A 72,089-nucleotide genomic window follows, 5' to 3' on the forward strand; every position below is an offset into this window, starting at 1 on the left:
GCGGTTTTGTCTCGTTCTGCTCTTACCCAAAATCTTTAACTCGTGGCTCACAGCAGGACGATGACTTGTAATTTGATCTGTGCCGTCCCGTGGTGTCATACCTTCCTTACCTTATGCCGCTTCCGGTCAGTTACTTGACTTCCGGGTGTGTACTCAAGTCTCAGTTTCCAGTTCCGGCATGTGCATAACTTTCTTCTGATTTGCCCTTCCGTCTATTGTATAGCTTAGGAAGACCTCTGAGGCAAGTTGGCTCGGAAGTGATCCAGGGCGTCACAAGCCTGCAACAGAAACCCAGGTAGACAGATCGCATCACCCGCAACCAGCGGAGAAGCTAGCACGCTGTATGTACTACAGGGTGTTTCGCACTTAAAGGAAAACTCGAACCACATCGCAATGCGCTCCGAGTTTTCCCCTAAGTGCAAAACAGCCTGTACATTCCAACAGGGTGCGTTGAATTTGAGCCAGTTTCTTACTCTTACTTATGAATTTGCCGAGTCTTGTTTTTAATACAGAAAAGATTTATTCCGATGCACAGTTTACACTGTAAGTCAATGAAGTTTGAGTGAAAGGCGTTGTAATACACCTGTCGAAGGCCCAACTTCCCTTCGGTATGTCAGCCAGATGCAGTTGCAGCATGGAATCGACATAAGTGTTGTGCAATATTACACGGTGTGTTATACAGTGTATCACTTATACAATGTTATGTAATCAGTGGATCGTATGAAACCATGTGCAATGTCAAACGAAATAATAACAATGCAAAGCAAAATACATCTCACCCATCAAATATGCAAACAGTAGTGTGACTTTCTAAGTCCTTATCGGCGGTTGGTAAAGCGCTGAAGCATGTGTGTTACTCTGGTGATTTGTTGGCGCAGTAGTTGGATGGTATATGTGCCCTTGCCTTTGTGTTTTATTTGAAGGCCTAGAATTCGGAGCCTATCTGCCCTCGGTATGAAGTTTCCATTCAGATACAAGGTGACATCTGGTGGTTTGTCGTTCTTTTTCCGTTGTTTAAACACGATCAGGTGTTCCGACTTCTCAGCTGCACAAGTGAGTCCTCCGGCTAAGGCACCCCCTTGAACCATGGTCGCGATTTAGGCAGCGCGCTTAGTGCGAAGTAGCTCCTGGATTTGCATGAATCATCTGCGTAGATTCTCTTTTGGCTTGACAGCGATGGCTGTGGGCGGAGCTTATATTTTTTTTAGTTTTTAACCAACTATATAGGCTCCGTGCAGACGTAACCGACGTAACTCCGCTGCCCGAGCGAAGGCGTCCCTAGCGGCAAGAAGCGCAGATTTGGCGGGATGCTCTCACGCGCTCGCAATGGGGTGAAATCGAGGAACGATGCCTTTTACGATGAGTATACTTGTCGTGCTTTTCGCGCTTGGCCAGTGAGCAGAGCGACGGTCCGTCCGCGTTATCAACGCGATCAGTCAGCCGCAGCAGGTGGACGATAAGAATAATATTGCATAAAACATCGCTCCGCGATTGCACCCCTGGTCGCTCCACGCTCCCGCTGGGACGGCGCGAGGTATCTTCGCGGGCAGTTTGTTTTGTGTCGGTTGCGCTGTTCGTAGGAATGCCGAACTCCAGGAATAATTGCTGCGTTGTTGGGTGCAATAACACCTACAGGAATTCTCCGGGCACGCGTTTTTAGCGGTTTCCATTTAGAGAATATGAACGGAATCGGCTTGAACGGTGGATCGCACTCGTTCGACGACAAGAGTTTCGTGAATAGATGGGGTATTTTATTTTTCTTTGCGAGTGAGAATTTATGGATGCTACATTGCACTACAGCAACGATGGGTCTAATTGGACACCCGGGCCGTACAGCAGAATATGCAGCAGGCAATTTGTAGGAAATGCCAAGTCAAACGAAGAGACGCACCTAGCATGCAATCCATCGATATTTCCTGAGCACTACAGGTTCACACAGATGGAAAGCGTTTTTTCATTCAGCGGCCGTGACGGTGCAATTGCTGGCATCAGCAATTTCAAGCTGCCGCTGAGTTCGCTGCCGCGTTAGCCCGATGGTGATAAGCTGTGATTGCTTAGTGAGCGAGGCGGCCCGCGTTACACGTGCGCAGTTTCGCTCAACGGGCTCGTCACCTCCGTTGTCTTCCCCCAGCTCATGCATTTTATGTTGCCGCGTTCGCCTGAGGATGCACGAGGTCTGGCGAAAAGAAGCACACGCGCTAACGCTACGTTCTCTGACAGCTGCTAACAATTTGACGTCTTTTGGAAGCAAACGGGAAAGAGAAAGCCTCAAGCGAAGCACGAAAGCACGACGCAGTGGCTTACCGCCGCCTGCGTCGTCTGCTCCCTTATCCCGCCAAATCTGCTCCCGTGGCCGCTTTGGCGCTGGACGCAGCGCGCGACTGTGGCGGCTCCTAACGTATGCACGGTGCCCATAGTTTGAGCTTTCTTGTGGCCATCTAGTTCCGAAGAGTCCAGTGAGCGTACGTGTGAACCTATTCGCAGGCTGAAATGGTTCGTGGAGAGCGGTCTGCTGCAGCGGTTCCGGCAGGAGGTATCCCCTATCGGGGAGGAATGTATGCTGCGCATGAGCGACAAGGCGGACATGCAGAACCGCACCCTGATGTTCGAAGACCTCAGGCCACTCTTCTTGCTTTCACTGCTGCTGCTGCAGGCAGCCGCCGTGGTCTTCGTCATCGAGCTGCTTGTCGCGACTGTGAACAGAAGACGAGCAGGACGTAGAGCAAAACACATCCCTGGATCCTGCAGCACTGAATCGCTCGAACAAACTGCCTGAAATATAAACGTCAATCTTTAAGGGGCCCTGCAACACTTTTCCTAGTAATCGTTGAATGAGCTCCCTATCGAAGTTTATTGCCTCACAAATCGGTTGTCGCAAAAATTTTTCAATTTATCAAGTACGAGTGGTGTTACAGGGACTCATTGCGCGTTTTGAGCGCTTTTTCTCTTCCTTAGTTTTGACGAACGTGCTCGGAGCTACACAGGGCAAAATGTGTTGCACGGTCTCTTTAACGCACCATTTCGAAAGCAAGTGGTCTGTCTCTTATCGACAGCGTCCGAAAACAAAGCCGTGCAGAGTACACCCGCAAAGACGGCATTTAATGCCTCAGCAAGCATATCTTCCTGACTTAGATAAACAGCGCCGCATACACACTATGCACTACACGTATTTCTAGTGGAAAGGACGTAGGCACATTTGGTACTTCGCAAGAGGTTATTGTATCACCGACTTTGTATTGTTCTTACCTCTTTGCTTTGTTTTCGCGAGTCTGACATCATCGCGTGGTGTAATCCTGCAGGATCGAAGCACTGGCGCCTAGCGTATTCTAGACAGTGTGCAGACTCTGAATCATGTTAGAAGTCACCTGGCACAGAACGGGAAATCTAAGGCTTGTATATGTTATGCCGAAGATCTCAGCCGGGAATATGATGGCTGATCTACCTTGATCAGCGGGCGATGCATGTTGTAGTAAGCGCTGAAGAGCGTTGACCTCGTTTTGCACTTTGTTATCACTGATTGTAAGTGTTAATTCAGGCATGTATTTGATTTACATGGATAAAGTTTCTTACGTTCTTCAATGCAAGGCTTCTGTATGATGGTACAACGTCATGGAAACAGCCACATTGCATGAACAAACTTCTACTGTCATCTTGATTTCAGTGAATGTTTACTCAACCATGTGCTGCTCCATGAGAGCTAGCAGTGGTGTACATCACGAATGTTCAAGCACAGTGACTCAGGATTACAACAGTACTCTGTGCGCTGGCTGAAGTAAAAACCTGTCAGAATTCAATATAAATAGAAACTTGGGCCGGTTGCATATTTCAAGTATACTGAATGAATTTTGTACAGGGTTTTACGTCACTTATTGTTTAGTGTTTTTATGTCACTTAGGCTCCTGTTTACTTTCGTGGTGAAGCCGTATCAGGCTGAATGGCCGTTATCTTCGTTTCAATCTTTTGCCGATCTCTGCAGAAATAAAACCATGCACTCACTCGAATTCTAGATGACCTGCGCTTGAGCGAAGCATTTCCTTTGCAACGTGTGCATCGCTTTCTTCAGAGTGCTTCGTCGAACCACTGGTCTTACAGAACTTGAAATGCCATAGTTCGGGTTCATATGAAAGATGACAAGTGCCGTGGCATGACGTAATATTAGCGAAACCGTAAACGTGAACAGACTATGGAGTGATAATGCTGTGTAAAATTAGAGACATTCATTACATTCTCTGACAAAGCCTCCCGTATAGGCCGCACTGACATTCAGTCCTCAGAATTTTCTAATAGATATTTATCATGCAGGCTCACATCAATATACTACAGTTGAACTGCAAGAAAGTAGACCCGTGCTCTCTGCCTCTAGATTTATCGACGCACATTGAGCGTAGCGACTGTGGATCGAAGACGTGCTTACCGAAGAGCATTGCTGGATCCTCATGTTCTCTTTAAATGTTCAGTAATTCACATTATTTAACACCCCAAAGCACAAATATGATCTTGGGTGTTGAGGACAACAATGGTGTCCCGAAATTCTTATGAGCACGTAATGGGTCGCATTTTTTTTCAGGGTGACCCATGATTTCAGCGAATACGGTGTATCTGCTTTGTACTGCTTTCCTGACGTTCGCTAGCATCACGAAGAACTGTGCTAGAAATACTATACGGCATCGAGACAGTATGCAGAACTGTCAGCAAAGTCGCCAGTGAATATAGTGAGAACAAGTTTCGAGTAGTCCAAGGAAGGAAGAAACAGGAGAGGGAGGGAAGGCAGAGATGATAACTCGTTCAGAAAAACTGGTATGCTACCTTACACTGGGGAAATGATAGGGAGGTTTGAAAACTAGAATTAGAGAGAAAAAGAGAAAGGGGGAAGCACAAACACACAAAGTCACACTCCTCACAGTCACAATATCGCCATTGGTCTATAACCGCCGGCGCAACTCTGTTGTCTTCAAGAACTTGAGCAATGTTTTCGTCGCCTTCATCCGCGATGACCTCTCGGGACTACATTCCAATATGATTACAAAGTGTCTAAGAAGTTATGCAAGCATAGTAGGTCAAAGATGCGCTCACAAATAGTTTACTTCCACAAACATGGAAACAGTTACCGCAGAACATCCGACAGGTAAAAATTATGCCAAGGAACTTAATTTCTGCTGGGATGTAAGCTAAATGTCACAGTTTCGCCTTAAAGGTGAAGCAGTGAATGCGATAGCAACAAATCAGACAGTTATACGAAAAAAGTTTAGCATCACCCTTAGCATGGGACCTGGCGTAACTCAACAAATAATAATAATATCTGGGGTTTAACGTCCCAAAACCACGATATGATTATGAGAGACGCCGTAGCGGAGGGCTCCGGAAATTTCGACCACCTGGGGTTCTTCAACGTGCACCTAAATTTAAGTACACGGGCCTCAAACATTTTCGCCTCCATCGAAAATGCAGCCGCCGCGGCCGGGATTCGATCCCGCAACCTTCGGGTCAGCAGTAGAGCGCCATAACCACTAGCCCACCGTGGCGGGGCGGCCTAACTCAAACAAAACGCCGGCGTAAGGAAACATAGCCACAGCTGAGAGCAAATCGACCGTTGCGCTGTCTATAGCTTCAAGGAAAACTTTGCGAAGATAACGCAACGCGTACAACGGTATGAGCCATCGGCTGATGCTCTGCAAAGATACGGCAGGTGCGACCGCGGGCGACAACGCCGGGCTGGCCAAAGTACGCAATTCCTGCCGCAGCCGTGCAGCCTCTCGCCTCCCCACCCCTCCGGCAGCCCTCCATACGCTTTTCGCGGGACGGAGTCGGCCGGCGCGTTTCTTCTCTGCTAGAGTCGCGATCTACCGCGCTCGCACGCTTTCACTCGCCCATAGAACATACGACGCGCGGGGCGATGTTATCGATTTGGAGTTTATACAGAGCATGACGGCGACGGCGACGGCAAAAATGCCCCTGGAGTGTTCATATAACTGCTATCGCAAGATAAGATCAGTAGGCCGTCCCGAACACTTTACAGCGACTTATGGGACATGCCGTAGTGGAGGGCTCCTAATTAAATTCGGCCAGCTAGGTTTGCTTAACGGGCACATAAATCTAAGCACGGGGGCGTTTCACATTACGTTCCAATAAAACACGGCAGCAACGGCAGGAAGATGCCATGACTGCCACGCAGAGGGTCCGGGTTCAAATCCCATCGGATCCTGAATATTTTTTTCTGATTTCATTTTTTTTCTTATTTCACACGGTAGGGGTTATGGACACCGGCGGCGGATAACTACGGCACTGTTTTTGTGATCTCATACAGCTTTCACTGCAAAAGAAAAAACCTGACAGAAGCTAGTCAGAGTTACAGTCGAAGTAATGCCGCTTATACGAAAGCAATGTAGCGAAACACCATACTGCGACTCCCGAAACGCGTCATGTATGAGGCGTGTACTCATACATGACGCTCTCGTGCTACACCTCTCCATACTTTTCGCCATAGTACCGCCGCGACATACTATACGTTCCTTGTGCGTGTCTGAATGTATATGGCCATAGGTTCGATTACCGCCAAGCAAAAGATAACTTTTGAAGTATGTAGGAACGACACACCACGACAAGACGTCTGAATCGTTCACGACCTGAAACGCAGGAGTGCGCCCAACTGGGCTGGTTCGCACATGATTAAGACGGGAACAAACAGCGCTGGACACGGGACGGTGAAAGAACGACAGACAAGGGCGCTGATGTCTGCAAGCGCCGTTGTCTAACGTTCTTTCACCGTCCCATGTCCAGCGCTGTTTGTTCCCGTCTCGACCTGGAACATTGCCAGCCACAAAGATGTTTCAGGTCTCAATTCTTTATTCAGTTCCTCTACTGCATGTCATTTCCACGCGCCTCTTTAAGCTGTCAGAAGGGACGCTTCAGCTATTTTTGTTATTATTACACATACACAGTGGTGCACGTCCCGTAACCGAACTTCAACCGACGGTTAATTTTGAACCTGGTTCCATCAGTATAGCAGCCTCTGACCGTGGACATCAATGACACAAGTTGGTGAGAGAGGAAAATGGCTAGGCCGGGAAATGTGCGAAGTATCTGAACAATGTTAATTCCATTTAAGCTACTATATGCGCAATACGAGACAGAAGGAAAATATGGAAGCTTGAACATAATAATAACATGCCGCTGGAGCCGATATTTCGACGAGGGGAGTGGTTGGGGACAGGACAGCAACTTCGAACACATTTACTCGCACAGAAAATTCGAAAGGACCAAAATTGTGAGCCATTATACTCTGTCCAGACACGTATACTAGCAATACCTGCCATCAGTGCGGCGATTAAGCTAACTAGAGCATATGCTCTAGTAATACCCTTCATTACAAGGCACAGGTCAAGCAGACCAGTCAGTATGGAATACCTCACTGCGAAGCCCCAACAACGGGGACCAAATCTGGGCCGTCCAGAGAGCGCACTATGCGGCGGCAAGACTCGGCCGGCCTCTACCAACGTGGGAGTGGCCCGCCTCACGAAAATCGCCTCTCTCAGGTCTCCCCATAACAAAGTTTTCTCATCTATCCATCAATGCCACTCTGTGAAGGTGGATGACAAGCAAAGCGATTTATCACGTGGCACAGAGGCGACACAGAATATTGAACAAAGGTACGAAGTCGTTTATTGTGTTTTAACCCACTAGCGCACAATCACGACGAGGACAAGAAAACACACCACCACGCTGAAGTTACGATTTTATTAAACAGACAGACAGACAGACAGACAGACAGACAGACAGACAGACAGACAGACAGACAGACAGACAGACAGACAGACAGACAGACAGAGAGACAGATAGATAGATAGATAGATAGATAGATAGATAGATAGATAGATAGATAGATAGATAGATAGATAGATAGATAGATAGATAGATAGATAGATAGATAGATAGATAGATAGATAGATAGATAGATAGATAGATAGATAGATAGATAGATAGATAGATAGATAGATAGATAGATAGATAGAAACGCTCAAAGTGCCAAAGGTTCGCTTAAGAAATGCTTCGCATTAAAAAAAAAGGGTTACCCCAAATAAAAATTGAGCAACTAAAAAAAAACATATAACACACTGAAACAAGCTAAAATAGCATGGCAATGCACAGTTTGCTTGCAGAAGTTCACATTGCAGTAAGGCGTCCACTCGCACACATTTCTAGTTCTACCCACAGTATATGGAGTAACACATCATTCCGTATATGTCAACACATCGCTGTTCATCACAAGCGCTTATCTAGTCCGGTGTCCACAAAGAAGTCTTTCAGGAAGATAGCCTTTTTCTGAAGATGCGTTTCAGGCCACAGTTATGTTCCTTGCCTTTCGCTTTGTGTTAGCGTGTGACGGCTCGTTGTTGGAGTAGTGCAGCTTCCACATGCACCAACGGTGTTTCTCCGCCGCCTACTGCTTCGAGTGTGATAGCACCGACTAAAAAAAGTGCTGCAATAAGCGCCGCAGAAAGGCAACGATGTCGACGCGCGAATGTCGCGCCTTCGTGGAGCAAGACACAGGCCAGCGTGACGGGGAACGCCTTCGCGCGTTCGCGGCTCAAGCTACGAATCTCTGCCTCCCATGATGCTGAAGCGCAGTGTGGTAGTGTATGCATGAGCACAGGCGTAGGTTACCCTATTACTCGGGAGCGCAAACCGTGCCGTTTCTCTCCTCAATTGGCGACGCTTTGAAGAAATGGATATCGAGTACCACATGGGAACAGCTGCTGGCCAGCGAGAACCTGGAAGATCAGCTGAGTCTGATTGACCGGGCCCGCCGAGCGGCTGCTGGTAAGCGGAGCCCTGGACTGAGGGCCCCCCGCTGCATACCAATAACCCCCGAATACTCGGAGCTTCTCCGCAGGAATTCTGCTGCAATAAATAAGTTTTCAGCACCACCTACCAGTGTTTATTAAAGGGGTCATGAACCACTTTTCCAAGTAATGATCTAATGGCCTCAGTATCGGAGTGTACTGCCTCCCGAATCGATTGCCGCAAAAATTTCTCGAATCCGTCAAGAATCAGCGGAGTTACGGAGGTTTGGCGCACCCTCCCAGCGCTTTCTCTCTTTTCTCGTGCCGGCGAGCGCACTGGAAGCTAGACAGGGAGGGATGGCATGGGGGAAAGAAGTTACGCCAGCGCGCGTCATGAAACGCGATCGCTCTCCCGCTGTGATTCGCTTGCGCGAGTGCGGCTACCGTGTACTGAGGAGTGCGGCGCTAGAGTCACTAGAAAAATTTCAGAGTACCGCAAAGGTAGGCTGCACGCGGGCAACATTGAGCGGCGGCGGCCATTTCCCTTCCGGACCGTCCGGCGCGTTGGTAGCGTGTGTTGAGAAGTGGCCGATCTCTTCGCCTCGATGCCTTGTTACGCTCGGCGTAACTGCAATATGTGTGTGTGTTTCTTCAAAAGGATATCAGAAGTGATTTCGAGTCGTCGACAGTCTGAATTGACTGCGCGGTAAGCGGTGTAGCTAATGAAACGTGCGGCGAATGTTGCCATGTGCTCGCGAACTCTCTTCGTGGCTTCATCGGTCTCTTTTCGTTTCACGGCCAGGTGTGTTCGCAAGGTCCGGAGCTGTAGACATAGTTGCATTAGCGTAATGACCGTGCGAGATGCCATTTACTTCGACACTTGGTGAATGTTGACTGTTTGCGCTAGCTTTGCAGTCGGTGTTCAGGTTCACTTCATAGCGCATTCGAGAACATTATCGAACATCGAGAACATTCAGCATTGCGTCCTTTGACTGATCGCTGACGCATATCTTACTTGCGCACCATGCTTGCTGTTCAGCTGGGTGTTATCTGTAATAGAAGTGGTGTGTGTACGGTAAGTGGAAGTTGTGCCTGAAGTATTTGTCTCGGTTCAGAACGCCAGCAGCCGAACGAATGGGCGAATCGGCGTGCGGTAGGTAAGGTGCATCTTATTTTGCGAATACGTTGTCATTTCCTAACAGATACGTAGAAAATAGGCCATCGAAAATGATTGACGTCACTACTCAGTTGTTTCATTTCCTATTTTTTGTCTCCTTAATATTCCCAACGTTGCAGTGCATTTGCAAATATTTTGCTGTGTACCGACAAAGTTTTTTTCCTTTTTTGGCGTTGCCAGCGCGTAAATGGCTGGGGTTCGGCTTCTGCACTGCTTTTAATTTCAACTTTTTTTTTTCGTAATGCACTCTTGTTAAGACTTCCTCGGTGCAGTGCTTTATGTTATCTTGATCAGAAATAGCACATACCGAAAAGCTTTAACGCGCATGCTACTGCAACACAGTATGTATATAGATCTAGGGCTCGCATGAAATCGATTCCCTCAACGCGTGAGAGGATAAGCCAATTTTTATTATTTTTTTTTTTTTGCTGTGACCATTTCTCACCCGCTAAGCACTATTGTAAGGGTACGCTCGGCGCAATGCAGCATAAGCAACATTCTTTTTTGAAAAAAATAAGATACGCTTAATAACATTGCCTTATACCAAGTTTATCAACAGGGTTCCACGCTTCAGTTTTGTGCAGTGGCAAATGATCATGCGACAATTGCCTTCAAGGTATACAGTAAACAGTTATTATTTTAATAAATCTTCGATTTCGCTCTCGTGCGTGACACGCTTATAACTCGAAATGCATGCTCAATCTGTTCAACAGATCGAGATATAAACAGCCGAGCGAATAGAAAGGTATGTATGTAGTTTTCAATATCGCTGAACATAGCGAACCAAAAAGGTGAAGTATCTTGTTGCATGAGAGGTTTTCCAGCAAAGTTTGTGTAGTTCACTGCAGGAAGGAGTGTTCTTCGAGGGGGGCGAATTCATTCCGCGGCCAACTATGCAGCCACGTACAACGACGCTCTTTGACGTTAATGTTTCCCACACAGAATGCCAAAATATACGAAATTCCCGGAGTAGCTCACCAGCAACGTTCGATTACTGGTGAGCTACTCTCTGGCATCTGCAAGACGCGTTTAAAAAAGCGACGAAGTACTTCTAGGGACCGTGGTACTGCTAAATGTCCGGCCGCGCTGTGCATTCAACGCGCCTGCACCCAAAGCGCTTGGAAGGGATATGGCGGCGAGAGGTCACGTGATGCGAGTAAGCCAATCGCGGCGGCGGCGGCGCGCGGAAAACAGATGCGATACTCTGAAATTTTTCAAGTGACTCTATGCGGCGCCGGCAAGTGGCGGCACCCCGCGGCAAGAAGCGCATCTGATCCGAACGCCGCTCTCGATTTACGTCGGCTATCGGCCAATAAGCATGCTATGTCTCTTGCGACGTACAGCGGACAGACGCCCCGCCCACCGACGAGAGTGAGAACCGGCCTCTGTTTGAAAAGAGGGTGCCTGGGGAAACGGCAACTTCGCGCTCCGCTTGTGGCCATTACGCGGCGCGCACGACTGTAATATTTGGCAGAGCAGTTCATAGCCGTGTCAGCTTTCCGCAGGATGTGTTTTTTCAATCAGCCCAAGGGGTGCTTCATGACCCCTTTAACGGCTTGTCGATGCCATCTTTGCGTGGAATTCACGATACGCTGTGTCCAGGCATATGTTAAGAACTTCAGCTACCGCAACGGTTGAATCGTTATCATAGACATTAGTCGCCGCGATGGAGACGTGCCACTAGGCGTCAACGTGGGTGCATCCACGTCAAACGGTGCTCTAGCTGGCAAACACCAATAGACATTGTACAAGCTCTCATATACCAATACTAAATAAACAATCAACTACTTCTGTGAAGACACCTTTTACTTTCGATTCCTATGTCGGAGGGATAAGCCATGTTTTTTCTTTTTCTTTTTTTTTGACTGGGCATCTACAGTTCCGCTTTGTAATGTGACGTGCTCGCTCATCATTGATTTTTACCTTTCGCAGACTGAAAATGTAGGGCAAACAATATGTCAAGCTCCTGCTCATGTCCTCACGACAACCACTGACAGGAAGCAACGCTTCATAGGTACACAATACAGATAGCTGCCCTTGTTTAGCTCAGCTTACGGGCCATTACAATTTATGTTCTCGAAATAAGTAATCAAATAATTTCCTCAGACAGTGTCGTCATTGATTCAGTGAACCTCTCGGGGCTATTAAGCCTTGAATGGGTCTTTATTTGGGATGAAGTCGGACTGAAGCCATGTTCGCATATCTCTCATTTCTCTCTCGTGTTCTTGCTGAGTTATCTATCAACCACACTATGGGACTACAGCAACAGCAACTTATACCCTTTCTTTCTTTCAGGTCTTCTTCCTTTGTAGCGCATCTCTCACGGAATCGGTCAGAGATTCCTCTCGATGCTGCTCACGTTCTGACCACCATCAGAAAAGACGTGACCGCAAAGCTTTATTTCTCGCAGTCGGCATTCGGTTACTTAACTTCTCGTACATCATATTAACTTACGCTTAAATAAGAATGCTCGCATGACTGCGGCCGGCACTGGGACTCCTGGCATTGCAGCACGATGGTGAGCATGTGTCCTCTATTCATTCGCTCCTGTTATGCAGTTTACAAGGAGCTCATTGACTGCTTAAGAATTATTCTTGCCAAGTTGTTGACAATTGCGTGAGTAGATGTCGCTCCCTGCATGATTCAACTGGCGTGTAAAAAGTAAAGGTCACGCCGCAAGCTTTTTTTTTTTTTGTTTGCTGTTTGAGTATAAACTAATACAGCCAATGGTACACTCATGTCTACGCGAACTCTTTCTTAGCCCATTCATGTAGTTTGTAGTCGTAATTATGTTTGCTATGTGCCGGAAAGCGGGCATAGAGAGTTGTTTTCTAGCAGCTTGCGCCATCAGACCAATTTCAAGGAATGGCGTCCTTGATGGTGTTGTGGTGTGGTTGGACGTTCACGAAAATTTGCCTCGACAGTCATTCGAAAAGCAGCCTCGGTCTCAATCCCATATCGCATCCTCGAAAACCAGTAGGGTACGCATTTAAGCTGGTTGGTTCATGATTAACATTCTACATCGCGCTCTTTTTCTTCGTTCACGCCTTTCTCAACGCCGTGGTTTGTGTCCTTTCTTCGTCCCGTCTTTTAGCGCTATTTTCTACTGTTAACTCGAAAACCAGACTCGTTTTCTCGCCTTCTCTCTTTTATTTTTCCCCAGAATACTAGGAACTCCCAGTGAATTTAAAGGCACGCGGCGAAGTATGCGGCTATGGACCATGCATGCACGACCTATGATGCCGGAGCGCACAGCAGGCCTCCGAAGTACATGCATGGGCGTCGCTGTACTTTCAGGTGCTGCGTCGCGCGTGCTATACACAACGCACGTACAAACTGCGACGTGCGGCAGCTAGGGGAGTGTAACAGAAACAGAATTCTTGTGGAATCCTTGTTGTGTTGATGTGATATGCCACACTTGTCCTGTGCAGTTTGTTCATTTTTGTCTACATAGCCCAGCACCTGGCATCTCTACCGGAAGCGTTACGCGAACATGACTCTGCGGATCTCGTCATCGCCGGTGAGGCCACGTTGCGTCTTATCACGTATCTTTATCTTTTACAACTTGCAATTGAGAAGCATTTCCACCGTCAAACAATGATTGCAGTTGGCTAGACTAAAAGGAGCCAAAATTTAAGCTAAAACAAGACATGTCATTTAATTTGTGCGCCAAATTTGTAGCCAAAGAGATCGAGAGCAATAATACAAAAAGATTTTTATTAACACCGAATAATACGATTTTCAATAAGCGAAATTGTAGATAAGGAAAGAGCCCAATATTTTTGCTTCTTTCTTGGTTTTCAAGCCACAGGTAGGCTCCATATAAATTAGTAAATTATCATAAGTACAATGCGCCTGCATGCAGTCTGTATAAAATAGAATAAGTTCTTGCGATGGTAAATTTCGGCCGACAAGATCAACTAAGCAAGAACATTAAACGTTGAAGCTGTTTCTGCTTGAAGGCCCACATCGAAATCGATAATTTACAGTAATACCAGTCCAGGATCATTTGAAATGGCTTTGATTTGCTGTCAAGTTCACACGAGAATACAAGCTGTGCGTCAGCATTAGAAACTGGTGCGCAGCGTTAGCAGTGCGCTACCCACGCGTTTGCTTATACACGCGCGCAGCTTCGCCTCTCCGTCTTTGCAGCCGCGCCGCGCGTGAGCTGCCTCGACGCACATCAGCCCGCTGGCGAGAGTTGGACATGAGCGCGCGCGGCCAACACGACAGAAAAGCTTGGAAGCAATGCTTATTCTTTAAGCGTGCTTCCTATTTTATCTGGACATGGAAAACATGGCTAGTAAGTGCGCCAAAACCGAATTTCGAAGTAGCCAGAAAGTACGCATGGAGCCAACCTGAAATTTTAAGCGCCACACGGGATGATAAAGTGGCCAATTTCGCGCAAGTAGCCGCCAATGGCAACCCTGCCGCCAAAAAATGTAGCGCCAGGACATGCTAGTTAGTTAACACGCGTCCAGTAGTCCAGTATATGTGGCCATCGGGAGATCTAAAACAGTTTAGTGTGGAGCATCGCTCATGGTGTTCCAGTCTGGGAAACATGACAGCGCCTGAACTTCCTTTGCTACGGACAACCCTACCTATGTAATGACCACTCGCCATGTAACAGGCTCAATGTCACCGTTCGTGTGGCGTCGCAGTGGCCACCGTACTCGATTTATGTCAAGGATGAAGAAGGACAGGACCGACTGTGGGGGATCTCGGGTGCACTGCTGGGAAACCTGACCGAGTCCATGGGCCTCAGGTGAGTGAACGCTGCTCATTGTGGGCTTGTAGCGGGAAACGCACACGCTCGCCATTCGCCGTTAGTGAGAGCGCGTCCACTGAACCGTAAAAGGCTACACTCGGTTACAACCTAAGAAAGCTCCGCCCACAGCCACCGCTGTACCAACCAACGTTACTAGTACCAAGCACAGAAAATTTGCATAAATGCCCCATGCAATAGCGCTTACTCATTTTCGTGACGTCAGGCACTTCTCGAGGGCTTCACATAGTGAACCTTCCCATAGAGGCACACGTTTGTGTCGTTGGCTTTAGGACGGAAACTTGAACGTCCTGGAAAATTTCTTCGGGGATCCTGACATCGCTGCTCAGCCAAACTATGTTTTAGGTAGTAGCGACAAACCTTTAACTCTTTATATGCTAGTATTCGCATTAGCTGAGAAAAAGTACTTAAACCAACTATAGCACGACTGTCCTTCACAGGTGAAGGGCATGTAGCCGCCGTGGTAGATCTGTCTATACTTGGGGACAACTTTCTGTGGCAATGAAGGGAAAGCTACGGGGGCGGAGCGTCTGCACATGTACTGCTACGCGAAGTAGTCCGTTTTGGCGCGCGTCTCGTAACGCCGTGGAAAGTGATGGCTAGCGTTGCATTTCGACGCAAACGCTGCTTAGCGTCTAAGGTACGGGTAAAAGGCGCGACTTTTTCAAGCACGCAAAAACGCAAAGTGACAACGTATAAAGTAAAAGAAATACAAATATCTCGCTTGTGTGCGCTGCGTTCCGTCTCAAAAAGCTATACATGTACAAAATGAAGGAGTATTTTATATATCTCACGCAGAAAATACGGACGCAGTTGTGGGACTACATTCATTAGCGGTAGGATACGTCCATTGTGGCTCTGTAGCTTTCCCTTCATTGCACGGAACCTCGCGTCTTCTTCTGCGGCCCTTAACTTTCGCAATGTAGGTGCCCCAGTTTCTTCTTGGCATGAGTTCTATATTGCATTGCACATAATGTTTTTCTTAAACATGTCATTTCGCGGTCGAATTCCGTGCTGTTTTTTTTTTTTTTTTGCTAAACGCATACCACTTTCGTGAAGCGGTGCAATGGGCGATCTATCGCAGAAGAAGTAGAAACTCGCGCCAGTGATCGAGTCGTCCACCTTCAAATCCCAAACGAACTCGCCGTTCTTGCGCTGTACATGCGTACGCCCAAGGAGGTTTAAAATTTTTTTTTTAACCTCCTTGCGTACGCCACATGTTCTGTACAAATTTTGAATTCGTGGGGTCACCATCGGGATACTAATGTAAATATGGTTGTTTTTAGAAGAAATACTAACATGTATTTTGCATGCAAGATTTGTATAGGAAATTAAACAGGTGCCAATATTATGTCAAGTGCTAGGCGTCACGTTTCGCACCACACGCATAGCGCACCATGTGGAGGCAAGTATCTGTTTTACAAACATGCAGCGGTCGTTTCTTCGAGCAGTACCGTCGACATTTTCAAAGCGTTAAAATTAGTCGTATTAAAATATGTTTTCTTTGAAGCGACATTTCATCGATGTGGGAAGAGCATTGGCTAAATAATGATGAGGAATTAGCTCTTCAGTATTCACCATTAACGTTTTCTGGACCGTGTACACCCTTGAAATTTTTTAAGAATATCGCGGGAGCGCTCAGCGCGCGATATGGTAGCGTCTAATTCTCGAAAGGTAACGATATCTGCCGATGATGCGCAAGAGCACAAAGCGCACTGAGCGCCGTCTGCTACGCTGATGCCCCAAGAGAGCGACATCAGTGGGCGTGTCTCGGCCTCCTCGACGCTCCCGATTTCCAGGTGGATGTGTATGGCATTCACAAAAAAAGAAAACAAAGTGACTGATAACGCAGCAGAAAGCACCGGTAGCAAATGCGCCGGCCAGAACGGCACAGTCGAGGACACTTGCACTTGGCAGCGAATAGCACGCATGCGCATACTCTTGACCATTTCTCCGATGTGCTCCGTTGTACGGCACTGTTTACTTAAAGACTATGTTACGTAAGGCATATGGGCGCCGCTATCATGGGCTGTTAAACGAATGTTTTCTTATTTTACATGCGAAGCATCTTATGGCCGAGTTCAATCCGGTGGTGGTGTTGTGTGGCGTGACCACCTTTACTGCGCATGCGCATCCTCCTCCCCCTCCTCTCCTCTCCTACGCTCCCCTCCTCTCGCGTGCCTCATTCTCTCCTGCGCAACGCTGCGATGAGTACCAGCGCATGCGCGTCCCCTCCTCCTCTCTCTCCTCTCCGCGCCTGTCGACCGCGTTTCACGACGCGCGTAGCGTTCCTCTTCGCGTTCCACGACGCGAGGTCTGTAGCATGCCCGAGGTCAGTCAGTCAATGAACTTTATTTATAAATTGTCCTGAGGAGCCGATTCCCTCAAGAGGAGTGGTCGGCTGCGGGCCGCACCCACGTGGGGACAGGAAGGGCGAGCCCCTCCGCCAAATTGCGGGCCCTCTGGACAGCCCGGATTTGGACCTCCCGGTCCGAACTGGTGATAACCGTGCTCCAGGCATCCTCTGTGCTCAGAGGCTCGCCATCACGCAGCGCCGTGCATTGCCAGAGCATGTGGGGTAACCTGCATCGTCTCTCATCGCAATGAGGGCAGTGCGGCTTTATGCTGTCAATAAACTTGCTGTACACTGAAGCCGACAGGTAAGTACCCGTTTGCAGCATTCTTAAAGTGACTGTCGGTAGCATGTCCAACGAACGCCAACGGAACGCGATCGTGCAAGTGCTCCGGCTTCACATCGCCTCATAGTCCGCTTTAGCAAGAGATGGTGTAATTTTCTGTATATCTGACGCGAACTGATAAAGTCCGGAAACGCAGAATGCACCAACCCAACAGTTTTCACGTGTATACGCCCACCGTAAGACTGTTCGCTTAGTTGTTCAAGATAAAACACGGCAAGGTGGCGGCACCCAGCATGGCGGCACCGAAACCCGTCCGTAAAATAGTCTTTAAAGCTTACGCAGAGGTATGTTGAAGAAAACAGCTTAGCAGACAGCGCTCGCAGTTCAGTGTGCTTTGTGCGCTTGCGCATCGTCGGCAGATCTCATATCGTTTCGAGAGTATTAGACGCTACCATATCGAGCGCTCGGCGCTCCTGCGATACTGTATAAAAAAGCTCAAGGGTGAACGCGTTATATCACTGTATAAAAAAATTGTTTTGTGATTATCTGTATAAAACTCGTTGAGTGCATGAAACAATCAAACAAAGAGCACACATAGGCTACAGTTCTAATACTATCTGGTGTTTAACGTCCCAAAACCACGATATGATTATGAGAGACGCCGTAGTGGAGGGCTACGGAAATTTCGACCACCTGGGGTTCTTTAACGTGCACCTAAAGCTAAGTACACGGGCCTCAGACATTTTCGCCTCCATCGCAAATGCAGCCGCCGCGGCCGGGATTCGATCCCGCGATAGGCTACAGTTCTGTAACGATGCTTTTCCCGATAGCAATATTTCTTTTCACGCTTTCTGCGCTTTGTCAGTGTTCAGAGAGACGACCCCTGCATGTTACCAACGGGGTCATCCAGCTGGCCTGTGGATGATAGAACTGGCGTCGTCGAAAGCATCGTTACCCAATCGCGGCGTATAGACAGGACAAAGTGCTGCTTCCTCAGTCCAATGCGTTTTATTTAATTCATATTGTAAAGCGCGCAACTGAAATGACGAGGACGGGACAGGGAGTAACACCAGGGCTGGGCAAAGATACTTTGAAGTTATATCGAGATACGATACAAGATACTCGGGCAAGAAGTATTTGAGATGCAGATACAAGATACTTCCGGAATTATTGTATCCGATACGATACTTACCATTTGTATCTTAAGATACTTCTATACATGTGCACACTTGTTTTATAGATGTATATAATGAAGCAGCAAATGCCTACATACAAAAGTGTTTACTTGAAAATTCCTTGACTGCGACCAACTTTGTTTAATTTTAACGAAATACCTGTTTGTATCAGAAGATTTTTATCTTTCTTGTTCAAGGTATATTAGTTTAATTCCGAAACGACTTACTGGGATTTGTTTAGCTGCTTCACATGACAGCTCTTTAACCGCTGAGCTGTTAGTGGTTTCTGCTTGACACTTTTGTAATTGATGGGTGTCACTGCTCCACTTGGCGGCCAGCTAGCGGATTGTCATCTACTTGCAAGCACGTCGTTAAGAGCCCTCCGCGCGATGGCCAAATACCACTGTGCAGACTTACCTCGTCCGCAACCGTATTACCGTTTTCGTAATGCCTCACACACGGACAGGTGTTGAGAAGCAACAACGTTGGTAGCGATATTTTTTGTGGCGCATTGTGTGAAGACGATGAACTACGTAGTCAGCGCTCACAGCTGATTGCGGACATAAAAACTGCAATGACTTTTCCTATTGTACTTATCTTCTGGCGTAAAGCATTCGTTAGCGACACATTCACTAACGTGCATTTTCTTTTCTTTTTGCCAATTCTTCTTCGAGAGAACTTGTGTCGCCCAGAATCGTCTCAGACGTATTGTAGTGGCACAAAGCGTCGCAGGATATTACTGCTATTCCCACTACTGCTACTTCTAGCTCTGCTTACCTGCTGATTTGTAACAATAAGTAAACTCTATGGCGACCTAAGAAAAAGGAAAACGAATATATCTAAGTCAAATATCGGGGCAGTTTCGTATTAAAAAATCAAAGTGAATGAGTATACGGGGTGTTTCACGTAAGCAGAACCAAATATTAAAAAATCAAGGCAGCTTCGCACTAGGGGTGCCGAGCCTGAAGGAAGTGCGCAGCCCTCTATGTTTCTCTTCGGTTTTCTCTCTTTTTTTTTTTGCTCCTCTCTTTCTTTCTTTTTTCTCTTTTTCAGTTTTTTTCTGTCTTTTTTCTATCTTTATTTCTATTTATTTCTTCCTCTCTTTTTATCTGTTTCTTTCTCTTTCTATATATCTTCCTTTTTTTCCCTTTCTTTCTCTATCTTTCTAGTTCTCGCTTGCTTCTTCTTTTTTTCTATTTTTATAGGTGGTTTTGCCTGCGTTACAGCAAGCGACGGCAGCATACGACAGCCCGGGCCCCTAAGTGCTCCGCCCTTATCATCAAGGCGCTCGAAGAACAAGAGGAAGAAGACTTCTCTTTGGCGCGAGCGCGCGCTCAATATGCTACAGATGGCTATGCTATTCCTGGTTTTGCCTATGTTACGCCAAGCTACGACAGCATACGATGACAGCATACCGCAGCATACGACAGGCCGGGCCCCTAAAGTGCTCCGCACTTTAAAAAAAAAAAAAGTGGTTAACTGCTACTGAATGAAACCGACAGTACATAGTTCACTGTCATGTGGCGCTCGTAATGGTATTTGTTTTATATTGCGCCTAATTGGTCAGTTTAATAAGGTCAGTTATGCGACATTTTTAGTACTCATATAAGGCCAAGTGCTCTTCGTCACGTCGTAGAGCACATTTAAAAACGACCGGTCCAACTTTTTTGGCGGCGTAAATGCTTAGACTTGAATATTTTCGGGCTTTTAAAGAGACCGACAACTGATTTTCTCGGCCCATTTTTTTTGAGGCGCGACAAAATGCTCACCCTTCGCAGTGTTTGTAGCTGCAGTAGTTAATCCCAAAAGCACGTAGTTATTTTACAAGCGGTACTTTTCGATCTGAAAGGCTCTAAACGCGGACGTACCTTTCCTCCAGCAACGCTGAGAATTGATAGCGATGCCGCCAGGCCTTCTCGCGATTTGTGAAAGCTACCATTGTTCTGTTCTCTCAGGAGTTCCTCTAACTACGCTTAACCACCTTTATTTAGAGATTTTCAACTATTTTTGAAAATAACAAGCTGTGACAGTGAGTTCCCTGTATTTGTACCGCGTTGTGTGCGCATGCGTCCAAGGTTGGCTGCGCCTGTGCCATGAGTGGCTTGTCCCGGCGTCGTTACTCTCTCGATGCACGAGCCAAGCCAAATCATCGAAAACGTCACTACGCATATGCGCGGCCGCGCCCAGTAGCAGCGCGCGTCATTTCTGAGACGAAGTATAGGTAGCAAAACTATGTCGCTCCAAAATCTTAGCGACCTGGAAACTGCGTGTACAGTTGCATGAGCACGCTGAAAAGTCGCACAGATGCGCTGACGAGCATGGAATCATTACGCCAAACGAAGGCAGCGCCACTTTAATGCATACTAATAACGCAGGCCTATATGTACATTTTTATGGAGTAATACCTTTTAATATAAAGAAACGAACAATATTTCAATACTAACAAAAAAATCGTCGACCGCGTAAAGCAATCAACAGTCACGTGGCCGGGTTCATCGGATCGTTCATGTTCTTGCCGCCAGAGGCGCCACAGCTCATTTTTCGCGACTTTCAATTAAGAAATAAAAATATAAATCCACCTCTCACGAAGAAAACCGGGTTGGTTTGAGCCAATGCGACGGACAATCTTTCCATCAGTGGAGTCATTTCATGTTCTGGGCAGTTGTCGGTCCCTTTAAAGAAATCCCATGAAATAAGAAATAAAAACACGTTACTGCGCTCATGTGCTACCGTACTGCGGCGCTCCTAAACGTGCTGAAACAACCGGCACGCGGACCTTCAGCCTATCGCTTCTGAGCGACGGTGGCGTTTCCTTGCCGTGTGTGGCCGTCAGAAGTGTTGAGGCACTATGGAACCGATGCCTATCAGCGACCGCTCATTTCGCCACGGTCCATGCGCCGGTTGTGTCGCTAGAAGCACATTTGGGAGCGCTGCTGTACGGTAGGGCACGAGGGCAGTAACGCGGTCATATTTCTCAGGCTTTTCATTAAACGCCGGGAAAAAATCACGAAACAGCATCTACGTTTTCACAAAAGAAATTGGATCGGTCGTTTCGGAATGCCCCCTGCAACATAACGAAACCCACTTGGTCCGAAAGTAAATATCACAAATGTTGCGTAATTCATCTTAGTTCATTAACAAATCAAGCGCGATATAAAAATACCATAACGAGAGCCACATGGCGGCAATTCATGTCGTTGGTTTTATTCAGTTGAGGTTAGCCACTCCTCTGTAAATATTTGGTTCCATTTACGTGACACACCCTGTATAAACACAATACAGGCGGCACCCCTAACAGCTATGACAATAGCGCATGACGTATCGTCAACTCACACGTTAAGGTAAGACAATAGAAAACTCAGTGCCAATGAAAAATAGCATAAAACGGCTCGTGGGGACGTGAATGAGAAAAACGGAGCACTTGGCATTACGTTTCTCAAATCTCCTTAAAGAATTTTTCTTACAATATCCAATATTATAATGCAAACTCAATTTCGCCATTTTGCTAAATCGTAAGCAGAATTTTCGTCACTGTATACTCTACGCACGCTCAGATTTTTACTTACCAGTTTTATTTAGAGATTTTCAACTATTCTTGAAAATAAGCTGTTTGCACCTCAGACTATTTTACCTTTGTCCTAAACATCGTCTTAACATCAAAGTAAATTCCCATGTAATGTAGATGTAAACAGAAGCAATGATGCAGGCATTTAAAAACATAAGAATAAAGCAGAGACATATTTGAGGAGCTGGTTACGAAAGACATAATACAATAAACAGACGGCCAAAACCACGCAGAGGACTAGGATGCAAGCATATGACAGCAAAGAGCATATGTGCTAACAATCAAATTACCATTAAAAGAACTTTTTTGAATATTTCAGCAGGAAGGACAAAGGTACAGTACGTCAAAATATTTTCTGTTACGTAAATGCTTGTTCTATTGCATCTAGCATCGGCACCGATAGTGGGGCGGTTTTTAGAACTCCTTTGCATCTAAGTCAATCTCATCATGTGTAAGTCAAGCTTACATCCGCAATACCTTTCAAATCGCTCATGTGTGAAAGCCGCGAGACGCAAAGCAGCCTCATTCTTGCATTCTTGAGACTTTGTAACGAAGCACCACGCAAGACAAACTTCGGCAACGACAGTATAGCGGCATCAGAAATTGCGCGAAAGACGCCGCACGCATTGGAGTACGCAGCACAGCACAGTGGCCACGAACAAGTGTCATGGCACCAACACAACTAAAAAGAAAGAAAACATCGAGAAAACAAAAGGTAGGCTGCGCGTAGACATTCATGCGCTTGTCTTTGTCGAGATGGCTGGAACGCCATCACGTGACTCTGCTCCACCAATAGGGACGCGTACACCTCATCGCCTGAGCTCACTGGAGCCCTCTGGCGGAAAAAAATCACAGCATATCCACGGAGTGAATGATGATGAGTGGGTGAAGCTGCGGAGGTTCATCGGTAAACCGTGAATCTTCCGTGAATTCTGCCCAGTACATCATCACCGACGTGAGATCGGGCGCGTTTATACTAAAGGTTCGATGAGTTATGACGACTTGCAGCGCACTTTAATTTTACATGTACGCTGTGAATTTTCATTGTTTAGAAAACCATTGCTTAGAAAACATCTGGCGTCTTTCGTTAAGCAGCTGGCGTCTTTTCGTTTTGCTTTAGAAACATCTGGCGTTCTTTCGTTTTGCTTTTACAAAACATCTGGCGTCTTTTGTTGGTTTATTTCATCAATCAACGGCGTTTTGAACAAAATTTTTATTGTTTAATCACGCACAGGAGAAATCTCACCAGGCACTACCTTGGAGGTAAAGAATGGCTGCTAATGGGAATGAGAGACAGAAGAAGTCGGCTTTTAGCTAACGCTGCGAATTTTTTATTGTTCAACAACGCACAGGAAAAATCTCCCACCGGCACCACCTTGCAGGTCAAAGCGTAAGACTGGTTACATACTACGCTACGAGGGACGAACGGGTGCCGCTATAAGGAGCTTCGCCCCTAATATAAAAGAATGTCACTGTCGTTAGTTTCATTCGGGTGGCTTAGTGGCAGCAATATCAGCTTGAGAACCGGAATTTAGGTCATCGTTGACTGTTTCGCACGGTGGTGTTTCTGTAGCAGTACCTTGTATCTAAGGGTACACGATGCATTATTGAATGTATCGGATATACAGATACAGATACTCGTTTTGCGAGACGTATCACAATACAGGTACAAGATACCGAAAGAGTATCAAGATACATGTATCTTCGGTACTGCCCAGCACTGAGTAACACACACACCAGCGCTAACTTTCAACAATGATTTATTAAATGCGAAGCATTTCTTAGCGAACCCTAGGCACTTTGAGCGTTTCTATCTATCTATCTATCTATCTATCTATCTATCTATCTATCTATCTATCTATCTATCTATCTATCTATCTATCTATCTATCTATCTATCTATCTATCTATCTATCTATCTATCTATCTATCTATCTATCTATCTATCTATCTATCTAGCGGCCTACGTCTAGGTGTTCTCGTGATCACCTCCTTAAATTGGTGTAGACCGAAATTGGCATGGGAGGGTAAGAGAATTCGACGAATACGACAGTCCGGGCATCACATGAATAACGTGAAAATCCTGTCGCGTACGTCGTCACACTCTTTCCTCCAGACACGTGTGGCACATACTCGTATACTACGGGCCGTGGTATACGGGTATGCGCCACAGGTGACTGAGAGATTATATCTACCCAGGAATGGCGAAAACAGAAATTGGTAATTTCAATGCGAGAGCGTTAAGGAAAACCCGACACCGGTAGCGTTGACCCGACAAAAGCAGAGAATAAAAATTTGGACCTCAGCCGGAATCAAACCCAGTCATTCTGCGTGGCAGTCAGGTATTCTACCACAGAGCCGTGCCAGGTCTAGAAACTGCTTTGGAAAAACACCCCATGCAGGCATAATGTCGATGCAACGTCAGTTGTGGTGGTAGTGCTGGCTATCCAATTTTATAACAGAGCAATCAACATTACATATGTACTGCTATGATACAGGCGTCACGTCGGGTTAACGTCAATTCGGGTTCCAGTGTTGGCTTCGCTTTTATAGCAGTCTAATATACATTGCATTTGTATTGCTATATATGTTTCAGCAAGCTATATTAAAGGGGCCCTGCAACACTTTTTGAGCAGGGTCAAAAAGCGCTGCCAATCGGTAGTCGAGGCTCCCGAGAACACGCGAGCCAAATATTATAGCGAAGCGAGCGGCCTGGAATTTACAATAAATTCTCAAAGTCAGCTGAAAATCGCTCCCTCTTCTCTCGACAAATGATGTATTAGTCCGCAATATATGACGCGATTGTCGGCAGTTCCACCATTGGCTGATGTTATAATCATGATAACACCCTCATTATTACCTTCGTTGTTAATTTTGAGTTCAATAAGTAGATAATATGTATGTTTATATTGTGTTATGCCATTAAAACACCGAACAAACATTAATATTAGCACTTCCGGTCTCACCGACAGCTCGTCTGCTCGTAGTTGCGTGGTTGCGTTTTCTTCACCATGTGCAGTGCCGAAATCGTGAATATTTCTGTGCTTTTGACCATCGCCGGTTGCCGTTGAGAGTGGCAGCCGTTCGAGTGTTGCCTCGTCAGCTGGAAACTGCATCGTCGGCACGTTCTCACGACCAACCGAGGCAGCGGTGCAGCATATCTCCGATAACAATGCCGGCGCCGGCTAGCTTAGGATAGCTGTGTTCGCTGTATGGCGAGAGTCCCGTTCGCTGTCTGTTCAGTATGTCATCGAGCCGTACCTCGGCGTATGCTCCCCGTAGTCTCAGGTTCCCGAGAAACCGCGACACAGCAACCAAGCAGACTCGCATTTTCACGGTAGCTGCAGACAGCCGGGGGATGGGTCCGCGCCGGCCCGATTCCCCACGATCCTTTCTTCTAGTCTTTAGTTCTTTGTTGTCAGCCCGCACTCGATGTGCGCCCGCATTCGGAGGGCAAACAGCATCGAAGTACCGCCACTGGGAGAAGGGTGCACGCAGCTTTGCCGTGTTGAATACGATTCAAGCCCGAGCAGTGCGACGAGGCGGTGTATCGGAGTGTGGGTCGAAACCCATCTCAGCTGTCATTCGTTCCAAACGCGCACGCAAGTTTGCAGTCCATGGTTGGCAGAGCGATGAAAACACTACGGCAGCTCGAGGTGCACACCCAACATTACCAAACCTACTCGCAGTTTTCAAGCACGCGCGATACACGGTGCGATGAGCTCCGCCGCTCGACCATTGGCTCGACGACGACCGCGCGAGCCGACCGGAAGTGGCGCCACAGACCACGTGGTTGCGCCGAGACGCCAGAGAGAAAAAAATGAAGAAAAAAACTCTTCGGCGCCTCCTCGCACCTCCGCCCTCCCTCCCTTCACGCCCCGCGCAGCTTTCCGTGCGCTCGCGGCGTTGAGTTGAGGGAGAAAGCTGCGGAACGTGATCTCTATAATTTGGTAACACCACTTATACTTGACGGATTCGAAAAATTCTTGCGGCATATGACTCGTGAAGAGTCATACGTCAATAATGAGACTATTCCAATATAACTAAGAAAGGTGTTGCAGGGTCCCTTTAAAGCACGGCTCGACCCCGGAGGAATAGGCTAACGAAAGCTATATACGTATGATATTCACATCATCGCACCGTCGCATGCACTTCGTTTCGATAACACAGACGTCGGTGCTCTAACGTTAGTGCTGATACTACGTCAGACCATAAGTTACCATTTAAACGCCAGTGTAGTCGGCGTGCCTAGTAAGCTTACGATGTGCACGCAACTCTTCCATTCAGGCACGTAGCCAGGATTTTTTTTCGGGGGGGGGGGGGGGGGGGCCCAAGGCCTAATTGTTCGAAAGAAAGTCTTTCCATGGCAAAAACAAAAAAAAGTTGCCTGGGAATATAGAAGGCTGAAAAAATTTCGGGGGGGGGGGCCCGGGCCCCCCGCCCCCCCCCCCCCCCCTTGCCTACGTGCCTGCTTCCATTTACAAAAACACGTCGATCCACCTCGTAACGCTTGGCTCAAAGCCAAAACAATGCAGCATAGAAATACTGGCTGCCTGCTTCGCATGAAACCGAATCCCACAAGACGTCGGATCTGCCACATACAAGACGTGGGATCTGCCAACGTATATACATGAAAACTTGTGATCACTCAGGCATGCGGAAATGTGGAGGCATCAAAGAATGATAATTCTTTTCTGGGCAATGACTATGATGGACGCAATCTTGCCCTAACTTATGTATGGTGGCCGATTCAACAATCAACCGCGTAGTTTCATCTTGGTGCATGCGTACAACCGAGCACTCATGAAAAACGTTTTAGATGTTTTAGATACGTTGACGATTATCTGTTTTTTATGAAGTGTGACAAGGGTTCTTTTGAATCTAAGGCTTCTAACACACTAACACCTGTCAGTGACTGTCTACAGCCTCTGGTGCTGACTCATGAGGTCCCGGGAGAGGATTGTTCCTTGAGTTCCTAGATGTACGATTTTATTTCCACGACACGCATGCGTGCTGGGCGTACGATCCAGGGGGAAACAAACCTTTGCTGCCGTTTTCTTCCTCCCACTCGAAATTAGTTAAGAGGAGTGTATTAAGACACTGCGTCGGGAATGCGCTAAACAAATCATGTCGCCATTTAATGGGAACTAGCCTTGACTGCCAAAAGGCTCGCCTCGCACAAGCAGGCTACCCTGACCACTTCCTGGTGTTAGTCACAGAATACCTGCTCAAAAAGCCTTCAGGTTGCCAGCAGAATGCCGCCACCGTTATGAATGTCCGAAAGACGTTCACTACGATGCCCTACCTACACAAGATTCCCTGCAACATAAAAAAGGTGGTCTTTCGGGCAAAAATTAGCCTGGCTTTCACGGCTCCAAACAAGCTGGGAAAACTGTGCAGGCGCAGCAACCCAACTGCACGCAAAGCTCGCGGCTGTGATAAAAAGCACAAAACAGGTCACGTGCCACGCAAAGAAGGTATTGTGTGCCAGCTCCCGCTAGCATGTGGAACGTATACTGCGTAGGGCAAACGGGGCAGTGCCTCATCGACAAGCTTAGAGAGCACCAAAACAATGTAAAGAAGGGTGGCGATGGTTTGCTTTCCGCGCATTGCAGCACGTGGGGGTGTTTGCCTGTTTTTGATGAGTACTCGGTTGTACGCATGCACCAAGATGAAACGACGCGGTTAATTGTTGAATCAGATGCCATACATAAGTTAGGGCAAGAGTGCGTCCATCATTGTCATTGTCTAGAAAATAATTATCATTCCTTGATGCCTCTACATTTGCGCATGCCTGAGTGATCACAAGTTTTTCATGTATATATGTTGGCAGATCCCACGTCTTGTATGTGGCAGATCCGACGTCTTGTGGGATTCGGTTTCATGCGAAGCAGGCAGCGAGTATTTCTATGCTGCATTGTTTTGGCCTTGAGCCAAGCGTTACGAGGTGGATCGACGTGCCACCCTTCCAGCAGGGCGCCTTCAACCCATTGAGATACCAACCGAACCATTTTACAGGGTTGGTCTTGACCTCCTCGGCCCTTTTCCTCTATCCATGAGTGGAAACAAGTGGATAGCTGTTGCCACAGATTACAGCACTCGGTATGCGATCCCACGGGCTATCCCTACCAGTTGCGCAACCGACGTCGCTGACTTTCTCCTCGAAGACGTCATCCTTCGTCACGGCGCTCCTCGACAACTCATTACAGACCGGGGTCGATACTTTCTATCCAAGGCAGTCCAAGACATCTTGCACTCTTGCGCTACAAAACACAAGTTCACCACTGCGTATCACCCTGAGACCAACGGCCTAACTGAGCGGCTGAACAGAACTATGACAGACATGCTCGCCATGTATGTTTCTCCAGATCATCGTGACTGGGACGAAGCTCTGGCATTCGTAACGTTTGCTTACAACACGTCTCGGCTTGATTCCGCAGGTTTCTCTCAATTTTTTCTCCTCGGACGAGAACCCACGCTGCCCTTCGACACGCTCCTTCCTCCCGTTCTTGATACGACATCAGAGTACGCTCGTGATGCCATCGCTAGAGCTGCAGAGGCACGCGAGGTTGCCCGCCTTCGTCTTAGCACTTCGCAGGAAAAACAACGACGCATCTACGACGCATCTACGACGCCCGCCACCGCGATATCCACTTCAGTCCTGGTGACATGGTCCTTCTTTGGACGCCGTCACGGCGAGTTGGCCTGTGCGAGAAGCTGACTTCTCCGTACTCTGGTCCGTACCGTGTCTCGCGCCAAGTCACCGACGTCACGTACGAAGTCAAACCTCTGGACACTACCATAGCGCGACCCCATGAAATTGTTCACGTCACTCGACTCAAGCGGTATCACTCGGGCCAATCAAGCACCGGGTCGGTGCCTTCGCCGACGGGGGTGATGCTACGAAGCACTACCGAAGATGAAGAGAGAGACGTGATGAAAGAGGACGACGTTCCCTGATCCCGCGCGGACTTGGCTCCATCTTGTATGCCTGGCTTTGTCCTCTGTATATACCTTGTAAATATAACCTTCAACGCCCTTTTCTCCCCTTAACAATATGTTTGATCTGGCTTCCAATAAATCATTGTTGAAAGTTAACGCTTGTGTGTGTGTTGCCCCCTGTCCCGTCCTCGTCATTTCAGTTCCGCGCTTTACAGTAGGAATACGTCGCACGCAGCAGCAGGCCAAAGCAAACTGTAGCTTAGGCCGACCTCTCTGCCTTTCTATATATAAATTCTCTCTCTCATGTCGCACCAACAAGGCCAAATATCTACAGTTCGTTTTATTTAACAATCATATGGCAGCAAGCAAGGTCCATGCATAAGTTACATCGTAGGTATACGCACACGGATGAAGTAAACGGAAAAGAAACCGGAAAATAAATTATTTATTTTTCTCCTGACTCCAGTTGATATGCTGCATCACAATCCCTTCATTTCAACCTGTCACGTACTACCCGCTGGTGTGCGGTCGCAGAGTCGCACCTCACGCTACATTAGGATAACAGTATTTTTGTCCCTTGTAACTACACTTACATAGCTGTAGATACTTGGAAGATCATTTACATAGCTTTTCCTCTAATTTACTGGTAATGTCACAAGTGCAGGAAAGTCCTCGAACAGGCAATGTCGCTGGAGTTAACGTTTTCGGCAAAGGGATTTGTCATCGGAGCTTTTAGACTTTCAGAGCAACCATTTTACACGCAAACTGCAATTTGAAGTCGCGAGTGTCATTGGCAGGAGCAGTGAGCGAAATATCTGAGTACAGGCGATTAAACGTTAAGTGCCCCCTCGTTCGGTCCAACAAGTAACTGGATTATCTTCAGCTGCGGCGGTAGGTTTCGATCACGTCGCAGCTCATTTCATCCCAATTCCTTCTTCCTTTTTGAGCATGAATTGCTTTTAGCTCCCATTGTCGGCGGCCTTCAAGTGACCTTGAGCCGAAAGCTAGAGCCACCATCCGGGCTGTCCAACCAGAACATCAGGGCATCGTTGCGAAAACGAACACAGAGAATTCTATTGGGTACTGATAACAATGGTTCACATCACCGTAACCGCATGAGGTAAAAAACAATCTACATTGCACACGTATACATACACGAATACGCCGTCTGTGTCACCATGGCAGGCGAATCGTCAGAAGGAACCTAGACGATACACTCGCATCACTGCTGCTGCATGGATACAATTTCACAATTGGTGCCGCCTCATGTTGACTTATATGTGGATTAGAATTAACTCACAATTTCTAGATCTACCTGTAAGGTATCTTTAAAAGGTAGCAGCGAGATCGTCCGGGCAACCAGTCAAAAGTTTAAAAAGTGCATTCTCTGGCCCCCAGCGCTTTGTATAGGACCGCATTACATACCCTACTTACTGCAAAAAGAAGTTACAAAAATAATGCTTCCGAGTTCCTAATGTTTGTTCACATTAAAGTTAAAGCTGGTTCATTCCGGCTCAGCAAGCTTTCAGGCGGGCGTCACGTCGAGGACGAATGCATATTAAAATCGTGGCTAGTAGCATCTCCAGCCAATCAGCTTTGCTGGTGGCCATATCGAGCTTACATCTACTCTCGATTACGGGAGAGCCAGAAATATTCCTTTCATTATTTCTTTTTTTTTTGGGTGGGGGTGGGGGGTGTCTTCACTTCTTTTTTCTTTCTGTGTGCCATCAACACACATATATATGTGTGTTTGTTCATCGATAAGCTCAGTTGAGTGTCAGCGCCTGTCCTCATGTCATTGTCCGTTTTGTATTCAGTTGCGCGCTTGCCGTAATAAATTAATGCAAAACCACCTTGCCCATCGTCACTCTAACTAAATTTCAACCTACGCTGCCAGTGCAGCCGCTATGGGTCAGCTCCAAGAGTTCACGAGATATAAACGGTTTTGTATTTCTAAAATTTGAGGAATGCAACCTATAGGTCTTTGACCATGTGATCACCTGCCTTTTGTCCTATGTAATAAGTGAAACGTTTCATTGCAGAATTGTTTCCAAGATACCTATAGACAATCAGTGGGGATACCGGATGCAGAATGGATCATGGGCCGGGATGCTTGGAGACCTATCTAGAAATGTAAGTTTTACGCTACTAAAGGTTCATTTAGTTATAGCACATTGTACGAAAATGACGCCAGCGTAGGCCCATTACTCTTCTACAAAAGCACAGTGCGTGTGTGTGTGTGTGTGTGTGTGTGTGTGTGTGTGTGTGTGTGTGTGTGTGTGTGTGTGTGTGTGTGTGTGTGTGTGTGTGTGTGTGTGTGTGTGTGTGTGTGTGTGTGTGTGTGTGTGTGTGTGTGTGTGTGTGTGTGTGTGTGTGTGTGTGTGTGTGCGCGCGCGCGCGTCAAATTTCAGTAAATATTGATTCTCAAGATAACAGCAAAGACACCTGGCCAATGCAACAATTTGAAGCAAAGAAACGCAGAATGTACCTTAAGAAACCTTATATTTCTTTTGCAGGAAAGCGAGATTGCCGCGGGTCCCTTCGTGCTGACGGCGAGTACGGCCGCCACTTTTCCCAATAGTTTCTGTTACTTGGTGGAGACCTTCAACTTCCTGTGCGGCATAGAGCACCCTTTTACAACACAAATATTCACCAAGATTTCAGCATTTGATATTCAAGCAAGTAAAAAATTCACTTCAAGCTCTTGATCACAACCTGACCTTGCAAGCAGAAAAATTTGGCAGATCCCAAGCATTGCGGGAATCTCTTTCAGGCGAAGCTGTTAGCGAGTAGCTCTCCATGCTGCCTTTTTGCTTTCAGACAAGCGTTACGAGGAGGATTGACGTAATTGCAGTAGTTGTGTGCATATCGTGGGCTTACCAGGCACGTCAACTACAATGGCGTTTATAGGGTAACTTATGGCCTGACGTAACGTCAACACTCACATTAGAGCACAGACGTCACTTCTATCGAAACTAAGTTCACCCTACGGTGCGATGATGTGAACATCATTCGTTAGCGTATTCCTACGGGGTCGAGCAACGCTTGAATATAGCTTGCTGTGTCATAGGAGTATATATGTATGCATTGCTTATTATACTGTTATAAAAGCAGAGAGAAAGCGATGGAACCACCATTGACGTTAACCCGACATCGCGCCTGTATCATAGGAGTACAAATGTAATGTCAATTACCTTGTTATAAAATTAAATAAGCAGCACTTGAACCACAATTGACGTTGCGCCGATATGACGCCTGCATAGGATCATTTTCCCAAGCAGCGTCGAGACCTGGCACGGCTCGGTCTGTAGTAGAGTACTTGACAGCCACGAAGAATGTCTAGGTTCGATTCCTATGGGATCATGATTTTTATTCTTTGCATTCGCCGGGTCCCCGCTGCCGAGATCGAATTTTCATAACGCTCTCGCGTTTAAATTACCAATGCCTGTTCTCACCGTTCCTGGGTAGTGCTGTGACCCGGGTTTAGCTCCGCCCCACCGCTGTAACCAGTTGTTGCGACATTAGGGTTGCGTCGGACCCGGACTCCGTTTGGTAGCGGGACTGTCTCCGGGTTGAGGAACTGATGCTCCAAGTGGAGAAAACGAAAACAAACAAGTTTACTGGCACTTTTTGAACACTTTTTTACATAGTAAAAAGGTAAGAGTTCAGCGACGAGCGAACTGGATGAGCCATTAACCCAGGGCTCAGAGCGTCTTGTCTCACTCAGCGCCATCGTTATAACCATTCAGGCTGGCTCCTCCTTCTTGATTGTAGCCAATCACACACACGGCAACCCCCACCAAAGCGCCAGCCAATAAAACTGTCGCAGATGGGTCGTTGCACTCGTTGATGCAGCAAAGTTTCTTCGGTCAATGACACTTTGCGGGGTAGTGCCGGGAGGAGGGGAGACCAGGCAAGTTATTCCGCCTCTCCCCAGAAGGGCAGGAAAGGGTTTACGGCGACTTATAATTGCTTTTGTCAAAACAACCGAGACAGGTCGCCACCATAGAATCTCAAATGTGCCCCATTGACTCATTGTAAGGGTGGCGCCCGCTTTGACGTCGCTACGCTGTCCATCGGAGCTCGCAAGATTCTCTTCTCTGTGTGGGGCGCTTCCCGCAGCGGGGCGCCCGTTTCTGGGAAGGCTAATGGGGTCCCGAGTTGTGGGAACGCATCTCCCGTCCACTGTCATAGACAACGCGTCGCCAGCGACGGTCAGCCATGACAGTAGATATAAACTGTGAATCACCTGTGGCGCGTACCTGCATACTGCGGCCCGTGGTATACGAGTATATGCCACATGTGACTGGAGGAAAGGGTTTCATGATGTACGACAAGATTTTCATGTCATGACCAGACAGAGATATTCGTCATACTCTCATGCCCTCGTATGTCAATTTTCGTCTATATTGCCACGCGCGCTTCTTTTTGTATTTTTATGTAACCGGTTCGTTAAACAGACAGACAGACAGACAGACAGATAGATAGATAGATAGATAGATAGATAGATAGATAGATAGATAGACAGACAGACAGACAGACAGACAGACAGATAGATAGATAGATAGATAGATAGATAGATAGATAGATAGATAGATAGATAGATAGATAGATAGATAGATAGATAGATAGATAGATAGATAGGCGCGTGCAGCAAATCTCTGCTATAAACTCCAACGCCGCTCTTTTAAGGCTCACTTTCTGTTCGCAGATGTGGATCCTGATGTTCCTGTACATGCTTCTCCTTGCGTACCTCAGTCTCCACCTGCTGTCAGTAAACGAGACAGACCGGCATGACCTCGGGCATCTTGAACGATTCAATGCATGGAATGACATGTTCTTCCTCTACTTTTCTGGTCTCATGCAAAGAGGTAAGAGGTCATCTCAATGGCATTTTTTAACACGAAAGTGTTTTATGCCGGGGTCCACCAAGTACATCCGTCACGGATATGACGTTGATAAAATGGACACAAACGGGTGAAAAAAACCAAGAAAAAGATACCCAGCTGGGAATCGAACCCACGACGCTGCGGCCGCGACGGCAAGCGCCCGACGCGCTACCCACTAAGCCATCTCGGGAGATGCTAGGCACGGCGCGAACGCGCCTTATATCTTCCATACATTCTCTTTCGCGGCGGGCGGAGCGGGGCGGTGGCGCCGTCTGTGAGAGGTGAAACGAAGTAATACTTCACGATCGACACTTACTAGCGCTTACACCGAGATTGCACGTGATATCTGAGGTCATGGTTAAAACGTCTCGATACCAGAGAGGTAGAGTGACCGCGCTGGCGTCGCCGAGGCACCCTTGACGCAGTTACGTTCTTTGCCTTTGGCTTCGTGTTAGCGTGCGTCGGCTCATCGGAGTAGTGCATCTATAGTGTACTAGTACACTGTAAGTGCATCTTTCACGTGCATCAACGGGATTTCTCCGCCGCCGACTGCTTCAATTGCGAGAGCGCCGACTAACAAAACTGCGGCAAGGACGCGATTTCGACGGGCGAATGTCGTGCCTTGGTGGAGCGAAAGCAGGGCCTGCGAGACAGAGGCCAGCGGGACGCACGCGTTTGCGGCTCAGGCTAGGAACCTCTACCTCCCGTGTTGCTGAAGCGCAGTGCGTGTTATGTATGCATGAGCACAGGCGTCGGCTACCCAATACTAGAAAGCGCACACCGTGCCGTTTCTCTCCTTAATTGACGACGCTTTGAAGAAGTGCATACCGGGTACCAGTGTTGATTATGAGCTTGTTGATATCATCCTTACGCGGGATTCACGATTCGCTGTGTCCAAATATATGTTCACACCGTCAGCTACAACAACAGTTTAATCATGATCATGGGCGTTAGTCGTCGCGATAGAGAGATGCTGTGAACATGGGTGTATCCACGTCAAACGGTGCTATAGCTGCCAAACACGAATAGACGTTGTACAAGCTCTGATATATCATTACACAATAAGCACTACTTCTGTGTAGACACGTTTCACTTTCGTGTTATACCGATTCCTATGACGGAGGGATCAGCCATGTTTTTTGGCATTCTCTTCAAAGTTTCAACTCATTTGATAAAGAAGGAAGCAAGGTAGAGAGGTGGGCGAGTTGGAAACGATGCATACTTGAAAAATCATGCTGATTTGCATACTGATTTGATTTTCCAAGTATGTAAGGATCTCTTCTACGCCAAAAATAAAGGATGTCTCACGGCGAGATGTCCCAAGATGTCAGTGGCTCATATCTGAAGGCAAATCTGAAGACACTCGCTCATCGTAGAACAGTCTCTCGATTGAAATTCACCTACCAATTGTACCATGGTCACTTTAAAATCCCACCCAATCGTTACATAACCAACCCGCCCGTGCGCTTTGATCGTATTCATCATAATAAGACAGTTATACAACCATTCAGTCATCTGAACGTTCATCAGTACTCATTATTCCCTCATGCTTTTTCATTATGGAACAAGTTACCTCAGGAGGTCGTTAATGCGGACACAACACAATCGTTCGCCCATCTCGTCAATGGCCTAGCACTTGATTTTTAACATTGCAATATATTATGTTCCTCATAAATGCTGACATTTTTTGCATTTCTGCATGAATGCCATTATTGCTATGTATTATATTTTTCCCTGATGTTGAGAATCTTCTTAATTTCGTATGTTGTATTGCATTTTCATTAAGATTTTTTATTCTGATTTTGTCACTGACATTTGTTACCCACTCCTGCTTGGGCCCGAACAGGGCCTGCAGTATTTGTAAATAAATAAATAAAATACTACATATTTACATATTGTCGCTTTCTGTGGTCACGTTAATTATTCTTGAAACAAACCAGAAAATAAATTAATGAGATACTTCTTCAATTTCGCCAACAGTTAGCTGTAAGCGTGTAAATGTGTCATTAAAATTTGTTAGCTTTATAATGGGAAAGAGCGCACCTTAACAGTTATGGTAAGAGTACAATGCCAGCCTGCTTTATTCCCCTAAGGAGAACACTGTGCGCCCCCATTTAATCAACCGCTTCACCGAAGCTTCGTACCACATAGATTCCATCATACGTTGTATTTCTATCTTTTCCTCGCATAAATGCGAGCATTCCCTGAATTTCGAGACATCTGTACATGGCGCCATCTCTCGGTGGCAGCAACGGCGTTCTGCCGTAACTGAATGGGGAAAGGGAGAAAAAATATCTGACGAAAAAAAATAGTAACCAAAATATACTCCCCGTTCTATACATTACAATAAAGTGGAGTTGGGCGAAAAATAAATGAAATTTAAATTTTAAAAAATATCTATGCCGTGCCTGCACCACCTAAGTATCGCAGGCCCCCCTTCTATACAGCAGAGACCCATTCGGACATTCTGGTAAACTTGCAGTATCGCACTACGAAGCGCGCTCGTGGCTCCCCTGGACATTTGAACACCGTTCATAAGAATCACACGGGCTCTATTGCAAGACATTGAAGGGACGGACAAATGGCCAGAGCGTGTGATTAGACCCTGGTGTGAATGTAAAGGCCGTGAATAACAGTGAGATATTCAAGCCTCGTTTTTGCGACCTGAGCAAGACTTATATTTTTAGATCGTGCTTAAACGTCACGAAAAACCGGTATGTCGCGCAGCGTAGCGGAAGAGCCTTGAAGCAGGGAGATGGAGTCGTTCACCTTGCTGTACGTAGTCCGATGCGTTCATGCGCACCATAATTATCGCTCAAAATTAGAGTACGTATATTATTATTCATCTCCGCTCGATTGTGTGCTGCTTACGAGATAAAAGGAGTTGCACGCTGTTTAACCTCGCTTTGATTAAAATAACAATAAGGCTGGAACAGACATCGGGACTGGGACACACATTTTATGTGGATGACATTACTCTATGGGTCACCAGGGGTAGTGACGCGTAACTAGACTACACCGGGCAGCGAATATCGAGGAGGAGCTGGCCGGGAGCCCAAGTGGGAGCTTTTTTTGTGGTAAACCAAGAGGGCTGCATGCGAAGTACTACGTTCCGCCATCTTCGCTGGAGTTAAAAGTTGGCGGTATGCCGGTCGCTGAAGCCCAAGCGATCAGAATCCTGGGGCTATATTTGCAGACTAACAGGAAGAATAGGGTGGCCCTTGAAAGAACAGGGTCGACGCTAATCAGGAGAATCGCTGATTGTACGAGCGGGCTGAAATAAAAGGATCTGGGTAACCTGTTACAGGCGTTTGTGCTCACTAGGATTACTTATGCCACACCTTATATGAAGTTCGATGCCACAGAAAAAGGAAAGGTAGAGGAATTAGACAGGTGTACAAGGCGGCCTAACAATGCGTCTACAGAAAGGCTGTTGAGATTAGGGGTACACAACACCCTGGAAGAACTACGGGAGGGCCGCTTGAAGATGCAGCACGCTAGGCTTTCGACAATGAAAGTGGGCAGGGACATAAGGGAAAGGACTGACATTAGGGCTGAGGCTCCAGCCGGGGAAATGAAAACTCAGGTGCGGCGAGAACTGCACAAGGCCTTGTACATAAAGCATTTACCCGAGAATATGTATCCGATTCATCATGAGGGACGCACGAAGGCAAGAGCTTTCCATGTTGAGTACGGGAAATACTACAACGGGCAGTCTATACAGACGTCGCGGAATAGAAGGACAAGGGCGCATTTACGATTGTGGTGGTGGAGAGGCGGGGATCCTTGGTCGCTTCTGGATCGGTCAAAACCCGCTCCTCAGAGACTGCAGAGAAAGCGGCGATAGCACCAGCTATAACTAGTTCTCAATCTGACCTCATTCTTGGTGATTCAAAACAAAGCCATCCGAAATCTTTCGAGGGACAGAATATCGGTCACGGCCGCATGACTGCTGAATCGAGCCAGGGGGCGAGAAATTCGGGAGGTAAAAATTCGCCAGATCCCACGCGTTGTAGTAATCGGTTTCATGAGAAGCAGTCAGCGAGTACTTCTATGCTGTATTTTATGGCTTTGAGCCAAGCGGTACGAGGTGGATCGACATCTTTTTGTAAGTGTAGTAGCTGTGGGCACATCGTGGGCTTACCAGGCACGTCGACAACACTGGCGTTTAAAGAGTAACTTATGGTGCGGCGTACCGTCAGCCCTCACGTTAGAGTAGATACGTCAGTATTATCGAAACTAAGTGCACCTTACGGTGCAATCATGTGAATATCATATGTAACTTTGTTAATGTATTCCTCCGTGGTCGAGCAATGCTTGAATATAGCTTGCTGAATCATAGGAATACGAATGTAATGTTTATTATACTGCTATAAAAGCGGAGCTAACACTGGAACCACAGACGTTAATCCGATATGACGCCTGCATCGTAGGAGTACATGTGTAGTGTTTATTGCTTTCTTGTAAAATTAGATAGCCAGCACCACAACCACAATTGACGTTGCGCCGACATTACGCCTGCATAGGCTGTTTTTCCAAACCAGTTTATGGAGCTGGCGTGGCTCTGAAGTAGAATACCTGATTGCCAGGCAGAACGCTTGGGTTCGATTCCTGCTGAGATCCTAATTTTTATTCTCTCCATTCGGGGGTTGGGTCAACGCTGCCTATGTCGGTTTTTCTTAATGCTCTCGCATTTAAATTACCAATGTCTGTTCTCGCCGTTCTTGGGTTGATCTAATCTGTCAATCACCTGGGGCGCAAAGCCTTACACCGCGGCCCGTGGTAAACTGGTATGTGCCACACGTGTCTGGAGGAAAGAGTTTGACGACGTACGCGACAGTATTTTCCCGTTACTCATGTCATGACCCGACTGTCATATTCGTCAAATCCTCTTACCCTCCCATGCCACTTTTGGTCTACATCAAGTTAAGGAGGCGATCATGAGAGCACCCAGACGTAGGCGGATAGATAGATAGATAGATAGATAGATAGATAGATAGATAGATAGATAGATAGATAGATAGATAGATAGATAGATAGATAGATAGATAGATAGATAGATAGATAGATAGATAGATAGATAGATAGATAGATAGATAGATAGATAGATAGATAGATAGATAGATAGATAGATAGATAGATAGATAGATAGATAGATAGATAGATAGAAACGCTCAAAGTGCCAGAGGTTCGTTAATAAATGCTTCGCATTTAAACTTGTCTGGGTACCAGCCCACTCTGGAAACCCTAGGAAGGAGGCAGCTTACATGAATGCTCTAGGTTTCGTCAGCCGGGCAGGTGAGCCGCCTGTTCTGTGGAAGTCCGCGAGAGATGGGCTTGTGTCTTTTCAGGACAGACCACAAGTGATTACGAACTAGATCGGAGGCTTTATCCTCCCCCGCACAAGCGGTTGACCAAGGCGCTGGAATGCGTCTTGAGAAAATTACAGACGAGATCTTGTCCCATGCAACCCATACGTGTTGAATAAAATATACCCAGAGGAAATTAAGCCGGAATACAAATGGTGCCAAACAGTGGCAGCCTATGGCCATATCATGCGGGACTGTAACATGGTGCCGCCGCCGGCGGATATATGCGTGATCCTTCTCTCGAGCAGTGGGAGGCCCTGTTAGTCATTTAAGAGCCAGTCGCCCAGACATAGGTTCGTGGAGCGGGCCACCCAGGTCACCGTCAACCTTGGGTTAACGGCCGTCTAACACGGAACCATCCGCACCTGCTTTCTGACGAAACAAAGTCTTTTCCATCCATCCATGCACGCTGAGAAGCAGCGCTGTCGTCGCGGCAACAGTAGAACATGTCAAGGCACGGCGCATGCGCACGCAGTGCACGCAGGCGCACCAAACCACCGCGCAAAAACATGAACCATTCTCGCACCTCCTGTATGCGACTTCATGTCGCCGCAGATCGAATTTTTTTTTTTTATTATAAATGTTTCACGGCGCTTTCCGCGTTACCATTCCGTGATTAGACACTGTGACCGGTACGCTTTCCGTTGCGCTGTAAAGAAAACAGGTACCATAAAAAGTGGTTCTCAGTTCCTTTATGTATTCTGCGAAGCTACGTACTTTTTGCCACGCAAGTGAAATTTTGCCAAAATTTTCAAGTCGGCCTCTGCTGTACCCGGCAGTCGATTTTGATAACTACTTTTTCTCGTCCGATATGACCTTTTTGGCCTATTTCCCAGTCAGTTACGTTAGGGCGCCGGTGCCGCCGCCGAGCGATGGCTCAACGCGCACGTGTCCCCAAATCCTGGCATGAATGCTGCAATCGGTCATTTAATGCAAGTTTGTTGTATGTCACCGTTTGGCGCAGCCGCTACGCACGCAGATTCCGGCAAGAAGAGCGTGCCGTTTCGCTGCCTGTTTTGGCTGTGGCTGGTGTGCTGCTTCTTCGTGATGAACTTCTTCACGGCCAACATGAGTGCAAGCCTGATGGTCAAGACCGAGGCGCCGCGCATACGCACCGTTGAAGACGTGCTCCGGACGCCGAACAAACGTGTCTTGCTCTTTGGAGACAGTGGGTTCACTGACCTGCTTATGGTATGAAGTCCCGAATCAGGGCAACAACAGTGATTTGTCAAGTCCATGTCATCATGTTGTATACCTCAATACCGCACAAATGAAAACCATGACGCGCATCACCAAGGCCGTCACCAATAAGAAACACGCGGTGTTTCTTTATATATATATATTAATTATTTTTTAAGCGTTATTAAGGCTTAACATTAAGGGGAAGTGCATAATGATCGCATACTGCCAGTTCCATCATATGGGGTTGAAACCTTGAGGATAGCAAAGAAATCGAGACAAAATTAAGGACCGCTTAAGGACCGCGTGGCTTGAAATGAAACGTTAAATGATAGGCGCATCATTTGGCGATCGGAACAGAGTAGAATGAATCAGAGAACAGTTTCCACTTCATTTGGGCCGGCCACCTGATGCGTAGGACAGATGGTCAGTTAAAGCAACAGAATGGCTTCCAAGGAGTCGAGGAAGGCAGCGAGTGACGAAATCAAGACGTCCGCCGGTATATATGAAGTGGTATCAGCTGGCACAGATAAACTGGAAATCATTGTGACAGGGCTTCGTCCGCCTGTCGACTTAAACAGGCCTAAAATAATGACGATGAAGATTTTAACAGCGGAGTTGTTTGTGCCGGCCGTAAAAACTTTGGTGTCCGCAGAAAACCACAGGTGGGTATGCGCCACAGGAATTGGGCAAGCCCCACTACCGAGTACAGCGGGCGCGAGCGTTAAACGAAAACTCAGCTTGGCGAAGTGGAGCTAGTGAAACACGTGATAGAGAGACAGAGAGAGAAGGAAACAAAAGAGAGAATAGAGAGAAAGAGAGAAAAATAAGAGAGAAATTAAGAACGAGGAAGAGAAAAATAGAGAGAAATGAAGAAAATAAAGATATAAAAAGATGGAAAGACAGATAAAGACATAAATAAAGAGAGAAAGAAAGAAATGGAAAGCAAAAGGTACAAAAACAGATGCAAGAAACAGAGAGAAAGAGAAGAAGAAATAAATAAATAAAGAGAAACAAGGAAGGAGCTTCCTTGAGGCTTGGCACCGCTAGTGCGAACTGCCATAATTTTTTATGAAGGTGCTGTGACAGTGAGGCGCCTGTAATTTTCACAGGCCAGCTCTACGTCCAGGCGGAAATACTTTGCCGCTGCTGAACTTATATGCGCTAAAATTACTAATAAACTGAAACCTGTTAATTAACATTTTAATTACCTGCTCGAGGAGAGCTGTTTACATGGGAATGTTGTACACCGTCACATTATATAGGATAACGTTTTTCAGAAATCAGAAAAATCACACGTACTTTAAGAAATTCGTCAGCTAGGCGGTAGAGAAACCACGCGCGCCGGGCGCACAGGAAAGGCGGCCGCTCTGTCGCGTGAGAGCGAAACTCCCCGTGACGAAGTGACGAAGAAGTGACGAAGATTGAAGGAATACGCGTCGCGGCAGTATCTTGTCATGGGAAGCGGAACTACTTGCATGCATGCTTATATTTATATTTTTCCACGGTGGCCTGGATTTCTGTTAATCACAATGACGATGACGTCAACTGGCCGCAGGTGGGATACGGGCGTTCATTCCACATCGAGTGTCGCTACACTCTTAAAAAAAAGAGAGTCAAAAGGGAGTCACGTCTGCTTGACTCTCTTTGTGGCAGCCGATGACCACCTTTTTTTCTAAGGGGAGTCACAATGCTCTGGTCGACGCTCCTGAATGAAATAGATGACTCCCTTGCTCCAAGGGAGTCAGTGATGGTTCTGCATATACAGGGTGTGTTTTTTTTTAAAAAGAAAGCTTCACTGGCTGCGACCAAGATACAGTTCGCTGCTTTGGCTTGTGGTATACCGAAAAGTTTTGGTTGAGAATATATAACATGGATTCGTAAAATGTGGAATTACGCACGTATTGTGTTATGGCTTCAGTTAACGATATTGCTGAAACGGCGCTTCGAAAACGTCTACAAGTAAACAGGGTTCTTAAAAAATCTTGCCCCCAAGCGAAACATTCAGAGTTATGACAACGTTTAACAATGGCAGCGCTGACAAATTTGCGAATCTTCGCACGTTTGCAAGCGAGGTTTGTAGATTCCTACAACAGCATGTATGGCAGAAAACATACATTTATTAGTGAAATGGACGTGCATGGTGTTGAACGCACTGGCGATCGGGAACACATCTAACTCGACGGCCGTAAAAACATGTGCCGCAAAGCTGGCATGATAACCGCGCAGACCGGTTATCAAGGCGACGCTTTACCGCGTCTCCTAAAGAGCGACAATACTACCAGAATTATAGCTCGCGTGGTCATCATTTCTGCCCGCCACAGCTAAACTATATCTTCACGATAATCCGCGCGGGCCACCAAATCGCTCAGCAAACGTTGAGCACTAGGCACGCACACACGGCCTCACCGCACTCTCCCTAGCCCCTAGAGCAGGGGATGGACGTTCACCTGCGCCCCCTCCCACCGTACAGCCCTTACAGACACACACACAGGGCACGCCTCGCCTCCTCCACCCCGATATTATTCCATAGAGCTTTAACTATGCATGCATGCGTGTTCTATAGCACCAAAACAAAACCGAAACCATGTAGGCGCTCGTGGAGTGGAGGCTACTTTAATCCAAAGCCGAAGCCATCAATACGAGACAGCCATTTTGGCCTGGCGTCGTGAGACGGTGAGACTAGTGAGACGGCATTGTTCGTGATCCGTCTCGTTGTGGTCGTTCTTTAGTCCGCCAGAATAATCTGTGTCGTCAGGCGTGATTGCAAGTGATTGTTTTGCGTGACTTTCTTCGGGCTATGCATTCGTGGCGTAGTATCGTGTCGTCGGCTCACGCTTGCCGTGACTGGCTGAAGCAGTGTCACTCAGTGTTTGGGAAAAGCAGCCTCCGGACGGAGAAGTCCCTGCAGTAAGCTTCGTTTCGTCGTGAACTTGCCTGAGCAAGATGGCAGCGCATGACGGATCCCAGTGGCACCGACAGACGAAGCCTGTGGACGACGCTCCTACGGTCGTTATAGATTTCAGGTGAGTTCTGCCGGCTTCTGCCTACAACTCTTTTATTCGCTTCACACGTAGCTTTGCCACTTGTCTTTCTGATGTTCCAGTTGCACGGATTTTGCTATCGTGTTTCAATGGCTTGGCAACGACGAAAACCGCACTGGACTATCCAGTAGCGGGTAAAACGGAGTGGTGCGCGCCAATATCGTGTTTCCTTATTGGGAGTGTCTAGCGTTACGTCTAGACGTAACGGTACGAGCCGTTGCAGTTACGTCTGGACGTAAGAATAACGAGTCTTAAAAGTTACGTCCAGCGTGGCAATATAAATACAGCCCGTTAGACCTACCGAACCGATTGGCCTCAGTGGCGCAGTGGCTAGCGTGTCGTGCTCGGAACTGCGAGGACGTTGGTTCGAACCTCGCTGCTGGTGCTTTTTTTTTTTCCTTTTTTTTGTCTCGGGTGTTGCTGAAGTTTGTTGCCAGAGAAGCGCGACGCGGCTCTTGGGTTACGTACAGTACGCCTCCGCCTGCCCCGAAGGGGCAGGCTGCGCGGGCTAAACAGCGCGTGGCCGCGACAGCGGCCAGTAGCGCGTGACCGTGACCCTGCCAACCGGCCATTGAGCGTTAGCGAAATGGCCGCACTCGCGAAGCGAGGGCGAAGCCACGATTAGGTTGCCGCGCCCGAAGGGCGCAGAGGGCCTTCACTGAGCAACAGGAAAATAATGTACTCACGTTTGTGGAAAGCCACATCAGCCACATGACTAGGGGTGCTATCGCGGAACGATTCTTTATTCGAATGTTTTTCGTGCTTTTCGCGCTTGGCCAGTGGCCAGAACGACGGTCCGTCCGCGTTATCAACGCGATCAGCCAGCCGCGAGTGGTGGATGATAAGAATAGCATAGAATATGGCATTGGAATCGGAAATAGCATCGTTCCGCGATTGCACCCCAGAGTCCCTAGATTTTCCCTGCTCTTCAACAGGGAAAAATCTAGGGACTTTAGTCTGGACGTAACGATAGCGGTGACTACAGTTACGTCTGGACGTAACCCTAGCAACAGCCTTCCTTATTCCATACATGCCAGAAAAACATGAAATTGCGAGTTGAAATCTCGGCTGCAAGTCGAGTGTGGTGACACGTAGAGCAACGTTGCACCGATATATATTTGAAGGGTAAGTAAGATCAGCTGATCAAAATCAATCTAATGCACCCGGCCCGAACATGCCTGATATCCAGATCATGATTTTGGCTCGTGAAACTCTAGAATTTAGTGTTTCTTTCCTTTGCTACCCAGACGTTGAAACACGTTTAATACGTATTTATTCGCTGCATATTCGAACTTCTCGCCGTGTTTGCTTGTTTGTGTGTGTGTGTGTGTGTGTGTGTGTGTGTGTGTGTGTGTGTGTGTGTGTGTGTGTGTGTGTGTGTGTGTGTGTGTGTGTGTGTGTGTGCGTGCGTGCGTGCGTGCGTAACTGCTATAAAACTTTGATGCAATAGCTTTTGCAGCACAGTTTCATTTAATTGAAACAGTGGTGACTTGATCTTATGATGCTAAAAAATATCATGCAACAAAGGTAAATGTGAGTTCACTTCAAAGTTGTAGTTTTTTTTTTTTTTCCACAAACTGCATACGAGCATAACCTCATCCTCCTGTGATACTTGCTTTGTCTAATGTGGTGTGGTGCTAGTACCTAATAGTAAACACAACCCGGCTAGTAATAATGGCAGTAAACATACTGCTCAAACGCTGTGTTTCGTGGATATTGGATGCCTTTGTTATACCAGCCGTGGTTCAGTTCGTTATTATTTTCAACACAAAGATACAGTCTACAGTGATGTTGTGGGCAGTGGACAAAAATCCCTTAAAATGGACTTGGAAGCGTTACGCTGCGAAGCCCAAGGACGCGGGTTCTATTCCTGACCCCGGCAGCTGCATTTAGAAGGGGGCGAGATACAGAAACTCCCATGCCCTCTGATTTGTGCACGTTGAAGAACTCCAGTAGTTGAAATTAATCCGTGATCTCCCACTATGTAGCACCGCTTAATCGCATTGTGCTTTTCGCTCATAAATCTCTAGCAATTATTGCTTCGTCATTATACCTCGAAACACTCGCTGTATCCTATTTGAATTCTATTCGCCATAGTCTGCAATGAATATTTAGCACTTTTTACAGCAGGGTACCTCATTTGACATTCTTTTACAATGCACCTTAATTGTCCCAATTTCGTGCCATAATCAGCTGTTGTTTTTAATATGTATATAAGTCACTTCAGCACTGTTCCTTTTTGTTTGACCGCTTCTCATCACCTTGATTGTTTGAGGTTTCAGGTGATGTTTGTGCTGCACAGTTTGCCCGAGTTTTGCTCCCAACCCTCTATACTGGTCAACGCTGGCTGGTGGGTTGTCCTTCCAGACAAACGGAAAAACGAGGCCTTTGCCTGTTGATATAGATCTGAAGAAAAAAATGGCACATTAGGCCTTTAGAATAGCTGCACCTTCGTGCAGCTGTTCTGAAGCCAGGCACTAGAAGGGCACGCTCACAATGATGCGACAGAAAGAAGGCAGTGAAGGCAAGCCTAGTCTTGTCGTACATTCGCCATATTTCGTGTAGCTGTATACACATTTTGCCGTTTTCTTCGTTAAACTAATAATAACATTTGGCGTTTAACATCCCAAAACCACGATATGATTGAGAGACGCCGTAGTAGAGGGCTCTGGAAATTTCGACTACCCTGGGGTTCTTTAACGTGCAGCTAAATCTAAGTACACGGGCCTCAAACATTTTCGCCTCCAACGAAAATGCAGCCGCCGAGGCCGGGACTCGATCCCGCGACCTACAGGTCTTCGTTAAAATACTGCTAGTCTAGTGGTTATGGTGCTCTACTGCTGACCCGCAGGTCGCGGGATCGAATCCTGGCCGCCGCGGCCGCATTTTCGATGGAGGCGAAATGGTTTAGACCCGTGTGCTTAGATTTAGGTGCACGTTAAAGAACTCCAGTGGTCGAAACTTCCGAAGCCCTCCACTACGGCGTCTCTCATAATCTTATCGTGGTTTTGGGACGTCAAACCCCAACAATTATTATTATTATTAAAATACTGCTGCCATGCTATACAGGGTGATTTTTTTCAGACAGTACATATCTTTATAAAAAAACTCTACGACAGTCACGCTCCAGTAGTACTCTAGTTCGAGGCGGAAATATTCTGCCGCAACAAAAAATGCGTTGACGGGACTAATTAACAAAAACCCGTTAACTAATTTTTATTTATTGACTTGAGGGCAGTTGTTTATATTAGAAATTTGTAGTGCGTGCCGCTTTATGGTATACCCATTTTTCAGAAATCATGAAAGTTTTACGTAACTCGAGATATTTATTGTGAAATTTTAAGGGCTAAATCAAAACTGATCGTGTCCGGCACACAGAAAACGCGGTTTTTCTGTTACGTCAGACCGGAGCTGCCCGCGACAAGGGAGTGACGAAATTTGAATGAAGGCGCGTCGTGGTCGTACCTTTTCGTGAAAACTGGCAAGTCATCTAACTTGCGTCAGCGGATCGCCTTACCTTTGCATGTGGCGTTTGGTGCTCATTTGTTTCTTTCGAGATGCGCGCATCCGAAACGGCAGTAATATCAACCTTTTCTTTCTATGTTTACAGATAAGTACCACACATCGCACCCAAATAATAAGCTGTTTACTTGTGTATTTCTGAATGCTTGCAGATTTCCTGATCACATTCTGCTTCGGCCCACCTTCATTAAACTATCATCACCTTCTTTTCACGTGTAGCTCCGAGCTTACGTAACAGAGAAGCGACGTTTCCTGCACGTCAGGCACTATCAGTTTCGATTTCGTCCTTGAAATTCAAGGATGAATATCACGAATTACGTGTAACTTTCGCGATTAAAAAAAATGTGTATGCCATAAATTGGCACGCGATACAACTTTCTAATATAAACAACTACCTCCAGGTCAGGAATTAAAAGTTAATTAATGAGTTTTTGTTAATTAATCTCTTCATTGCCATTTTAGTTGCAGCAAACTATTTCCTTCTTGACATAGAGTGTGTGCGCGAAAACATCTTGAGCATGACTATTATACAATTTTGATAATAAATATGCGTTCTCTAAAAAAACATCCTTCTAATTGTACGGAGGTCATGCAGCGGAAACAGTTGCAGCTGGCTAAGGGAGTAACAGACCCTCAAAGTACAGCAAAGTTAATGAGTATCCCTGGTTTTGTTCATTGCCATGACACTTCATGGAATCTGGTGTGTGAGCGCTGCCCTTGTCAGATTAAAAAGTGATCGATCTGTCTGTCATCATGTGTTTATTTTTGTGCACTTGACTATTTCAGGTTGCTTCAAGACTGCACATTGAAGCTCTACAGCTGCATTTGACCAGGAAGCCTCCTTGGAAACTTCGTGTCTCGAGGTAGTCAAGACGTGTCCAAGAATTCGGAATAGCCACGCTTAAGGTCTGGCCGTGAGTGGTCTCGAATCAGTGCAACCTGCTGTCCTTTTCGCCAGAATGCCACCTGACCCTGACATGGTCTGGGAACACGACACTGCCAAGCTCATGCACGCAAGCTGTGTCACCTATTGGGGTCCTGTATCTCAGATGACTACATGAGAATCCTGTACTACATGAGAACTACACATGTTGCATGTTTTGCGCTGTATGCCACATAAATTATGTAATGGATGTCGCAAAGAAGTGCTTGATGGCTGGCCATTGATTCCTATTCATAAAAACTGACTGCTGGCTATGCTAATGTTTATGCCAGGTCTAGTATATTGCCGCATTTGACAGTAATGAACGATGTTAGGGAAACTATTGCTTTTCATATCTCACTCATTCTGACAGTAATGTGTCTCGCTGTATTTCTGGACGGTGTTTCTGTATTTCAGTTCTGTACAGAACTCTCCATACCACCGCTAAATATATATATTTATATATATCATACCTTATATATATAAGGTACTTGACACACGACGTACGTTTTAGCATTAGCATAGTGCTAAAACGTACGTCGTGTGTCAAATGCCTTCCTACAGTATCAGGACCTTTGTGATCTTTCTGTAGCTCTTATATTTAAGGGTCATTCCATGCCAAGTGTCCCAGACGTGGCGCTCGCACATCGCAGCTTTCGCTGATAAAATTTGTGCCTTTTTCCTGTGCCACATGGAGTATTGTGGCAAAACATTCTTGCTCGAAAAAATTTTTGACGGTCCTGGCACCCCCCTCGAATTTCGCTTCTATTTATTAAACTGTACCTAATAGAAAAATGTGTATAAAATCTACTTTTGTCTGTTGAGCTTCTAAACTGCGCTTGCGCTATCGCAGAGGTTCTGTTTAGTTGTCCCATTCATTATTTCCGAATTTTTGTGTTTCACTACCAGCTACGTAGCTTCAAAAACTACAAAAATCTTCAAAGTTCGTGAATTTTTCTTGAGCTATCTGGAACTCACCCTAATCAATATTAATAATAGCCTGATTTCCAGGAAAGTGTATTTTAGTACAGAAATGTTTAGGGGTAAAATAGACTTCAGATCTTTCCGAAAAAAAATTGTGAAATTAGAGAAAATGTACAATTTACGGGTGAGAAACAGCGCTAAAAAGACGGGACAAGAAAGGACACGAGACCACGGCGCTGACTAACAACCAAATGTGCTTTATTCCTTCAGTCAGCATAAATATACTTCACCACTAACGTGTGTAAGCTTCCCCTCGGTTTCCCTCCTTCCGAAGGAGATAGAATTCATGTCTCGTTGATCGCCTTACTGCCCTCTGCGCAGGCTGAGTTTTCTGTATTTTCATTACGTTAGTGGTGAAGTATATTTATGCTGACTGAAGAAATAAAGCACATTTGGTTGTTAGTCAGCGCCGTGGTCTCGTGTCCTTTCTTGTCCCGTCTTTTTAGCGCTGTTTCTCACCCGTATCATGAACCAACCAGCCCAAATGCGTACCCATGTACGATTTGTTGCATGTTTGACCATATTTTTCATACTGATGCGGTCAAAGTAAAAATCCTCGTCATGCGGCGTTTGATAAAAGACTTCATCGTTAAGTAATGAAAAAAGTCTTATCAAATCATTTTTTTCTTTTAAGGAAGAAAATAATTTTTGAATTTGGCCCTCCGACGCGCAGTGCATTTCATTTTGTTGCCACTTCGCCGCAAAGCACGTGGTAGCCTTGCAGCTGATACTCGTCACAGGCACGGCCAGATGCGAGATGTATGTCAGTGGCTCGTGAGTGGTCGAAAGTCTTGTCACGTTGATGTCAGGGCGACGAGTAATGAATTCGCGTTACAATGTGAGCTTGCTTGGCGGGCCCAATGGGAAGTATGGACGCCCGAGAGCAGCCTATGGCGTCGTTGGCACATTGTGCTAGAGGCCGTCTGTACAACATGTATACCCTGAGAAAGAAGTGTGTACAGTGTGCATTATTTCTTTCAGTATGTGTATGCTAGTTGTGCAGACGTCCCTCTAGGACATTGTGCCAACGACTCCACATGCTGCTCTCGGGCGTCCATATTTCCCATTGGGCCCGCCTAGCAAATGCTCATTGTAACGCAAATTCATTACTCGTCGCCCTGACAGCGCGACAAGACTTTCGACCACTCACGAGCCGCTGACATACATCTCGCATCTGGCCGCTGCCTGTGACGAGTGTCAGCTGTAAGGGCGACCACGTGCTTTGCGGCGAAGTGGCAGCAAAATGAAATGCACTGCGCGATCGGAGGGCCAAATTCAAAAATTTTCTTCCTTAAAACAAAAAAAATGATTTGATTAGACTTTCTTCATTACTTAACGATGAAGTCTTTATCAAACGCCACATGACGAGGATTTTTACTTTGACCGCATCAGTATGAAAAATACGGTCAAACATGTGACAAATCGTACATTTTCTCAAATATCACAATTTTTTCGGAAAGATTTGAAGTCTATTTTACCCCTAAACATTTCTGTACTAAAATACACTTTCCTGGAAATCGGGCTATGATTAATATTGGTTAGGGTGAGTTGCAAATAGCTCAAGAAAAATTCACGAACATTGAAGATTTTTGTAGTTTTGAAGCTACGTAGCTGGTAGTGAAACACAACAAAAATCAGAAATAATGAATGGGACAACTAAACAGAACCTCTGTGATAGCGCAAGCGCGGTTTCGTAGCTCAACACACAAAAATAGATTTTATACACATTTTTCTATTAAGTACAGTTTAATAAATAGAAGCGAATTTCGAGGGGGTGCTATGATTGTCAAAATTTTTTTCGACCAAAAGTGTTTTGCCACAATACTCCATGTGGCACAGGAAAAAGGCACAAATTTTATCAGCAAAATCTTTGATGTGCGAGCGCCACGTCTGGGACACTTGGCATGGAATGACACACACACACACACACACACACACACACACACACACACATATTGAGAGAGCGTAGGCATCGGCAAGTTGGTAATTCATGTTTGACTTTTTGAGCGCGCAAAAGAACAGGGACGAAAAACGACGCAGACACAGCGCTGACTTCGAACATATGCTTTATTTTCTGCAGTGGTACATATATATATAGACGACAAAAAGCAACGCACGCAGGCGCATTGTACAGGAAGGCTTCATGTAAAACCACAAATAAGTATGCATGATAAGCAATCAAACAACCTGATATCGGATTTTTTTCTTCTTTAAGAGATCAAGCGGTCATTCCTGACTACCACTATCGTCTAGTCACCCCGTGGGCCTTGCTTAGAAAGTCTAGTTCTTTTTGGATAGGTCAATTGAAGGTGCACTAATGCACATGTCCTCCCAAACTTGCAATCTTCGCCGCTTCAATTATCTCACGTGTTGTTTGTGCCTGGCTCCTTCCTGTCGCAGTGCACTGCGAATACATGGGATCGCACCCACACTTCCTGCAGTGGAAAGCCAAATGTCCCACACCTCCAGTTCGCACGTTATTTGCGTGCTCACGCAGCCTGTCATTGGCACACCGTCCCGTCTGCCCTATGTATTTCTTGCCACAGGACAGCAGTAACTCATAAACGATGTTGTTCTCACATTTAACAAAGCTTTCTTTGTGCTTTTTTTGGCACCTGGGTTTTTCAGAACCATTGTAGGAGGCCTTGCACAGATTATAAAGCTTGTTTGGTGCTGAAAGGACGACTCTTACGTTGGCGTTGTTTCCTATCTTTTTCAGCCTATGTGAGACATCGTGAAGGTACGGTATGACGGCGCATTTCTGCTTGACAGGCTCCGTTTCTGGTGAAGCCTGCTCCTCACCCTCGCGAGCATGTTTGACAGTCTTGAGAAGACCCTCCGCCACAGATGTGACGACATATTGAGGAAACCCCGCCTTTTTCAGGCAGTCAGCTTGCGCCTGGAAACTACACGAACACTTGTGAGGACATGAGCGGCGAAGCGCATTCATTAGGGTTAATTTTGCAATACCCCTTTTAACTAGCTTGGAGTGGCCCGAAGAAAACGGCAGAAGCGGCTTATTGGCCCTAGGCTCGTACGACCAGCAGACCTGGTCTCGCTCAAAGAACATTCGTAAGTCAAGAAAACGCAAGGCGTTTGTTGAAAAGCAGTCTAAGCAGTCCACTTCCTCCAAGTCCTCATGTTCAGGCGGTGCTTCCTGTGGTATCCACGTCGTTGGACGCACAGCCTGAACATGAGGACTTGGAGGAAGTGGACTGCTTAGAGGAACTGGAGGAGGTTGTGACTGAGCAAAGGGAGGAGCGCGTACACAAGGAAGAGAAAGCGCTGCTTCTGCCTCGGGAAGAGCAGTGGAGGGTCCCGAAAACGAAGTCGAAGCAATACCGCCACCACGCGAACCTACTATGGCAGCTTCTCCACGAGGATATTCCTACAGAGCAGCGGGAGAACCAGGCAAAGGGACTCGCCACTGATGAGGTAAACTCATCCGAAGGACAAGCGTCGATCTCGGGAACCTTCGTGAAATTCGAGATTTCGCAGGGTTCGGGCCGCAGCAAGAAACGTCGCTGCAGGTATCCAGGCACTTCGTGGAGAAGACTCCAAAACGCTGCAGTAAACCGCCTGCAGGAGAACCTGAGTGCGGATTGCGCCAGCAATGCCACACCCAGATGGAAACGCCGGAGATGCAAGCGCGCATCATTTAGACTGTGCAAGAACAGCTGTCCAAGTGACGTGATCACATCACAGACGAGATAGTCAGAGGCTGTTCTGTTCGTGTGGCAACGGCCCACGTGGTGAAGCATCCGATACAAAAGTTGTATACATTGAAAGCAGCAAAGTGACTTGTATAACGTTCGTGCCCTCCCCCTCGGAGGATGTTGAAAATAGAATAGTGGGGCATAGTCTTGGGGTAGGGACAGGGAGGAAACGAAGAGGAGAACGAAGTAGGATTCGGAGCTAGCCTTCATGCAGTAAAGACGTGTTCCTGATCTACGACCACGGGTCCTCGTTATTTACAGCGTTGTTTTGCGGCATTTCATGCGTGACTGCGAGCGGTTTGCAGGAAACGCGTGAACAGATCAAGTACGTTTGAAGAATCATTGCCAAATTCGCCTGGACTTGATTCTAGAAAGACAACGTAGTCGTCTACATATCTAAACACCTTCTTTACATTTGTGCCTGTTACTAGAAACTAGAAACAGAGCTAACAGGCACAAATGTAAAGAAGGTGTTTAGATATGTAGACGACTACGTTGTCTTTCTAGAATCAAGTCCAGGCGAATTTGGCAATGATTCTTCAAACGTACTTGATCTGTTCACGTGTCTCCTGCAACCGCTCGCAGTCACGCATGAAATGCCGCAAAACAACGCCTTGCGTTTTCTTGACTTACGAATGTTCTTCGAGCGAGACCAGGTCTGCTGGTCGTACGAGCCTAGGGCCAATAAGCCGCTTCTGCCGTTTTCTTCGGGCCACTCCAAGCTAGTTAAAAGGGGTATTGCAAAATTAACCCTAATGAATGCGCTTCGCCGCTCATGTCCTCACAAGTGTTCGTGTAGTTTCCAGGCGCAAGCTGACTGCCTGAAAAAGGCGGGGTTTCCTCAGTATGTCGTCACATCTGTGGCGGAGGGTCTTCTCAAGACTGTCAAACATGCTCGCGAGGGTGAGGAGCAGGCTTCACCAGAAACGGAGCCTGTCAAGCGGAAATGCGCCGTCATACCGTACCTTCACGATGTCTCACATAGGCTGAAAAAGATAGGAAACAACGCCAACGTAAGAGTCGTCCTTTCAGCACCAAACAAGCTTTATAATCTGTGCAAGGCCTCCTACAGTGGTTCTGAAAAACCCAGGTGCCAAAAAAAGCACAAAGAAAGCTTTGTTAAATGTGAGAACAACATCGTTTATGAGTTACTGCTGTCCTGTGGCAAGAAATACATAGGGCAGACGGGACGGTGTGCCAATGACAGGCTGCGTGAGCACGCAAATAACGTGCGAACTGGAGGTGTGGGACATGTGGCTTTCCACTGCAGGAAGTGTGGGTGCGATCACATGTATTCGCAGTGCACTGCGACAGGAAGGAGCCAGGCACAAACAACACGCGAGATAATTGAAGCGGCGAAGATTGCAAGTTTTGGAGACATGTGCATTAGTGCACCTTCAATTGACCTATCCAAAAAGAACTAGACTTTCTAAGCAAGGCCCACAGGGTGACTAGACGATAGTGGTAGTCAGGAATGACCGCTTGATCTCTTAAAGAAGAAAAAAATCCGGTATCAGGTTGTTTGATTGCTTATCATGCATACTTATTTGTGGTTTTACATGAAGCCTTCCTGTACAATGCACCTGCGTGCGTTGCTTTTTGTTGTCTATATATATATATGTACCACTGTAGAAAATAAAGCATATGTTGGAAGTCAGCGCTGTGTCCGCGTCGTTTTTCGTCCCTGTTCTTTTGCGCGCTCAAAAATGCCAAACACACACACACACACAGATATATATATATATATATAAAATGCTTAACAATTGTGGTGACGTGGCTAAGGACTACGCATTATTCGCAGGATGTTGTGCCTATAGTTTAGGTGCTTACTGACAAAACAGTAGGTTGTCATTACAACGTGAACATGTATGAAATGGCATGAAGTGTTTAAAACCGATTCAAAGAATAATTTTAACGAATCGCAGAAATTTCAGTTTGTTTATAGGATGAAGGCATGCAGACGTGAAAGAGAAGACACAGACAAACCAAACGCTAGCGTTTGAGCTGTCCGCATCTCTTCTGTTTCCGTGTTGCATGGCTTACTTTCTTCTAGAATCAACATTTTTGTTGTTTTACGCGAGCGGAAATTGTTCTGAGACTCATCTATATCAACTTCGAGTAGTATTTTATTTCCCCCAGAGGAATCGAATGCAGCACTGTAAAGTTGCTACAAAAACTTGTTGCGGCTGTCATGCATCCACCACAGTGTTCCTGTTTGAGTAAACCCGGTGGAAGTGCCTTGTTGAGTAACAAGAGGTAGCGGCACCAACTTTCATCGATTGTCAGATAAAAACCCTAATGGTGTTCGCTCTGATTTGAAGTTCTTTTGAAATTCTTGATCAATCTCTATAAAACTTGTTAGTTTATGTGTATTTGTACCCTGATTTTGAAAATGCAAATATTTTTCTACTATTATATGTCGTGTTAAGTATATCAAACATTTCATGTGCCATGTTAGGCCTGCACGAGTTACAAAGTAAGCATATCACAATAATATGAAATGGGAACTGTATGCAACATAACCAGAATGCATGTCCTAAACCCATTTAACAATAGTCATATGCTGAACATTGACCAGTAAGTGTATGTCTAGCTGGTGATTCGCTCACGAGAGTTCAATATTACGTAACTTTTAACTCAAATGGGTTTAAAACGCGAGTTCGTATGTGGGCTAGTGGGTTCATGAACATTATGCCAGAACAGCGCAGTAAACTCCTTTGCCAGAACAGCGCAGTAAACTCCTTTAAAACTATTGCATACAGTTTTTGTCCCCTAACTATAGCGATATGTCGATTTACTTTGTAACTCCAAGTTTGGAAAGGCTTGCTCATCAAGACACATGAAATTTTTATGTGTAAAAACTGCGTTTTCTTCCAGATAATTGCATATTTGAAATCGCCACATAAGTAAACCTAAACTCGGCAAGTTTCATCAATATCGACCAAGAAGAAAAATAAACGCATTATTTGTTGCAGAGTGTCTCATTGAGTACCACGAAGTGGTCACACTGACTCTTGCCAGGGGAGTCATGTACACCACTGTCCTTAAGGACAACGGAGTCAAAGGAACGCTCCAGTGGGGGTCAGCGTTACCATGGCAAAGGGGTCACCCTGACTACCTAGAGGTACTAGCGGGAAATAAAAGGTAGTCATGTAGACTCCTGCGTTGGGAGTAACGTAGACTCTCTGCTTGTGAAGAAGGGAGTCGTTGGTCTGAAGAACGAAGGGAGTCGTTTGACACCCCAAATTGTGAAGAAGGGAGTCGTTGGTCTGAAGAACGAAGGGAGTCGTTTGACACCCCAAAAGGTCATCATATGTGTAGCGAGGCGATTACCACCCAAAGGTAGTCAGTACAGACACCCTTTTTTTTAAGAGTGTACTTTGACGCCTTCAGGTATAGCCACCCATCAAAAAGCTCACGTGGCATGTGACGCCTGCGTACCACGTGACCACCGCCGTGGCCGTCAGTAGTGGTACTGGTTATAACACTTTCGGAATTGTTTTTTGCCAAATTAAGCAGGGGTGGATAAATAATTCCTTCAAATAACCCCTTTCATTCCCATAATTGACAGCCCTTTCTATCTATGTGCTCCTCTGACGATGGGTCAGAGCTTTGATTCAGGCCGATCTCTCAAATATTCTACTGTGATCAATGTCCTTCCACAGTATAGTGCTGGTTAACGTTCATTAACGTGCAATGTTGTTCAATATCATAGAAGTAATGAGTATGACTGGTGGCGATGATAAAGATTATCGAGCGTGAGACGTACACAATAGACGTGTATAAAAAAGCACCTAGGACTATTACGTTGCTATTCGTCTGTGTGCTTTTCTCTAACAAAGTACAAGTGAAGTCGCGAACGAAATTATAGAACCGTTCAAGGTCAGTTCGGAAGGGGGAGGACGGCATGACTGACACTTTTGCACTTTATTAGCTATAGTGAAGTTTCCGTTTGTCGATAAATGTACGAGGGCGAGTCAAATGAGTGTGAGACAATGTGAATATATGACAAACGGGGCATTTTGTTTAAAACTAATATCCATGAGCATTTAGACATTTGTGCCATTGACTAACGAGTCGCATGGTTCCCGTCTCATAAAACTCCTTTGGTTGCTGCTTCAAAACGTCTGTAACTGATTCTTTCACATCATCGTCCGACACGAATTCGGGCTCCCTTGGGCGGCTTTTTCAATTTCCCGAAAATGTGGAAGTCGCAAGGCGACAGCTCTTGGCTGTATGGCGGGTGTTGCAGTGTTTTCCACTTGCCAGTTTTGTGTTAAGTGCATCAGCGACGGGCATTATCGTGGAGCAAGATGACCGATTCGTTAATTTGTCACGGCATTTGTTCTTGAGTGCGACACGCAGTCGATCCAGCGTTTCACAATATCGGAAGCGATTGATAGCCTCTCCAGGTTTCGCGAATTTGATCAGTGGTTGCCTCCATCTGACGATCGAAAAAAAAAAGAAAAGAAACCTTTCGCGTATTTCGCGAAAGTAGCTTGCTGCCGTACTGCACTTGTACTACATACGTGTCGCAGTCAGCTTCGCTGAAGTATTTTAGATGCGAAGCAGCTCTTTGACTCACGTGTGTAACGCCGTACGTTACGAGCATCCGTACGCATGCGCTGCAACGCGTTCCCCTCGCCGTAGGTGTTGGAGCGTTGCCAAGTAGGTCACGCCACAGCTTTGCGTTGACGTCATGCTCCCCTCGCACGCTTCCCTCGCAGGTGCGCGCTGACGTCACTCTCTCCCTCACCCGCAGCATGCTCGCCGTAGCGCCCGCAGCTGCCGGCTGCTCCGCCCGCTCGCAACGCCTCTGAACGTGTCACTTCTCTCTCGCTTCACCCGTGGTAGTCAAGGCGAAACGCGCGCCTGCTCCGGTCCAGCGCCCGTGTCTCGACTCTGAAAAAACAACGACTACGAAGTCTTGCCAAACGCTTTAATGAAACTTACACGAAACCCAACCCGCCTCCCGTGTCTTTGCGTTTCAAACAAACGTTTACTCGCGTAAACGCTACACCCGCGTCGACGCCCGTTTCAACCGGGTCAACGCCGTGCGCACCGCTGCTGCTTCGCATCCTATCAGGGTTCCCTTCGGGGAGATGGTCCAAGTTCTTTTTCGTTTTCGTGCTTGCCTGCTTTTGCAAATTGACTTTTGTGCATGCTTGGTGTTTTGGTGCAGCGTTCGCACAACGCGCACATGGTATATTTTTGTGTACCATTTAGCAATTCGCGGACTGGAAAGACTGCCGGCGTGTAATTTCACCGACTCTCTACTGATGAGGAACTATGCGCGAAGTAGCAGAAAAACATTTTCCGGGAAAACCTCGCGATTAAACACAATGTCGTTCGCAGTAAGCATTTTCTTTTGAGTGACTATGCCAGTGCACGCAAAACTAAAGAAATCACACCATCTCCCGCTAAAGGGGACCATGAGGCAATGCGAAGCAGCGTTTCGGCATGTAGAGCCAACGCCACCTAGACAAACTTCGTCAAGGCCTGGAAGCTGTTCGAGTGACGTGTCACTAGTGGGCTGACGCTCGACCAGCGTGAGCTACGGTATGCGTGCTTTAGCGGCCGTTTAGTTCATTTAATATACACCGAAATTGGTATCGCGGAACAGGAGTGTATGACAAAGAGGACTCATAGGCTGTAACATGTAAATTATGACATGCATGTCATGTAAGGCTTGATTTACATGACACACTCTTGGAGCGCTCGCTGCCGTTTCAATAAATGTATGTATACTAAAATTGGCATAGCGTTACATGGTTGTATGACGAACATAAATGACAGGTTGTAACGTAAAAATCATGACATTCATGCCACGTGCGGCATGACTTGCATGCCACGCTCATGGTGGGCTCGCAACCGTTTGGCTAGCAAGATGTGCATCAAAACTGGCATGCCGTGACGTCGCTGTATGAGGAGCGTAAGTGACAGGTCTGAGCATGCAAATCATGACATGTTTGTCAATTAAGGCGTGAATTATATATATATGACATTGTCAAAGTAAACTTCCGGCTGTTTCGCTAACCGGATTTATACCAAAATCGGTAGGACGTGAAATAAGTGCGTGACGAATATAAATGAGCAGCCATGTATTGCATACACGAGAATGTAAGTTCAGCATGGTATTTAACGAAATGTACATGTATGAATGCACGACAAACATTCAATAGTGAACCCGTTGTTATGACATGAGGGCCTTCATTTGCCTCACAGACAAATAATGCGATATATGCAGATCCTTGCTGACTGCTACGCATTACATCAACTCCCACAGTGCGTGACATGTGGCGACTTTTATATTCGATTGGAACCCCCGTTATTTGCGTGCCAAATCTTCTAATAATGAAAAACAACGCATGCTTCAAAGTACATAAATAAGCATACACATCTCGTTCCGCTTTTGTGCCTTGTTTATTGCAAACTTCTCGTAGAATATCGTCCGGACTGAAGTGCTTTTCGTACACCTGCAAGTGACAAGAGAGTGACAACTTTACCATTCGCGTTTCTGCAGTTCACCCTAACATACTGCGAAACGCAAGCACGTGACAAAAACGAAACGTAATACCATCATACTACATGAAAGGGAATACACGAAAATCAAAAGAGAAGGTGTGTATTTACCTTTGAATGCTTTGTCGGGCTGAAATTATCCATTGGGTTAACACGTATCCATGCCTTCCGCGTGTCTTCATCGGTTGGGAATCCAAATACGTGTGCCTTGGGCCTCGAGTCGTAGTTGCCACAACAATGTAGAACACAACACTTCCCTGGCATCACAGCCTAGTCACTCAACGACCAACACGCGCACAAACACAAGCAGCACACATCACAGCTTCGAAGGAACCGACGGCACTCAAAGCAACGCAGCATTAGCGTTTCTCGCACTGCTTTCAACTTAACTCGGCATCGGATGGCAGCCAGCGCGTGAGAGATTCGATACACGTCCAGCTTCGAAAACTAGTAATGCTGAAGTGACCAAAACGCCGATGCGAACGCGCCGCCGAACGCGGGCGTAGGCGATGATCCGCCACCAAGCACAGCGCACAACGCAACCAGCGTCGCATGATGCATGGGTGCTAGCGTCCGCCGAGCAAGAGCGGCCCACTGAAAAAAGTCAGCCCACTACCTCTGACGTCACGCGACAAATGGAGTTTAGCTTCCCGGCCTTGACGAAGTTTGTCTAGGTGGCGTTGGTAGAGCCCGCGTTTCAGAGGTGGAGAGGAGAAGGGGGGAGAGAGGGGGAGGAAAGGGGAGGGGAAAGGGGAGAGGGGGTGTGGAGAGGGAGATTAGATGTGTGGAGAAGGCTTCCGCATGCGCAGTTAGAGTGGTCACGCCGCACACCACCACCACCGGATTGAACTCCGCTATAAGATGCTTCACATCTAAAAAATATGGGGAGGAGCGAAGCATGTAGGGAAGGGTGTTTCAGCTCCACTAACGTGAAACCTGTGGAGCGGTGAAGCATGCTGTGTGCGCCGGTGTTTCCCACAGCAAAATCGCTGCTAATGGGCAATGAGAGACAGAAGAGAGATTAGACACACAGACCCAGTTAACGTGCACGCTGCGAATCCTTATTGTTCAACTACGCACAAGAGAAATCTCCCACCGGCACTACACCGCAGGTCAAGATTCAGTGCCTATGCGGTTGTACGGCGCGAGCAGTCGGTTTTTTCAATCAAGAAACTCGCATAATGATAATATTGCGCACGCAACACAAAGACACAGGCGAAAAGTTCACAAGGACCAGCGCAGACTATCATTATGCAACCAAACCAACTAGCCCGCCTTTCCGTTTTATTGCAAGAAACTCGCTAGCAGACGCTGCCTGCGTCGGCGTTGTCTCTCGCGGGCGAAGGCGCGTTCCCGTTCCTTGAGAGCTGATAGTTCAGCGTTCATCGCAGAAAGAGCGCTTCCATAGTCAACGCGCGCCGTTCGCTCTCTCTCACCATAGGGCGTGCGCTGAGGCGGTGGCGCCCTCTCTTGCACTCAAGCAAGTGGGCCGTCCCGACAGCAGACGATATGCACGCCGACACGCCAAGACCCTAAGTTGCTTCGCCCCTAAAAGGACTGTACGAGCTATGACAACGCGACTGGACCTGTATTGGACATATTACAGTGAATTCAATGAAAGAAAGCAGAAACTTCATTATATAGAGACAAATAAGACGTTTCATTGTCTCACTTTTGTCTTTCGCTGTCGCCTTGACTGCGAAAGCAGTGATACACGCATGACTAAATATTTTTGCGCGTGTTCTTTTCCGCGCCATTTGTTGCTCACCGCGGAAAAAAACACGCGAAAAAATTATTAAGCCTTGCGGAGATTAACTGCAGACAAGCATCCCTCATTATTAACGAATCATTTGAAATAGGGATAAAAATTACACCATCTCCCACTAAAGCGAACCATGTGGGGATGCGAAGCAGCGCATGGGTCGACTTAATGTTCCGTTCAACACGGGCACCTTGCCCGATGTTAACGCGTCCTTGCAAGTGGAGCACACCATGAAATCGCTGTAGTTGCTGTTGCTGTTACTCGTCCCGAACACTTGTTGGAGCACGCCACGCGGGTTCATCGCGCGTCTGCAGAATCTCGTTGCCCGACGCCATCGCGTGATTGCTGAGATAGTGTAAGAGGGAGAGGCCACAGCGTCTTACCCAGCCCCTTACACAGGCCCGAACGCACTAGCGCGTGCCAGCACACATGGTTTTGTCTGTGTTACGCCAAGCTAGGACAGCATACGGCAACCCGGGCCGCTAAAGTGCTCTGCACGTATGATCATCAAGGCGGTCGAAGAACAAGAGGAAGAAGACTTCTCCTTGGCGCGAGCGCTTCCAATATGTTAAAGATGGCTATGCTAGGTGGTAGAAAACGGACGGTCGCCAAGGGACGGACACAGCCCCGAGCAAAAGCTGCTTCGCATCTAAAATTTCATCCGATTGGAGTATTCGAGTGGACCGACCGTTCGTCCGGCGAGGTACAACTCTGGGGCCTAACAGTTGCCCGGTAATGTGTAAGTATGAGGACTAAATATTAGTTCATTAAGGTGATCTATGGGGACTAACAGTTAGCTGCATAAGGACGAAATGTTAGACCCGGTGCCGTTATTCAAAGGGATTATTGGTTGTGGCAGCCCCATTAGTCCCCAAAGGGACGAACCACGCGCCCTTTTAACACCTTTTTGCCTTAGAGTGTACTATACACAGCTATGTTATGATTTACGCTCTCCCTCCTTATTTTTCCTTCTCACCCTCACTTCTCTTTCCTACCCTCTTTGCTCTACGATACTATGCAAGTATATATACTATGCTCTGCTAGCGTGCCTGGATAGCCGAGTGGTTACAATGCTCGCCTTCGGATCCTGGGTATGCGGGTTCGAATCCCGCCTCGTCAAGAATTTTTTTCGCCAATAATTTCTCTCTTTCTCTCTTTACTCGTTACCTCGCCCATCAGAGATATTGCATCCCACGCCGAACAAATCGGCGCACGTGTTCTGGAGTGAAGCAGAAGATAAAGAGGAGGTGGAAGAGAGCGAGTGCAGGTTCATCACGATTATAATTTCTGTTCGCGGCTAACGGGGCTTCTCCGAGCTTAAACAGCCCCGCCGTTAAAAAGGCACCAGCACCTTTCCGGCGGAAACCTCATGACACCACGCTGTCCAACTTGTGGAGCGTCCGCCATGTCACGCAACCCTGCTCAACCCAGTGTATGAGACCATTAAAGTACACTTATCCTCTTGCCTCCGTGTCACTTCTGTAAATGAGAGATGTCTCAGTGCTACACGCATGCCTCGCAGATAATAGATGGAACCATTATTGCGCGTGTGGGTTGGCTCACTCTCATTTGCCTCGCCCCCGTGTAAAGACAGTTGCGAGAGTTCAAAATAAAGCAGCTGAAGGTGGGCGGTTGTCCTTCTTGCTCGTTTTGACTTTAATTTTCGTCATTTCGCTCTCGTTTGTGTTCATCAATAGTATGTCAGTCAGAAGCCCACTAACGCTTATTCCTGAGTGACGTGGCATAGAGCACGTTATCAGTGAATTTTCTTTGTTGGCCGCAGTACTCGGACCTGGAGTCATACCGCGCCCTCTACAGCCAGATCACTCGCACAGGTGGTGAAATACATCCTGAGCACCTGTTTGTAGAGAGAAACATGCGGCAAGTGCTGAAGCAAAAAGCGGTGATCTTGCAAGAGAAGCTGACGCTCGACGACCAAGTGGGACGCTACTGTCGTCGACTCGTTGGCCAGGGCTTTTTCTACTTCAGCGAGGAGTCCCTGTCCACGCTTCCCATCAGCTGGTACGCAAGGGCCGACCTCGACCCAGTGATTAGGGACGAGCTTTACACAAGGTGCGAACATGATCCCTCGGTGATAGAAACACTCACAGGGTCTCTTAGGCATTCGACTAAGACGACTCGGAGGCGAAAGCCGTCTTCTCAGTCGACGTATTGACCCTTCCCGAAAGCTTTCTTCACCTAACGTGGTTTTGCATTGCATCCGTGAAGCGACGATGTCATGTGATGACGTCATAACGTGACGTGACGTAATGATGACGTCACATAACGTATGATGATTTTTTTTCACATCACTCGTGTTGGCGCTGACGTGTCAATTTTCGCGTTTTATAAGGCATCTAAGGTAGAGGTGTGCGAATAGTGAATTTTAGGACCGAATCGAATACGAATCGAATGCCATTCGAATAGCTTTCTAATAGTAAGGCAACCATTTTCAAAGCAGCCCTAGAACGGTAATGTGACCATTTCAGAAACAGCCCAAGAATTGCACAACATTTTATTTGAAAGAAATATTCACAAGCTTTAACAAAGGAACGTAACGATCTCTTTTAACAGACAAAAAATACTACAGTTATATAAACTGAGGCAAGCTCGTACACAGCATGTTACTAGAGCCTAAGAAATACTTTATAACTGCACGTTGAAATATTGCAGTGACTACAGTATTCAAGGTGGCACTTTGTCAACACCTTTTGAATAAAATTATATGCAAATATTAAACGATATTCATGAGTCAACATCATCATGATGAAGATAGTGGATTGATGACTCTGTCGCTTCGGCGACACTAGAGTTTTAAGGAAAAACACCTTTATCCTGTGATCAGTATACTGTCGATAGTCCCGATAAGCTTGAGCTGCATGCATCTAGGTAATTCGAGAATTAAAACAAGAAATGTTACAAGAAGTGCGATTCGAGTATCGAATCGAAAAGAATGCTATTCGATTCTTTATTCAAAATTTTCGAGTATTCGCACACCCCTAACGCTTTCGCCTTAAAATAAAAGAAAATTCGGCAGATACCACGTACCGTGGGAATCGATGCTATGCGAAGCATGTGCGGGATGGTGACTGTGGCAAAATGTTTCACATTGAGCAAAACGTTATGGAATGACGCTAGAGAAATATGGAAGTGGTATACGCACACTCATATGTTGAAGAGTCGCATATGTATTACATAACCAGTGGTTTACAGTTGCGTAACAAGGCAACAGTAACATGGGTGTTACCAACACCACACGCGGTAAGCTGATATGTAGTGCTTATATTCTTCAATACTGGATAGCGATCATCCGAACAGGACAAAGAAGGAACAAAGATGCACAGGACAGGCGTTACTCGCAGCTAAGCTTCATTCAGGAAAGTTTCCCTAGATATATATACACAGCCGAGTGACACGCGCAGGCGCACTGCACGTACGTTACAGTCACAGTTACAGTGTTCTGCTTATACTTGTCCGTTATGACGGAGAACGCACACACGTTTCACGAATCCGTGTGCATGTGTATAAGGAGTTCTTGAAAGTTCTTGAACAAGGCCATCATCACAGTAATCAGTGAGCACCAGCAGCTGGACCGGACTTGTTAATCGGATTCGTTCGTGATCGCGGCGATGAGAAGTCTACGTGCGAAGTATAGTGCAGCTGGTGGTAATCCTGGATGCCTCTTACGATGAAATGATCTTAGATGCCTCCTGTCGTGGACGTGGCAGCGAGGTCTTCTGATGCCCTGTCCACATCCAATCCGTCTTTCACGCAGTATAAGGACCAAGCGTTGTTGGGTCTTGATAAATCAATGTTGAAGTCACCGGTAAATATGCGAGGCCTGGTTCTCTCAGCAGATTTATTGTAGGAAGCATTGACACAGGTTTCTGCGTAATCCACGTGGTCCACGTTGCGGACCACGTGGACGAGTGGATGGTATTTGAGCGCCTTCCAGGGGTGTTCTGTCTTCAGTTTCCTCACTTTCCTTGCGTCCGCCGCGGTGGTGTAGCGGTTAAGGTGCTCGGCTGCTGAACCGAAGGGCGCAGGTTCGATCCCAGCCGCGGCGGTCACATTTCGATGGAGGCAAAATGCTAGATGCTCGTGTTCTGTGCGACCTCGGTAAACGTTAAAAAATACCCAATGGTCAAAATTTCCGGAGCTCCTCGCTACGGCGTCTCTGATAATCATATCGTGGTTTTGGGACATGAAACCCCAACAATTATTATTATTATTACTTTCCTTGCGTGCCAATGCGTGTGTTCGCGGTTACTGTGTTGGTTGAGACTCTGTATCACCTGTGGCACATACCCGCATAACATTAACCCTTGGTTTACGGGTATGTGCCACACGTGACTGAGAGAAAGGGTTTCATGACTTCCAGAACAGGTATTTTGCGTTATTCATGTCATGACCAGTGAATCGTGCTCGTCATACACTGATCCCCTGCTATGCCAATTTTTGTATATTACAAGTTATGGAGACGACCAGGAGAGCGCCCAGAGGTAGGCGGCTAGATAGATAGATAGATAGATAGATAGATAGATAGATAGATAGATAGATAGATAGATAGATAGATAGATAGATAGATAGATAGATAGATAGATAGATAGATAGATAGATAGATAGATAGATAGAAACAGCCAAAGTGCCTAAGGTTCTCTAAGAAATGCTTCGCATTTAAAGGACACCGACTACCAAAGAATACGAAAAGAACGTTCCAGCTTCTCTGACGCGAGCTTATTCCCAATCAATCTGAACAAGGTTCCAGTGCGGGGAAGCCAGTGGCGTAGTCAGGGGGTGGCACACCGGACCCGTGGTCGGTTCAGTTTATTTTCTCATAAAGATGAGGTCGTTTCAGTTTATTTTCTTAAAGGCCCATTTATCAGGGGTGGGGTGGGGCACATCATATGCAACGGATACTTCAACGTAATAAATAATGGAACATTTGAAAGAAGGTAGATACACTGCACAAGCAAATACTCGCTTTAGATGAGGAAATCACGCAGAAAGGTCAATTAATTTGGCAAAACAGAGGAAAGGTAAACAATGAACATATGGTGACCATTTGTAGCTAGAACATGGTGAGGAAGGACGTTCCAATCTGGCGCTGTCCGTGGCCGATCCCCCGTGGTGGGTAGTGCCATTCCTCTAAAAACAACCAACCAAGCAACCAATCGAGGGAAAAATGAAGCAGAGAAAGTATTTGTTGTGGACATTCTTGGAAACATTTCGGCGCGCGCACAAAAGACGGAAACGAAAGGCGAGAAGACAAACGGGCGCGAACTCACAACTAAGTTTATTGAAGGAAGTACACGAAATATATAACCCAGGGTAGCTCAAGAGCGCATGTGCGTAAAAAGAATCAAACAAACAAACAAGCAAAACATAAGGAAACATAAGAAAAAATACATCATGACAGTAATATTGCAGAAGTAACTACATCGTGCAGCAGATTTTAAAAGTCAAGTGCTACTCAAAAAGGTGAACTCCTTGTCAGTTAGTACAATCGATGGGTTGCTTACGCATTTATCAGCACACCTTCTAATGTGGAAAGCTTCAACTATTTCCCGAGTTATCTTGTCTTTATGATAAAACAAAATGTTAGTATCACACCACACAGGATGACATTGGCAGTTCCTGCAATGCTCGGCTAGATGGGAGTTATTACTATTATCCAATGACTTCATATGTTCATTAAGGCGAGTGTTGACGCATCGGCCAGTCTGACCTATATACACCTATATACACTCACATAGTTGTGAGTTCGCGCCCGTTTGTCTTCTCGCCTTTCGTTTCCGTCTTTTGTGCGCGCGCCGAAATGTTTCCAAGAATGTCCTCAAACCAACTCGCCCAGCTCTCCATACTATTATATTTGTTGTGAATGTGGTTTTAAAACTTGGACCCTTCCGCCGCGGTGGTACAGCGGTTACGGTGCTCGGCTTCTGGCTCAAAAGTCATGGGTTCTATCCCGACCGCAGTGGTCACATTTCGATGGTGGCCAAATGCTAGCGGCCCGTGTACTCAGATTTAGGTGCACGTTAAAGAACCCCAGGTGGTCGAAATTTCCGTAGCGCTCCACTACGGCGTGCCTCATGATCATATCGCGGTTTCGACACGTAAAACCCCAGATACTATAATTAAAACTTGAAGCGGTCGACCAGTGTGTTGTGATACTCCTGCGGTTGGCGTGATGTACAGCATGGGATTAAGTGAACTGTAGAAAAGTTCATATAAAGATGAGGGCAGCCGGCACTAGTGGTGCAAGGCCTGACCAACAGTGGAGTTTGTGGCCGACCGAGATTATTAGCAAGGTCTTAATTAGCGTGACATTAATTTAAAATGCTCATAATTAGCACAGTGTTAATTAGTATCGTCTTAATTAGAACGACCTTAATTAGCAAGGCCCTCTCTGTTCCTTTCACACTGCATCTTTCTTTTCCGTTTATCTGTTCTGTTTTGTGTTTAGAACAAATTGTGAACGCTTTAGAGTACTATATGCACTCTACTATGGGAAAACAATAAGCTGTCCCGGTAAACAGCTTCACTGCACCATATGGGCTTTTCTTCTGTTTTCTTCAGAAGGCACACTCATTGAAGAATAGCCCACATTGCACATCCATCGTGTCAGCTGTCAATCTCAATGGGTGTGCTGGCCACAGGCCTTACTATACGCCAAATTACTAGACGATGCAGAAAAATGTGTTATAACTACCCTCGTTTCTCGAATGTATGTCGACAAGAACAAACTGTCTTTGTTTATAGTCAATCCTAAGATGAAGAAGAGAACGACGAGAGCGCGCGCCGGCCGCGTTATTGCGTTGCACGTGCTAGGCGCAGCTTAGTTTTCTGGTCACGCGAAACGGCGGAACAAAAATCTTCGCTGTTAAAAGTCCAAGGTGGGCGATCGTGCGGCGGTTGAAGAGCGACAATAACTCAAATTTCGCTTTTAGGGCTGATACGTTTCCGTCATATTAGTAGGATGAAATGCGCCAAAATATAAGCTAAAGGTAGCCAGAAAGTAGCCATGGCGCCAACCTCAAATATTCACCGCCAAACGGCGTCGTAAACTAGCCAATTTGGCGCTAAGTAGCCACCAATAAGGGCAACCCTGGCGGTGATCATCTGCACAGTGAAAAAAAAGCATGTTAGGTGTCGGCGTTGCGGCACAGCTAGCGAGTGGAAGGCGACGAGTTAATCATGAACACTATCGATTTCTGGATGCCAACAGTAACCTCATACTTTTCATCATATGCTCAGGCTGAAATCTCGTACGCCAACTGAAATCTCATACTAATACCTCTCGTACTTTTTTATCCAAACTCAGCTCATAAACGTGCACAACTATCGCCGGCAACAACTTAAAAAGTCACTGAAGCCCTGCCCAGATGTCCGAAGCGCGGCAGCTGATCGCCTCCGCGAATAAACAAATAGCCCCCCTCAGGCACAGGGCAATGTTCTTCGAAGGTGCAGTCACCGGCCGTCCGGCTCATTACGTCAGTCCAGAGTGCACGCCCATTGGTGCAGGCTTGTGTACATCCGCCTTTGAGAAAGAAATGCTGCAGACTTCTAAGGTTATCACTGTGAAGGGTTCCAGAACGTTGCGACGCGAGACACGCACAGTCAATCTCACAAAACTGTAATTTCACCATGTAGTGCACGTGTTAAGGGGTGGTTAAAAATAGAAATAAAAGGGGGAGCATGTTATACTGAATGTTTGCATGATTACTGCTGTTGGTTCTTTACGCATGCATGGCGGTGTTCCAGGAAATACCTTCTTTTAATAAACTTCAGTTGTAAGTCCACCCTTTGTCCTGTGCATCTCTCTTCTTGTGCTCGCTTCATAACGTGCTGGAATCGTTAACATTGTCATCAAGTACCAACTGACCCAGAAAAACACAATTCTAAAGTTGTACCCGACTGTAGAAGCGATCCCTATTTTTTACTTCTTGTATCAGCCCACAGCCACCTGCTAGCCATAGCTGTATAGCATCAGTATTGTGTTTCGTTTTTCATAAGCGTCTGCTGTGTTCGGAATGGTAGCCACGGTGATCTGTTCGTATACGCGCAGGCTCATGTGGTATGTGGACAGTGGACTCCTGGTTAAGCTGCGTCAGGAGACATCCCCGTTGGGCGAGGAGTGCCTGCTGCGCATGAGCGACAAATCGGACCTTCAGCACCGCACTCTTCTTCTCGACGACCTCCAGCCGCTCTTCCTGTTGGCACTCCTGCTCCTGCAATTCGCCACCATTGTGTTCCTGGCTGAGCTGCTGATTGCGGCCTTTCACAAAAGACGGCCTCCGCGTCACTCTCTATTCCTAAATGGCCGCCGTGTGCTTCAAGACCGGCATTCTCGTTAAAATCTAAACACTAGCTTGAAAACCAACTCTAGAAGTAAAGCTGATGGCGAACACTGATTACACTGCATGTTCGAAAGCACCGTGAGGCTTGGAAATGGATTTACGCATTTTTCCTATCACCAAGCAAGTGTCTATACGTGACGTAGGCACGAAGTTGTGCACAGTCCTACACATGCACAAGCATAGCGTTGTACGCCCCCTTCAACGGTGGCTATATAATCTTGGGTTTCCCGGAATAAAGGTACTTTTCCACACCCGCATCCGACTCGTGAGTATTACACGGTGGCAGACGGTGGCAGTGGCAGACATTTAAAGGTGAACGGGTGAACATTCTGTCGAATGTTCACCTTTAAATGGCCAGCAATAGCAAAGCTAGCGTGTAGCAGGCATTCCTGGGCGGCTTGCAGCTTTAAGGAACCTTTGGCATGCCGGTCACGGCCAACATCAGTCAACAACAGCAGTCACGGTACCCAGTGCTCCATGGGAAACAACGCGTCTCCCACACTATTGCCACGCCCGAGGGCTCTGGACACCACAGGGGACGTTTGGCAGAGCTGGACAACAGGAAGGCAAGGGTTCGACCAGTGCGCCACGGCTACTTACCTTGGTCAACGACCGAAAGAGGTACAAGCCGCAACTTTTCTTATGGTCATTGGAGAAGACGAGCTGCACGTATGCTCTCCAACCACTTGGAAAGGATATGCGCGAGACTTATAACACTATTGTCTTTGATGAAAAGGAACAAAAGTCAGGCATCAGTCTTTTAGTTCGAAGATTTCTACAAGCCGTCCTTGCACCTAGCAAATCATGAGCTCAGTTTTTGGCCTCGTAACTATAAAAAAGGCGAAAACTAACGAATATGGCTAACCGAACAAAGAATACTGACAGGGGCGTAGGCAGAATTTTTTTCCGGGGAGGGGGGGGGGGTGGCTCAGCGATACTTTATGTATGCTCATGCGTGCGTTTGTAAGTGTGCGTGTATATATATGCAAGCAAAATTGAAAATTTTCGGGAGGGGGTGGGGGGTCGAACCCCCTCCCCTGTCTACGCCCCTGAATACTGGTGAAGAGCTGCGAGTTAGCTGCAAAGCAGGAGCGCATGCGGAGGAGCAGAATAATCCTCTTCGTAAATGCTAAGAAAACATTGAGGAGTCTGCGAAGGTGGACGACCACCCTATCTGCCAAACGCTAAGCAGCTTCTGCTTAGCGTTTGACAGAGAGGTGACGTAATTCCACACTCGCAGCCTTGGCTTCAAGTGGCTCTTGCCGAGGCTCCCAGGTATTACACGCACAAAGTGGACGGGCAAGCGCCTTCCGTCGTAGCTATATTAGTAGAGCATCGGACTCGTAATTCGAAGGTTGTGGATTCCGTTGCCACCGACGGAAAGGGTTGTTTTTAGTCTACATTAATTCATTTCAACTGACGTCATAATTGCTACAATACAGTTAGAATAAACAAAAAATAATGAGTCCTATGTTTTCCTTGGCTTAACTGTCTGATCGATTCATTTGGTTATGTCCGACAAATAAACGAGCCCCTCGAACAATTCCTCTTTTTTCGTAATTTTCTCTGTAAAAAGACATAAGCCTGAGAGGCTGTTTAGGTCTGATGTGACTGAGAGGGGCACTTGGCAGCATCAGGTTAGTTGCTTCTTGCAACTAATAAATAAGCTTCAGAACCGCTTGCCACAACAAATGCCGCTACAACAACAGTGCCACAACAAACTCAGTCATGGTGACGGATTTTTTAGTAGCGGAAGTGCTTTTGGCTATGCTTTCCGTATACTGATATCGAGGCCTTATTTTATTCTGTTCTCCAAAATCAAATTCCCTGCGTTATAGAATGTATTAATAATGATGGAAGCACTGATCTTATGAATTCTTGCGGTTTGCCGATTCAGAATTTTTCGAAAATGCTTGAATTTTACCTGAGTAGTACATTTGTTTATTTTAATGACTTGCTATATATGCGCAGCACAAGGACATTTCCACGGGGTCATGTGTAGCTCCTGTGCTATGTAATATCTGTGAATCTGTGAATCCTGTGAATATTATAACCTGTGAATATTACAACTGCAGATTCCTTCGCTTTTATGCAGTCGGTGAGCCCTCGAAGCAAATCATCACAGACAAACTGACAAAAGTTACGGGGGGTGCTTAGAGTATTCTAATAATAATTGTTGGGGTTTTACGTCCCAAAACCACGATGTGATTATGAGGGATGTCATATAGTGGAGGTCTCCAGAAATTTCGACCACCTGGGGTTCTTTAACATGCGCCTAAACCTCAGTACGCTTGCCTCAAGCATGTTCGCCTCCATCGAAAATGCGGCCGCCGCGGCCGGGATTTGATTCCGCGACCTTCGGGTCAGCAGTCGAGTACCACAACCACCTGACCACCGTGGCGGGTAGAACTCTCTAAGAATGTGAAGGTGAAGGCCTGGTTGTACTCGTGGCGATGTGCAATACAGCTCTTGGCCCAGTAGAGCTCCGGAGATGCGACAGCAGCGCATTGAACCCACCGCCAAGCGAAAAGAATCAACCAAGTTGGGCCTGAACCCGACTAGAACCTAATGCAACTCGCGTATGTTTGGCAGGGCCTTCACCGCAGGACTGGTGTGGAGCACGCGCCTCAACCTTCTCCACAGCTTATATGAAGACTCCAGGCGCATTTTACCATTGACGTCGACGTCGCCGGGATGTTCTGTATAAAGTAATAATCGACGACATTTGTGCGAGTGAAAGCGAGGGCTGCCGGCGAT

At 46.7% G+C, this 72,089-nt stretch overlaps 2 protein-coding genes across 2 annotated transcripts in view; both read left to right on the top strand.

The window, feature by feature from the left end:
- LOC119381120 (uncharacterized) overlaps positions 1–3,080 on the top strand; it is a 5,481-nt gene extending 2,401 nt beyond the window's left edge. Inside the window, exon 2 of the mRNA XM_037649096.2 lies at positions 2,485–3,080. Within this exon, the coding sequence (XP_037505024.1) occupies positions 2,485–2,776 (292 nt within the window). The 3' untranslated portion in view covers positions 2,777–3,080. The remainder of the gene's footprint in view (positions 1–2,484) is intronic.
- A 10,370-nt stretch (positions 3,081–13,450) lies between these two features.
- Positions 13,451–40,518, top strand: LOC125757060 (glutamate receptor ionotropic, kainate 4-like). The gene is made up of 6 exons (XM_049412145.1): positions 13,451–13,477; positions 14,619–14,722; positions 31,106–31,196; positions 31,580–31,741; positions 33,775–33,934; positions 40,286–40,518. The coding sequence occupies exons 1-6, from the start codon at positions 13,451–13,453 to the stop codon at positions 40,516–40,518; spliced, it is 777 nt and encodes a 258-aa protein (XP_049268102.1).
- The last annotated feature ends 31,571 nt before the right edge of the window (positions 40,519–72,089 follow it).

The sequence above is a fragment of the Rhipicephalus sanguineus genome, chromosome 2 (assembly GCF_013339695.2).
Source record: "Rhipicephalus sanguineus isolate Rsan-2018 chromosome 2, BIME_Rsan_1.4, whole genome shotgun sequence".
NCBI lineage: Eukaryota > Metazoa > Arthropoda > Arachnida > Ixodida > Ixodidae > Rhipicephalus > Rhipicephalus sanguineus.

What these genes read in the sequence shown, in the direction of transcription:
- LOC125757060 (XM_049412145.1), top strand. Translation starts at nt 13,451, where the DNA reads ATGACTCTGCGGATCTCGTCATCGCCG. An exon ending in TGCGGATCTCGTCATCGCCG is followed by an intron (nt 13,478 to 14,618) that starts GTGAGGCCACGT and finishes GTGGCGTCGCAG; the next exon opens with TGGCCACCGTACTCGATTTA. An exon ending in ACCGAGTCCATGGGCCTCAG is followed by an intron (nt 14,723 to 31,105) that starts GTGAGTGAACGC and finishes GTTTCATTGCAG; the next exon opens with AATTGTTTCCAAGATACCTA.